Genomic DNA, 72,089 nt, shown 5'->3' with positions numbered 1-72,089 from the left:
TGATGGGTATAGTATGATAAGGATTAGGAGAAATTAATAAGTTATTGAAACCATTTAATATTTATGTAGGGTTTGTTTATATTTATATTTAAAATTTGATGTTTAATTGCTACTATACTACATGGGCTGTAATATGTGATTTAGTATATTCATTTGAATGTGTGAATAATAAAGTTTTATATAAAACAAATATATAGGTTATTTTAAGTAAGATGTACAATTTATGTACTTTGTATATTCTATAATAGTTTAATATCACATAATACTTTGATAATAAAATACTTGTATTTTGTTGAAAAGGTTGATATAATATTAAATGTCATGCATGGCACCTTTTCAACATTAATGCATACAACAAGATCTATACAAAACAATGACCAACAAATCATGTAATTGTAGGCATGTTAATGTTTTAAGTACTTTATAAGGTGGAGCAAAAGATCTATTTTTTTATTTAGTTTTTGAATTAAGTAATTTGAAATTATTTTTTGATGTTAATATTTGTATAGATTTATATATATTATATGTTCATATTTAAATGATTGATTAAATAGAAAAATATTTACAAGAATTGTGCATTTGATTTATTGGAGAATGATTGTACCCACACAATAGTAACGGTTAATGAAGATTTCAAGAAATGATCCATTTTAGTTACAAATGCATGCACTTCTAATATTCAAAATATAAAAATATGGCTACGAATATGTGATCTTTTAGGTGGTGAAACACTAAATCATAGTGTTGTGGTATTTCTATTCAATTTGTCTATATTTTATAAAATATGAAATATTGTACAAAAGTGTATAATAATATTATACATATAATGTGATAATTTGTTACACTAAAATGCATTAAATTGACTTTGAGATTTGCATTGTAAAAGAGGTACACATATAATTTGTATATTAATATTTTGGCCTTACAATACAATAGAGTGATTGCAAGAAAAATGAGCACAATAATTATGTGCAACCACAATTTTAGCTCCTAAGAGATTGAATATGATAATAATATTTGCAATAAAAACTATAATAGATTTTTATGCCATAGGCATTTCTTTATTTGAAAGGAACTACCTATTTATGGCAATCAATGGTTGAGTTAGGTGGGGAAGGCTTGCAAGGTAATCATATTGATCTTAGTCATTTGTTTTTCTTGCCGAGAAAATTCATTTTGCAATGCAATATCACCAGTGAGCCCGATGCCTTATGCAAAAGACCCACTTTCTACATGAAATTAGTTATTAAATCTCACATGCCTAAGAGAAATAACTAAAAGGAGAATTGTTCCATGCAATGTAAGTGAATGTTTCCATGCCTTGATCTTTTATTTTATCTTTTGAATGACCACATTCTTTTTTGTTTTCTGCTTTTTAATATATTTGAATTAATTTATATTATTTTATTTAAAAATAGTTAAATTAAAATTTAAAATATCTGATAATAGTTAAATGGATATAATCATGTATTTATCTTGAAAATATAAAAAAAATTAGAAAACTTAAGGAACACAAATAAAGATATTTTTTTTATAAAGTATTCTTACAAATGATAATTTTTAATATAATTTTAAAGATAATTTTTAAGTTTAAAATCTTTAATAATATTATCTTTAAAATCTTTAATCATATTCTATATTATTTATGATATCAAAAATAATTAGAAAATTACATAGCTCTATCTCCTTAGCTCTCTATGTCTTTCTCTCTCTCTCCACATAACTTCCTATCTCTATATCTATCTTTCTATGTCTCCCACTCTCTATCTCTCTCTCTCTCCTCTCTATAGTTATCTACTCCATCTCTATCTATCTTTTTCCATGCTTTCTATATATTTATCTCTCCTTCTCCTTCCCATGTCCTTCTTCATCTCTATAGCTATCTTCCTCTCTATCTATATTCCGTAGCTTTATCTCCTTACCTCTCTTTGTCTCCCTCTCTTTATCCCCCACTATTTCTCTCTCCCTCTTTTGAATATCTATTTATTTATCTCTATTTTTCTTTATATATTTGTCTCTCCACCTCTCTCCCTTCTCCATCTCGATCTCCATCTGCATATCTAACTTTATCTTCCTTTATCTCCTTCCCCTCTACTAAGCAATCCATTCATATTTTGATATTTGTTTGGTTTTCTATGGACGAATAGTTGGATTAGTTTTTATCTCTTCCTCTATAACTCTCTATCTCTTCCACTTTATATTTCCTTCTCTTTCTCCCTAACTATCCCTTCGCCTTTGTCTATCTCTATATCCATTTGTCTCCCTCTTCCTATCACTCTATCTCCATCTCTACCTCTTTCTTCCTCTCTCTCCCTCTATCTCTAGACATGTCTCCCTCTCGATATTCATTTATCTTTATCCCTTCACTCACTCTCAATCTTCTCAGGCCTTTGTATCTACATCTCTTTGCCTCTTTATCTCTATCTCTATATTTTTTCTCCCATATCTCCTTCTATCTCTATCTTGTTATTTTTCCATCTCTCTCTACCCCCCTCTCTCTCTCTCTCCCGCCCCCCTTACTTGTCTTATCTCAATCTTCCCCCCTATCTCTCCACCCCCCCCCCCCCTCTCTCTCTCTCTCTCTCTCTCTCTCCCCCTATTGTGAGCACAACATGAGCCTAGTTATCTTCTTGATTCATAAGTTTTGTTTCACTTGTGATTGGATCTTTGTAAGGGGATGCATAATTGATTTGAAGCTACCATTTCTTCATTAAGACCTTTGTAGCACAAACAACATCATTTGCTAAATGGCCTACCAATTGACCTCATTCAATACAAAAAGATATGCAACAAATAAACCAAAAAATCCCCCAATTGACCTTCCACTCCTCTTCGACATACACATTACAAACCAAGGTGCAATTGCTAGTTTATAACCATGAGTAAATAGAACAACATACTTTTCAGACCAATTATTATGCTAATTACTTTCCCATTTAAAAAGCATTCCTAAAGACAATTCCTTTCCATTTCGCATTTTTATGCATAACTGTTTTATTCATAACTGAGATTTATGGTATCTAAGAAAGAGTCGAACATAGGAAATACATTATGCACGAAAGTCTTGTGACAGTCACAAGCATTTTTATTCAAAGCAAAACTACGAAATTGAGGGAGCAGACATAATTGTGGCTGTGGTTTTGGTCTAACAGCCCACGAACTTGTAGGTGATAAGCATATGGCCATTATGCTGTCCTTTTCCATCTTTATCAATGGCATTAAAAGCATCAGTTTCTAAAACCAGTCCTCCATTTTGGCACTCGTCCACGATTCGTACGGTCACATTTTGAAGCGTCGAATCATTTGTCACCTGTAACAATTGAAATAATTAGGTATAAACACTATACATATAAGCTAACAAATTCTTAATATATATGATGCAGTTTACTTGGATGCAGGTGCCGCAGAGGAAAGGTTCCATGGGCTGGCCAGCTTTGTCACAATACGCAGTCCAAAGGTATTCGCTGCGCCACTCTAGTGTCTCGTTAGAGTCATATGTGGCGCAATATAGCCCATCAATGGAGTAATTATGACCCGCAGGATCGTAGTCATTGAACGTGGTAAACGTATCGCCATTAACACAGACGCTAGAGAGCACGGAACCCACAAAGAAGCACAGAGCAATCCACTTTACAACCTTCGAAGCCATGATGATATGCTCAACAGAACCAGAATACTATGAAACTGATTGTTGTAATTAAGGCAGGCGATATTGTACATAGAATGACTCCAATGATTTATAGCGTTATCATTAGGGCTTATTCCCAATATTTTTTCATGGTGGCCGTGCCGCCCTACCCTTATTTCTTTGGAGTCAACTACAGGGCAAACTGGATTGTAGAATGGGAACAAGGATAAATCTAAAGTTTGATATACCCAACTCCGAGCAATTATCTGGAACGTGAACAAGAATATATTTAAAGTTTGATATACCAGAAGTTTTAGATCAGTGATTATTTCGAGAATTTTCAATAGTATTGTTTGTTTGTTCGTTGAATTCGGCAACGTACTGGACTTATGATAAGAACATTCGCCATGAACAAATATGTGCTGGCCAATACGTATTTTAAGCCTGTTTTTGTCTTGGAAATATTTTATATTTTCGCTGAGAGGCGATCTACAATGGGATCAAACTTGTCCGTAAACACGACAGGCTTATTCCCCAGTCAAAATCCAAATTTAGAAAAAATAGAAATTTGACGTTTGTTGGAGAATCTCTAAACCCTTAAAAACCCCAAATATAGAAATTTAGAAAAGACTGCAGTAATAGATATGGCACAGCCAAAACAGAGCTTTACATTTGTAGTTGCCATAAATTCGGAAATTGAGCTAGTAAATTAGTGCCATTATTTTTTGCATGGAGATCAATGTGTGTAGCTGCCGATAATGGAATTGTGGACATAAATTCACTGGTGTGGCATTCATACGTGCAGTATTCTCTTCTGAATACTCTGCCAATAAATTCACAAAATGATGGGCAATTTCATCATGGAATTCTTTGTATTATGAATCATGCGAATAGTTTATGAGGGCTCTTGATGCATCTTCAATTCCTGTTAAAGCTGTGGAAATATCATAGGTCTGCAAATCTGCCACAAATTCTCAATTTCAAAATCATACTAGATTTAGTGACATTGGTGGCCAGAAAAAGGGCTTCACTAAGGAGAATGCAGATGACATTGGGAAATGAGAGTCACTCCTGAATGTAAGTACAAAGGCATTATCTGCATCTTAATATTTGGCTTTTGTTTTGGAGTTTAATTGTTGGGTGTGTATTTATCTTTATGGTGATAACTCAAGGCCTACTCAAGGCCCTGCAGGCACTTAATCTAAAGTTTGTTTTCAGGCACTGAGCAGATTTCAATTAAGTATTCTCACCTTTATAAACTGCTTCAATCGCATTTTTTTTTTACTTTCGTAAATTAGAAAAATTATTTACTTTTGCACATTTGAAATACAATTTTTCTTATAGTTCTATTACAGGTTTCCAACTTTCCCAAAATTTGCAGGAAGTTGTTTCTCTTGAAACTTTCGTGAACATGGAAATTTCTTCAAGTGGCCCTTACAGTCTCAAAAATTCCTCTTTTTTACCTTCTTCCCCTCATTTTTGAGACCAGTCACCTCTACAATGAAGTCAGGGTTGACAACGAAGGAGATACTATCAATAGCGACCTCCCCTTTCTACAGGAATTACAAAATCTCGATGAGAGAGATCTGTTATAGCCCTTCATAGGAAAGAAGAAAGACATCATCCCAACCCTATCAAACAAGTCCCACACTTCCTCATTTTTCAGAAGTTACTTAAAATTCTTAGGCTCTGACCTTTTCAATGGTCTCCCCAATTTATAAATCAACTTCATAGTATACTGGTTATGCATCCATAAATAACGCAGAGAAGACCCATCAAGCTTCTCATAGACCCCACCAAAAAAAAATTAGAAAAGATTAAGATAGTTTTTAAAATAATTATCTAGCCCTTTCGCACAAGTGAAAGGAGACTTCCCTAAATGATTTTTCTTATGGGAGAGTGAAAAAAGATCATCACCTTTCCATCTAATAACAAGAGCTGCAAGCAGCGAAGTTCCTGTCGGGAGTCATTGCTTGTTGCTTTTGTTTCATGTTAGATAGATTTGGAATTTTTAACCAGGTTGCTTTGTAATTTGCCTTTTTAATGGAAAGTTTTGCACAATTTAAGAAGTTGTAGTCTAATACTTGAAATATAAACAATTTCTTGTAGCTTTGAGTTCACAATAAAGTAAAGTCGTGAAATTAAAGAACAAAACAAAGTAAGAAATGAACGCAAAAATAAAAGCATAAAACAACTTCTCATAGCTTTGATTTCACAACAAAGTAAAGTCACAAAATTAAGCAACAAAACCAAGCAAGAAATGATTGATTGCATGTCTTGACAAAATAGTACTGAGCATTGTTTGTCAGTTGACTATGTACAAAACTAGTATAGTGTTAGTGAACTGTTTAATTTCATTTTCATGTTCTGACTCAATTTCTGTGTAGACTTTTCTGTGTGTCCTGAGCTTCTGTGTAGGCTTTGGGATTGTTTTCATCTTCTGCAAGCTTTGTGATTGTTTTCATCTTCTGCATTCAAAGACCTGCATAGTACATTATGTGGTAGTTAGCTTAATAGATAACAAGACAATTAACAATGATAAGCATGACAGGGAAAGTATACTTTGATTACAGTTTGGTTACATACCTGGTAATATAAAAACAAGATTACTAAAAGCGTGTTGTTGAGAAATGACTGTAGACAAGAACAATAAAGTAGTAGTAAGCTATTTTACAATTGATAAAGTGTTTTTTCCTTGTCTATGTTGATTGAGTAGAAGATGTACAAAGGATTTATATTTCAAAGTTTGGGCTTCAATGGAGTTAGTCAAGAATACAAAGGCACTTTTTAATACTCTTGAAAATGAGGACTGCCAATATATTAATAGATGTTTGATGTAGACAATGATCGGTGCCATTTCAAAGCATGGTTATTACACTATAGATTGTGTTAATAATGCATTACAAGTTTTATGAAGGCTTTGCCGGGCATGTGTGTGCAATGTCTCCAAAACAAGGGTGTCTACACGCTCAAAGGCATTTGCTATGTGCTATGTCAGTTGACTTTATCACGCACATCCATTTTTTTAAATATAAAAACAAACAATTTTAAAAGGAGGCTAAGTTGAATTAATCTACTTTAGACAATCTCCATGTTGCATATTGTAATATCTCCAATTGGAATATTGAGTAATATCTAATTAAATTTCTACCTCGCATGTTTCAATACTTAGTAATTGATTTGTTTTGTTAAAAATCAAGATTAGATTACCAGGAAAAGTAGATATATTTGCAGCCATTATATACAAATAGCTGTCAACTATAAACACAACAACCCAGTCAGAATCTAGTTCAAGTATCATACATATTTATCAAACTACAAATCCAAACTAATTATTCACAGAAAGCCAACAATCAATTTATTATATATGGTCCTCAACAATATGCTCATCAAATGCAAGGGAATCGTGCAAAGGTAGCCACTGAAAATCAGCAACTATAATAGTGAATGATCACACAGCTCTCCAACAAAGTCATAACTAGGGCCTAAGCAAAATCTTTCATGTGTGCTATAAAAGCAACATCTTCCGAATAATGTTATAAATTTTACTTAAAGCTATCGTGTCTTAAATTTCTACCTCTTTTGTGTTCACTATTTTTTCGAACTAGGACTATGATCAAAATTCTGCTGAAATTTTACCCTTGAGAAAGAGTCTCTTTTAAAAATTGGAAGTTTTCGAATTTTTAAGCACAAACAAAATTTTGAATAAAGCTTTGCTGCAAGCTATGTAATAATTTTATTAAGATCCCAATTGGACATTTTATGAAATAAACAGCCAAGATGATTTCAGCAACAACTATATCCATTAGATTTTCAGATGGGAACTATCATTATAATTCTACTTGAATTTTAACCCTGTTAGACAGCCAAGCATAATAGTTTAGGAATCGTAGATATTTCTCAAACTAGAAATGCAAACTAGCTTAATATCTATCTATTCTGAGACTAAGTCAACCACCATGATTGTAACATTTGAAAAATACATGCACCACAGTCAGAAGGGTCCTAAGTATAACTAAACCTTTAATAATTTTCATAGGAGAAATATTTTACTCAAATATCTAACAAGATTAGAGGAATGACATGAAATGGGCAACTAAACTAACTCAAAAATTACAAATTCTCACCACACATGTTATAGAATAAAAATAACATTAGCCATAATGCAGTTATTGTACGATATGTAAACAATGAATTTGTTGAGAAGGGTTAAGAAACTTTCAAGAAAACTGAATTCATAGGTGCAAAGCCAAATTTTTGCCAGCATCCTCTCTGCCTGTGCAAAAATGACAGCTTTGGAACTGGGGATATAGGTTTATCAAAGCATAATGGTGGGGGGATTGTTGTCAATCATTATAGTTTAAATGAGGTAGAGATAAATGCAAAACATAAATCACAGACAAAGTACCTGAACAGTTTGACAGAATGCATAAAACAACTATCATCTCATGGAATGGAATGATTGCAGGATATGCACAAAATTGATTTTGCAAGGAAGGTCTCAAAATATTTGAATTAATGATGCACTCTGGAACATGTTCAGACATTGTAAGCATTGTTCATGTTCTAGGTGGACGCAATAATACATGTTTAGTGGATGAGGGTTGTAATTATTTCTATCACATTAGTAACCTTCTTTGAAACAATCAATTCAAGATTTCTTAAAAGAAACACAAAATCTTCTAGTGCAAAGGAAAAGCAACCATTTACAAGTGTAAATTGATTGAAGAAACTAGATGCATGTGATAAACATTATAGGGAATCCTTGCTAATTGTCTACATGGAGGAACAAATAGGGGAATACAAATTTCAAAGGGAAATCTACAAATAGCTAAAGCACATCAAAGGATCAGATCTAAAGGATGTTATTGTGTAAAGCAAAGCATAACATACAAAAAGGAATTTGGGGTATAAGGCATCATGACAATAGCCACACAGAACAAAGGGGAAGACTAAAGGCTGCCGCACCACTTTAGCATCCACATATAATCTAAACTAGACAATGTCCATTTTAACACAAAGAACATTTCTAACAAATGAGAGGAATGAGTAGAAAATAAAATTAATCCTAAAGGTTTTGGTAGTACCTTGACAAAAAAGCATTTGGCTGGGCAAAATGTTCTTTCATATGGCAATCTGGTCTCACAGGCCTTGCAGTTTTTGCACAACAATTTATTTAGACACGAAATATTATTCTTAAACCATGTTATTTTACAAATAATGATATTAAAAAAGGTGGTTTTGAGAGTGTTACTTCATTGTCGTCCTTCGCAATATGAATAATAGAATTGTTCATTGCAATTGTAAATGTTGCATCCATTTGGAATTTGCGCATAAGGAAAACAACTATTGACATGTCTATCTTGTAATTTTCAAATGGGATTTTGGCAAGCTGAGGAAAGTGTTCTTGCAATAGTGTGGTGTGTAAGTTACAATCAATGGTACTAGTTGCAGTTTCAATTGTGCATTTCAAGTAAGGTTCATAGGTGAATGGGGTTGAAGTGGCGCAAGTGAGGCATTGGGTTGAGTTGTCAGTGGTAGTAGGAAGTAAACAAACAATGTGGTGGCAGATGGAACAAAGGGGTTTGTAGGGAGGAAGGTGGGCATTTTTGGTCTTGAGGGTTCCAGTGACCTATGAACAAAAGAACAATGTTAGTGTGGGGTAAAAGAGAAATGTTAGTGTGGGATGGAGGAAAGTGTGTAATTTAGGGAGTAGTGTAAGTTGTGGTGTAATATAAATTGTTTCAAATAAGTACGTGAATGTTGGATGAAGCTTGATTTTGTAGAGAAGCTTTGTTGCAATCATCGTTGAGTTCATCAACAAAAGTGGATAGACTTGAATTTAATAAGTGTGTTCCACGAGCGCCATTCCGTACAATGTTGTTGAACAATAAGAGGGGCGATTTTGTTGTAGAGTGGCATTGACATCCGAGTGGGTTTTTGGCACTGTGAGCTGGAAGGAAAAGAAATGTGTTAAATGACAGCAAAATAATTATACAAAATAAAAAATGGACAATTTAGTTTTTGGAGATGGTCCAAAATATCTTACGGTGGCTATGTCAGAGGCAGATTCACCATCTTGAACTAGTAATTGATATTCTATTGGTGCCTCAATGTAACCGGCGACAAGAATAGCCAATTAACCAATTGAGTAAGTGCTAGGTGAATCAATGAGCTGTTCTATAGTTCTATCCAGTGTTAGCTTGCGTTGTTTGCAGACTTTTCCAATGCATTCAATTGTTGTTTTTGCAGTTAACTAGATACAAGAATTAGCATCACCTCTTTCGTATTGGCTTTTCTTTTTTATTATGAAGTTTGTTAGGCGAACACTAGCACCAGGCAATAGTTGTGAAAGGAAGGTATCAATCAACTTGTTGTTGATATTTACTATTATAGTCATTTGACCATGACTGTCAACCATGTCCACATGCACAATCGATGCTTTTATTTGGCCTATAAGGTTCTTGTTACAACTTGGGCCATAAGTTACAAGAACATCGCCTTTAAATGCGATAGCAAATTATGTTGTACAGATTTCAATGATGCTTGATATATGCAATGGTTGCAATTTTAATCTACAATGAAATGTAATGTTTCAGTTTTTATAGTATAAGTAGAAGGGAAAGAAATACTTTAGGAATCTATAACAGCAGTTAATTCTTTGGCCTAGGTTTGTTAGTAGAACAACTTCCGCTGTCTGGTGGGGCTTCTTGGGCATCAGGAACTATCTGAATGCTACTAAGAAAGGAATAAGATAGTTTACTTTCTGATATAATAATAAAGAGAAAAGACACGAGACAGTGTTGGTGAAAATGTAAAGAGAAGAAAAGGGAACAAGAGTGTGTAAAAGCATTACATATTTTCTTGTGATTTTCGTTTGTTTGATCGCAATTGATCTTCAGGTGTTGGATTGTCCATCTAAGCCTGTGCAATAGCTTTGTTTGACAACTAAATGCTTTACTTTTGTTGGTGGTTGTAGCTGTTGAAGCTATTGATGCATAAGCATGTGCAACAGCTTTGGCTGAAAGCAAAATGCTTTTAATTTTGTTGGTGGTTGTAGCTGTTGCAGCTGTTGATGCATATGACTATTTAGATATTTTCAAGTGGGAAAAAACTTATAGCTTTAACAGTGTATTCAATGGTGTTATTCTAAGCAAGGAAAATGTGATATTGAACTTAGGAATAAATCTGAAAATAATTACAAAAATCAAAGTCAAAGACAAGAATAAATCTACTCAATAATCTATCAAGTGAGAATTGAATAGACTAGTAATAAAATTACCTTTTTTTGGTTGCTGTGAAATGTTTTAGTAAAAGATTATTGACAAGTAGTTTATTTTTGTTGGTGGTTGTAGCTATTGCAGTTGTTGATGCATAAGCCTGTGCAACAGCTTTGGCTGACAACAAAATGCTTTGATTTTTTTGGTGGTTGTAGCTGTTCAAGTTGTTGATGCATATGACTATTTAGATATTTTCAAGTGGGAAAAAACTTATAGCTTTAACAATGTATACAATGGTGTTATCCTAAGAAAGGAAAATGTGATATTGAACTGAGGAATAAATCTGAATAATAATTACAAAAATCAAAGTCAAAGACAAGAATAAATCTACTCAATACTCTATCAAGTGAGAATTGAATAGACTAGTAATAAAATTACCTTTTGTTGGTTGTTGTGAAATGTTTTAGTAAAATATTATTGACAAGTAGTTTGTGAGCATTGTGAATGCACATGAATAATTTATATGATGTTGTCAATCTGGGTAAAAATAATGTCATGATCAGTCCAATATGCTTCTAATCTTTGAATTCTAGCCATGTGTGCGTTATTGTTTGTCGATATGTGGTCAATGATTGTTGTTGACAAAGGATGTATTTGTTCAGGTAACAAGTGCAAATTTTGTATTTTCATGTTTTCTTTAAGCATGTTTGTAGTTTTTGAGTTTTTTAATATGTCGATGTTGAAGTCGGCTGCAATATAGACAAGGTTGTTGTCAGAAGCAATTGTTATAACTTTGATGACTATTGTCATGATATTTGTAAGTGTGGTTCCTGGTTTGGCATAAATATTATAAATGAAAATTGTTCACTTGTTAATCATGAAAGAGAGCAAGAATGCTTCAACATTTTCATCTGTTAAAGGTACTGCATCCAATACTTGTATCTTTTTTGTAACACAAGTCATTACACCATGGACATTGTATATTGCAAAGCAATTGTAGTTTGGTAATGGGTTATCTCTCAGAGGTGTTTTGAGGTGCGTTTCTTGGAAACAAATAATGTCTGAGCACATTAGGTCTTTGCCATGTGAAATGTCTTGTTTATGTGGGTGGAAATGTCATGTATTTAATGTTGATATGGTAATAGATTTCATCTTTTCTTGACATTGGGAATCATGTTGGAGAGCCCTTTGAGCGGTTGTTGAAGTCATGCCATTTCTTGTACAATTGTTGGTTTTACTTTGAAGTTTTTTGATGTTAAAGGGCTCAAGAGGAATAATGTTTCAATGCTTGTTGTTCAAGATAGAGTTGTGTACATTAGCCCATGTTGATGCACACCGGAAGGGTCAAATGCAACACCGTGCATGGTTAATCCTTGGGCTCTATGTATTGTTCGAGCACATGCTAATTGTATGGGAAATTGTTTTCTAACAATGGTCTTTTGTGTGGCATTTAGTTTTTCGATTGGTCTTGCAACTCACAAGATTGGTATCCATCCATTATCAATGTATGCTTGATTGAATTGTGATAGTTTTGTAACTTGAGATTTGCCAATGTTATGGTCACTGAATTGAACCCAAATGATATACATATCAATAGTCCATGTATATGCTTTGAATTTCCCATCTGTTCCATTGACAAGGCCATCTTTTATATCATAGTTTCTGCCATAGATCTCAACTAATATGTCTTTTTTCAACATTATTTGATTTGGCAAAGTTCCACTATGTTTCTGTATGTGGTCAATGTCAGCAAAACTGTGATGTTCATCAATTGTATTTATTATAATAAGTTGTCTAGGAAGATTAGATAAAATCTTTTGGTTATGCTTATTTACGTCTTCTTTCCTATAGAAGAGGAAAGGAAATAATGGGTCTGAAGGTGGGGAGCGGAAGCATTGCTTATTCAAATATGTTGTGTCATTTTTTGTTTGAGATCCAATATGTATTTTGTTCAGAATGGTGATAAAGATCTCATCTTTTTGCCTCATTGTTGTTTGTAAATTGTAACATTTGATATTTTCTTGCCAAAAGTCATATGGCATTAGCTCAGTATCCATTGCTAAAGTTTGGAACACTGGAGAATCATGTATAGGCTCTGCTTGGTATAAGTCACCACAGAAGATAATATCTAAGCCATCGAAATGTTGAGTAGGTATTTGCATTATGTCACACAATCTTTAATCTATGCATTGTAGCATCCTTGCACTGACAAGGGAAATTTCATCTATCAGAACAATTCGCAGTTGTTGATCTTTTAAATGGTAGTAGAAATGTAGAATATAGAGTTGTACCACCTAGATTGTAAGCAGCTTTCCCTGTGAATGCAAGCAACAAGCCTTTTCTTTTGTCTGGGTCACTATTAATAGAGTTATTATATATACAAAGAAGGCCTTGATATATGGCTTTTGCAGTGAAGGTTTTCCCTGTGTCGGCACCTCCTGTTAAGAACAAATGCAATGGCTTAAGGTTTTCCTGTTGTTTTCTCATTAGTATGTCTTTGACTATCACTTGTTGTTCATTCTTCAACATTTTATGAACATCGTAGTATTCTGTATTGTGGATGATCAGCTATTTCGAATGGGCTTGTTATTTTTTGGGTGGAGACATTATGTCTTATTGTATCTAAATCTAGTTGCAAATTATATTGTTCATTTTCATTTCTTTTGAGCCTTTGCATGTTGTTTCCATGTTTGTAGCTTTCCTCCTCATCATTGGTATTAATGATAGCATTGTCCATATCACCCCACATTTCATTTATGTAGTATGTATATTTTGCTTCATTGACATGTATTGTTTTTTCATAGTTGGCGAAAGCATGTTGCCATGTTGTGAAGCCTTTTTTCAATGAATTTTCATCAACCCAGAAAGGAACATACAATAGAAGTTTTTCTCTGTAATAGTTTTCACTATCAATATGTTTATTGTATCTGATAATTTGTGGTCTAGTTTGTTGTGTGATCTTTGCTTTTGCTATTGTATATTTTGTGACAAATTCTGCCAGGCAAATATCAGCTAATGTTTCAGGGCGTTCTATATAATGGTCAATCAAGGTTTTGCAAGCAATATTCTGTGATTCATCTGGTCCATTGCTTAAAACCTTTGAAGTTTTGAGAACAAATGTGCAGCTATCAACAATAGAAGTGTCTATGAATATGCATTTGTATGAACTATAGTTCAGAGGAAGGGAAAGAATGATATGTGCAGCTTGTTGTGCGGCCATCTGTTGTAAGTTAAGCAATGCATTGCCAAGCTTGGTTACCATGTTAATGGCATCAATGTTATGTTGCATGTGGTTTGCACGTATCTTAGCAAATGTTGTTGTCATTGAGTTATTAGCTTTGGTCATGTAAGAGCTACAGTAAGTTGCTACAGCATATGCATTGAGAACAAATTGTGCATCTGTATTTGCTTGCCAAAGGTGTGGAATCTGCAAAGCAAATGAATTATTCCAAATGTGAGCTGGCTTTCTTGTTAAGAACAATGTTGGTCTTAGCAATGTAGATCGTATGGCTATTATGTATTCATTTTCAGTCATGTTTATTTTCACCAAGAAATCCTCAAACGGTACAGAAGTATCATAAATTGAGGTTTCTAGAATAGTTGTGAGTTTCTTAGCAATTTGCATAGAGTCTTGTTTTTTGTCAACGCATGGTTCAAGTATTGTAGTTGCTTTCATTGGCAGTTGTAGAAAACCAAATCGACACATTTTCATTTTTGTCTTTGTACATTTCTTAGTGTGATGGTGTATGTGCAATTTGGCTATTTGATAATCTAATGCCTCTGTATTGCAAGTTATATATTTGTCAACAAACTGCTCAATGATAGTATTGTCATCTTTTCCATAGATAGGTGCATCTCTAACCCATAGCATGAAATTATCATGTTCATTTCCTCAACTTTGGAATTCTGTAACTAAAAAGTAGTCCAATACCTTTCCAAAGAATGTTGTGTCTGAACATAGTAATTGTTTCATTGCAATAATTCTATGTTTGTAATAGTGCGTACAAGTTATTAGATCCTTTTTAATCAAAGAGAATATGTTGACTTCTAAAGAAGAATTAGGTTGGTTTTGAGTTGACTTTGAGTAGTGTGACATGTACAGGTGTTCCAAAGTTTGTGTTAGTGGGAGCCAATTTTGCTCTGCGTTAGTGAAAGTGACAAAAAAGGTAGGTGGCCCTAATTGTCAAATCATTGCAAACACATTTTTTTTGAGATATTGTAAGTAATCAGGTGAATTTCTAATCTTTTTGAAATCTGTGTAGCTAATATCTGATTGTAAAATTATTTCAAGATTTGGTTTGTACTTGACATCTTTCGCTAGTAGTGTTCTTCCTTTTAGTTTGCCCTTCCAGATTCTTATCTATATAGTAGAAAAGACTTGGCTAATAAGTATTTTGACAGTTTTGAAGAACAAGTTAGTGGTATGATATGCAAAAGATCGATTTGAATTTTGTAACTCCCATTGGGCAATTTTTTGGTATGAAAACCTTTGCTAATTTCTTTATCACGTGGTTCTCCAAAAAAAAGTGTTGGAAAGTTCATTTCTTCTGCATATTTATCTTGGAAGATTCCTAGGGGTTGGTTTTCCTTTGTTGGTGCAATTTCTATGACTTTATCTTGAAGAGAATGTATAGTTCTTTGCTCAATATAATCGTGTATTAATGTGTCTGTTTCAATTTCTGTAGTGTTGGGATTATCATTATCATTGCCATTTGATGAAATTGCATTGTCATCATCACTTGAAGAAGACTCAATACTAGGTTTTTGTTCTTTGCAATAATGCAGGTGTTTTTGCCAATTGTCGTTCAATTTTACTTCTTGCATTTTGTAGAGTGTCATTTTGCATAACTCATTAAGAGAATTCATAACTATATTTGGTCGCACTCTGCCTTTTTGATATGTATTTGTGTATTGTAAACGTCTTTTCAATGCAACAACAACTGTCCATGTTTCATTTGATGATCATGGTAGGAGTGTTTGTATGATATTTATATCAGTTGGCACATTGATAATAGTTCCATTTAGTCCAACTTGAGATCTTTTGTGTCCTAGCTGCCATATTTGTGCAAATGCTATCCAGAGTGATACTAGTCTTTCTTCAAGTTTTGTAAGTGTAGCGGTATGTTGCAATGGCTTATTTGTCTTGATATGTTTTGGCGTTGCATATAATGGCTTTATGTTTTGTTCTAAGCACCGCCTGCAAGCCTTGCATACCTTTGCTCCAAACAAGCTTTCTTTCTTTGACAATAGTAATTGTTGCTTACATATTGTTTTTCTTCTAAGCTTTATCATGTTCTTTTTAAACTACAGTCGTGCGTAAATTGCACATACATGTTTTGGTGTATCTTGTATTTTTGCTAGGTAAGTTTCTATTGGTGTTTGTTGTTTCTTTGTTGTTGTTTCTGGTCTTTGAATGACAATAGCTTGACATATTCATTTTTTTACTTTACGAAGTGAATCATTTGTGATTTTGTTAGATGTGTTTGGCAATTGTGCACAACTTTTCATTTGTAGATGTGTATTGCTTTCAATAGATTGGGGGTTGGATGGGATTGTGTCAAAGCCATTTGTGCATTATTGAGGCGGGTTCTGGTCTGCATGGTTGCTATGTCGAAGTTGTACATGTTCATTGCTTCGAATAGCTTGTTTCAATTTATGGATACTGATTTTTTGTTTTCCTTTAAGAAATGCCATTTCGTTTGATTGTTCAGTGTTACTGTTACTTGGCATTATGACTTCTACATCAATTGGTATGTAGTGCATATGCATATCATTAACTCTATGACACTTGATATTGTATACTTTGATTGGTCTTGGACATTTAGAATATTCCTTAATATAAATGTTAGTGGTTGTTGACCAAGTTTTGATCTTCACTTTCAATATGTAAGATAACCATTCAAAGCAAAAATCAGCCCCTTTGATTCCACTTCGTTCATATGGCTCTCCTACTTTTGCAATGAATTTTTCCCAGCTTGCAACACCACAGGTAATGATCATGTCAGATTTGATACATGTTTCTATGCAAGCAATTTCTATTTTGTCTCCATACAGTATTGCATTGCTAAATGATTGAGCCATGTAGCATCTAAGAGATTCACTGTCAAAATCATTGTTTGTCAAAGAAGCAACAGTGTTGAACAAGCTATCACCGCAATCTGATATCAATAGTGCATTTTTGCACAAATGGGTTGTAGCATTTGCTAACTTGTCTTGTAGAGAACTATTATCTAGCTCAGAAATTGTTTTAGACTTATTGGATTCATCAATTTGGTTCTCAGGTAGGCATTTTTTTTTGTTGATGAGCGGTTCAAAATGTCCTTGAATAGGATTTTCGTCATGGAACAAAATGCAATATCCATTACTTTGCAAATTCTCATTGAATTGCAAGTACCTACACTTTCCTATCGAAGACCAAACACATATTCGAATCTTTAGCCAATTGGCCAGCCATTTAATACAAAATATGTCCCCCCAAAGGCCATATTCATTACAGTGTGGATTTCGTGTTGCTGACAATCGCATATGTCACAGGTATGTGTCAATATCATTCAATCCATGCATTTCATACAATGCTTGTGCATCTAGCTCATGCTTGTACGAAAAAAGAGCTTCAGCATCATTTAGTTCTAGTCTATTTATGAAGTGGTCAATAATTCCATTGTGTAGTTCTAGAGAAGTGTATTGCATATGTAATAATAGATAGAAAGAATAAAAAAGGCAATCACCCATACTATATACAAATGGTTTTATCCTGAACAAGTTATTGTTTTGCAACACTTCATCAATTGTTTGAATAGGTACTTGTTTACTAATTGGTGTGTAGTTTTCCACATCTATGATATGTTCTACTAGTTTAGTTAATTTCATTTTCCCTTTTTTTTGTCCATAATGCAACAACTACTCAATGGTAAACAATGCAAGTTAGCAATATCTTACCAGTTCCAATTTGTGTGATGCTATGCTTTGGATTCCCTAAGCTTGCTCTGCTATGCTTTGTATGTTGCAGTCATGGTCTGTGTTGATGAACTGCAGATTGGAAATACTGGAAACAATACATAACCTATAAATAAAGTGAAATAGAGAAGTAATAAGGACCGATAGAAGTGATAACTAAATACTTTGTGGGAAAAGCTATGATGGTAAAAGGCCAACAAATTGCATTGAACTAGAAACAATAAAGAACTTGCAAATAAAATGAAATACAGAAGTAATAAGAAGTGATAGAAGTCATAACTAAGAAATTTGTGAACGAAGTTATGATGATAAAAAGCATACAAATAACCAACCCCGATAATATATGATCAAATATATGGTCTAATTAATGTTCAACTATGCATCCTAACATGAGTATTGTGCATAATGTAAGCATGTGGATTAGAAATTTCTTTTGACTTAAAGTTGGGGAGTTCTAGACAAGAGTACAATATTGAATGAAATAAAGAATTTATTTTGCAGATATTTTAATATAAGCTTTTTGTTTGATAATTCTGGACAAGAAAGTGATATTGCATGAACAAAATATTTTTATTTATATAGACAACCATTTACAAGCATAAATAAGTCCAATGTGCTCGACAAATACTTGCACAATATTGCATCAAATAAAGCATTTATTTTGCGGATATTTTAATATAAGATTTAAAGTTTGAGAATTCTGGACAAGAAAATGATATTGCATGAACAAAATATCTTTATTTATATAGACAACCTTTTAAAAGCATAAATAAGTCCAATGTGTTGGACAAACACTTGCATTAGAACTTAACAAGGGATCTTTTTTACTTATACCGACTTTACAAACGTAGATAGTATTTTACTAAAGTTCAAGATACTTTATATACATTTACATTTTACAGAGGTATATAGTATTTTTACATTTTATAGAGGCATATAGTTTTTTTGCCAAAGCTCAAGATAATGATATGCATTTACATTGATATAAAGTACAAGCTTTGAAGTTCTACATTGGTCCAATGTCTTCTTCAGGCTCTTCATTAGAACTTAAAATTACAAAGTCACTGTTTGGGTGGATTTGTAAGTAGTGATCGAATATTTCTTTCTTGATCATTGGAGCATTTCGCCCACAACCAAAAGGGAAATCATGTTTTGCAAAGACTTTTCTTTTTTTTGGCTCTTGGAGTGGCTTCTTCTTATAAGCTTTTTGTTGTTTTTTTTTAATCTTCTTCAAAGCAAAAGCTAAAGTTTCAGTATCAGAAATCTCTGTAATATCTGCATAACAAGATAATGCATTTGTACTTCTTTCATGTTCAGAACATGCTTTTACTTTTTTTCCATGCTTCCTTGTCTTTTGAGCATAATTATTATCTTCCATGTCTGAAATCACAAATTGCATGTTGTGTTAATGTGCAAGAAAGAAGAATCAGTATCTCTCTATCCATTGTTTTATATCAATCAACATAATGTAATGAATGTCATGTCTTGTACCTATAATATTCTTGGGTGGGGGATTTCAGAAGGAAACTTGATAAATGGAAAAACATTGGAATAATAAGATTGGTATACTAATGATCCATATTATAAATTCAATTAGGAATAAAAGGAATGAAGACTAATATATTAAAAAAAATCTAAATTAAATTCAAACCTTTCTCAACAAACTGGAATTTTTTATGTTAAAGCACATTTATATGGAAAGGATTAATATATTAATGTGTAGACCAACATTAGTATTGATCATGAAATATGGTTGTTATCTAGAGATAATTTTAGACTATGATGCAATAACCTTCTTATTTATTTTAGGATTATCCATTATCTCAAAAAGAGTCTAAAGCTTTTTTGATGTGAGATCGCACAATCAATTTGACACAATTTTCAAGAAATATGATTCTTGAAGACCTATACAAAACGTAGAAATCAAAGACAATATACTTGTAAATTGTTAAAAAAGATATCTCCAATTATTGTATCTCATGGAGTGTAATGATCTAAGAATATGCACCGAATAAATTCATTAAAACGGCTTTAGAGACTTTTAAGTAAACACAACTCACAGAAGGAAAGTTGAATTCTATAGTGTTTGCCAGCATCTTACCAACCTATGGCAAAGTGGAAGATTTGGAGGAGGGTATGAACATTCACAGATGTATAGCTAAAAATTTAGACTTTTTATATCAAATGCTATTGTTGTCAGTGCCCTTACCGAGATGAATGCAAAATATGGAATCAAAGACAAACAGCGTGAATTATTTTTATTATTATTATTATATGCAAACAAGAAGATTAAGATGAGGCAGAATGAGTAACTCAAAATAGGAAATGGAGAAATGATGTATTTGTGGAGGTAAAATTGCATAGCTTAAAAATTACTTCAAGTAACATTTTCATTTACAAACAATGAAATAAGGGTGCAGATTTGTAGAGGATCATTGCAAATAATTATTTTTATTTGAATGGAGATAATAAAAAGTGTGCAATATTAATACATAAATTGAGATGGTGAATAAAATTGGTTAAAACTGAAGGTACACTATGAAGAGGTGAAAAGGGCAATTGAAGATTTCTATAAATTTGTTCACGAAGGAGATTAAAGTATGCAGAATAGATAGGTGAATGAGGGGACACAAGGGGTAAATTGTTTCCATGAGGAAGTGAAATATCCACACATGGTAACAGAGAGATTCAAGAGGTGAAGTCTCATGAGAAATGGCATATGTTTGGAAAAAATGGTTTATCTTTTATTGGGTGAAATACTTCATTTAATGATGAAAATACTTTTACAAGAAGCTTTCAAAAGGGTAAATGTGAATAAGTAAATGTTCATGAGGACTATCTAATGGAATGAAGAAGAGAATTATTTTGTTAATTAAAATTATCTACGAGACACCTTACTTTTATGAAAAATATTCCACAAAAAGTAGAAGAAAACACAAAATTATTTACAAGTGAAACCCTCCCTTAATATTATAAAAGAGAAATCAAGACGGAAAGATTAGGGAAGGGAAGAAAAATAATAATAAAAAAAAAACATTGTAATATATTTCTTATAGAACATTGTCTTATATTTTCCCAGGGCTTCCAAAAGAGAATGTGCAGAAATAATTTGTAGGTAGTGATTTAGACATGCTTTTCCAAATTGATTTTAATTTGCAGGTAGTAATTTGGATAGTGGGTTGTGTTTCTTGAATGCCTTGTCTTGTCTTTATCAATGACTTAGACTTCCAAATTCTTCAAGATTATTAGAGGGCTTTGATATCATTTTCCTTTGTCTCTCATACAGTTTCTTTGGGTTAAAGAGGATCTAAGTAGAACTATCAAGAATAATAAGTGGATTGGGATCGTCAAAGGGATAAAAATGGATACTTCTTTATCTTTGATTGTGGATGATGTTTTACTTTTTAGTGATGGTTATAGTAAGGAAGCCTCTAATTTGAAACATGCATTGGAGACTTACAATATTTATGAGAATTGTTAAAATAAAGGCTTTCCCAAAACTACACATGGCCACTACATGGTGTGCGAGCATGCTTTCACAAAGATGAAGGGCCATAGTCTCGCGGGGAACAGGGCCAAGCTGCTATGCGATGTGCTCTGCATTGAGTTTGTCACCTAAAGGGAATGAAGAATGTTGGGTATTCAAACAAGGCTAAAATTAAAAAATATGTCATGATTCTACCAATTCTAGACTACCAGACAACTTCCCATTTCGATGGCAAAATCAAATTCAAACTATCTGGTTATTGTTCTGAATGGAGATAGAAGAGAAGTAGATCTGTCTCAAATCAAACCATCAACTAGTCTGCTCTCTTATCTTCACTGTCATATCGATTACAAAGGAGCTAAACTTGGCTGTGGAGAAGGTAGGTCTCATCATCGATAAAATTTTAATCCAAATTGGATTCTCTGAAGCCTCTACTTTGCTTTAAATGAACATTTCTGTTCTTTCTTTTTTATTTCTTCATTTTAGAGAACGCGGTGTTTTAGTTTTGCCAGAGACTGCTTGTACATAGGTTCACCCATGAAACACTTCATTGACAGAGGATTTGTTAGGCTTGTAACTTCAACAGAGTAGAGAATGCAGCACAATTCCATTTTAGCTCCAATATTTGTAATAGTGGAGCTTAAATTGGGAAAAGAATGAATTTCGAGGATGCACCACACTTCCACTTTTTAAGTCATGTATTTGTAGTGGATGGAAATTAAGCTGAGAAGTTAATGAAATCATAAGTGAAGCAACTAAACAAGTTTTGGAGAATGGATTCTAAAACTGGTTACTCATATGAGAATAGCCTGAAGTAGTAGTAGATACACTCCTAAATGCCAATTTGGGCTGAAGTAATCTAATTGTTTGCAGGTGGGTGTGGGGCTTGTGTGATGTTCTTATCAAAATACAATTCTGATTCACAGAAGAAAGATGGATTTTCAATATCTTCTTTCTTGACACTATTGGGTTGTATAGCTGGTTGTTCCATCATAACTTCTGAAGGCCTTGGGAATTACAGGGAAGGTTATCATGCTATCCACAAAACGATTGCAGGTTTTCATGCATCACAGTGTGGGTACTGCATTCCAAGATGGTGCATGTCTCTTTATGGTGCTCTTCATCAGGCCGAAGCTAAAGGAGCACATGAACTTAGACAGGGGTTTTCAAACCTTTCAGTTTTGGAAGCAGAAAAATCTATTGCAGGCAACTTGTGCAGGTGTACTAGCTACAGACCCATTGCTGATGTGTGTAAGATTTTTGCAGAAGAGATTGATTTGGAAGACTTGGGTCTCAACTCCTTTTGGAAAAAGAAAGAAATCCCAGACCCAAATAAACTTCCTAAATATGATCGAACTGCAATCCAAACAAACCCCAAATTTTGTAGCCAAAAGTGTGAAGAATCGGGAACTCCCACGTTGAATTTTGCTTATAAGGATGAATTTGATGGAGAACAATGCATTTGGATTAGACCATCCAACTTGCAGGAGACTTTGGGAACTTTGAAAGAAACTGCCAAGGAAAATGTTGAACTTAATCTGGTTGTAGGTAATACTAGTGTTGGGATCTACAAAAATGTAAGACCTAAAGTATTTGTTGATATCAGTAATATTCCAGAGCTAGAGATTATTTATAGGCATGAATTTGGGATTGAAATTGGAGTAGCTGTAACCATTGCCAATCTCATTGAAGTCCTGGAGGATACCAATGATGTTTTGAATCCTGGAAAACTAATTTATCCTAGAAATTTAATCTTTGAGAGCATTGCTAATCACATAAAAAAGGTGGCCTCTGGATTTATTAGAAATACAGGTAGCATTAGTGGTAATTTAATTATGGCCAAGGAATTGTGATTTGATTCAAATATTGCCACCGCATTAATCACCCATTAATGTAAAAGCCCTCCGCTATAGTCCCTACTGGCAGGAACTAATATCATCATAGTTGGCAATAAAAGTCAGATGGTGATATGACTACTTCATAATTCTCAAAAAAAATAATATCATTTATTTCTCATGTACCAGGATGAGTCCATAAAAAATGCGAGCTCAACACAACATCTTGTTGTAAATGTGATGTTGATGATGCTGATATGTTTTTTCTGTCATTGATTTCAACATATGGTTTTATTAGTTGGTGATCCAGAATATGTTTCCCAAACAGTTTGGTGCTCTATAAGTTATGCTTCAGATGATCTGATAATTGATAGTGTTGTTTATGGTTCAAAGTTATCTTTTTTCTAGATATGGTGTTGATTGATTGATTCAAGTTTATCTTGGTTCCATTCTTGTTTTGCTAAGTTGAGAAGTGTTACTTTTGGGTCCCATCTGATCTCTGGAATTGGAGATTGTGCAATGACTTTTGTGTAGCCTATGAGTGTTTTTTCATTCTAGTATTTATGATTGATGTGTAATGTGTTGATCTAACAGAAAGTGTGTTGTGGTGTGGTTCACTTCCCATTTTCCTTTCCACCATGCGAATGCTTAGTGGAGACCTATTTCACATTATGTTTGGTTGACTTGGAAGGTTATGTAGTTAGGATGATAGTATAAGTAAAGGAAATGAGGTATGGAAGATATGTGAGACTGAAAAGTTAATTCCGACTAATGGTTGATGTGAGAAGTTGTGCGAAGGTGTGTAGTGTCTAGTTAGGCACTAGAGGTTGTTTCAGCATTGTTGTTTATGGCAGCTATATCACAGGGGTAGTTTTTTATTTTCTTTATGTCTCTTTCAATAATGAGCCTTTCTAAGCAGTGAGTCCTCCTGCAATGAGTCACCTTTGTCAAAAATCATCTTAACCAGTGTGGTCCTAACAAGTGCTATATATTGAGAACTAACATTCTCTGTGGTTTTTCCCTTCTTGGATTTTCCATGTCATATTTGGTGTTCATTGTGTATATATGTGTGTTCTTTCTTGATTATATATGTTTAAATTAAATAATTAATAAGATGGTTATTCTAGATGTGTGAAAGAATTAAAAATTTTAGTTGACAACTAATTCAACCCCTCCTAATTGTCCAAGCATTCAATAGTTGGTATTAGAGATTTGGTTTCTTGGAAAAGAGCTTAACCGCTTGAGGTAGATCTGATGGTACATAAACTAACTATTCCTATCTTTAAGGGATCTGACTATGGCTTTTGGAAAGTGAAGTTGAGAGGTTACCTAATCTCCTTGGGTTACAACAATTGGAAAGTGATGGATACTAAGTATGTATTGCCAACAAATGGTCTTACTACTCTGGATGAGATTCAAGCTTATGAAGAGAATGAAAAAGAAAGGTATGTCATCTTTAGTGCTTTATCAAAAACCGAATTAACAAAGGTTATTTCATTAAATGTTTCTTATAAAGTTTGGGAAAATTTAAGAGAAGTTTATGAAGGAAATGACAGAGTTAAATTATCAAAGAAGCTAATAGCTAAGTGCGGATATGAGAACTTGAGAATGGAAGAAGAAGAGGATATAACAAGTTACTTTTATAGGGTTAATAGCATATTAAATGAAATCGGAGAATTTGGTGGAACCTTAAATGAAGAAAACATAATGGAGAAGATCTTGATGACCCTACCGAAAAACCATAGTGATAAGATCTCTACTATTGACAAAGTTTATGATCTAAAGTTCACTAGGGAACACACTCTGACCGTGTTTGAGATGAGCAATTTTGGGAAAGACAAAGATAAATCTTAGACAACCTTTAAATCTACTAAGGAAGGCTTGGATGAGATGAAAGAAGATTTTGTTAGGAAGATGAAGAAAGGCACTAACAAATATAAAGGTATGTAACCCCTTAAATATTTTAGATATGGAAAGATTGGCCACTTGGCCACTATATGTTTGGAAAAAGGGAACAAGAAAAAGTTTAGAGAAGGTAAAAGAAAGTTTAATAAGAGATCCTATTATGTTAAAGATGATGTTGGTATTTCAAATGATGTATCAGACTATGAAGAAGGTGATTGTTTGTTTTTTGGTAGAAAAGGATGTACCTAAGAATGATGTTTTCAACATATTATCCTCTTAATCTATTAAAATTTTTGCTACTATTTTACATGATAGAAGAGATAGAAATGAATGGTTGATTTATAGTGGATGTTCATAACTGGTGAAAAGAGTAAGTTTGTAAAACTTGAGAACTATGATGAAGGTTCTGTTAGGTTTAGAGATGATCTGACAACACAAATTGTGGGAATCGGTTCTATTAACTTTGATGGAAATCATAATACTGAAAATGTTTACTATGGGAAAGATTTGTATCATAATCTGCTAAGTGTTGGACAAATGTGCGAAAATGGCTACAATTTTGTGTTTCAGGATGGTGGTTGTGAGATCTGAAAGAGATCTAGAACTATAATTTCAATAAAGAAAAGGACTAATGGAAACATGTATCTGCTAGAAGAAGCTACAAGACATTGTTTGTTATCTCAGTTCAATGATAGCTAACTCTGGCATAGAAGGATGTGTCGCATCAACTTTGACAATTTCGTAAAGATTAGTTCAACAAGTGCAATAAGAGATTTATCGAGGTTGACCAAACTAGATAACAATGTTTGCAAGGAATGTCAAGAGGGAAAGCAAACAAAATGAACATTTAGAGGAAAGGAACAATCTTCTGCCAGACTATTAGATTTGGTGTACATAGACTTATGTGGCCCTACCAAAACAAGGAGTATACAAGGTGAAAAACATTTCATTCTCTTAATTAATTATTATTCTAGAATGACATGGGTTGCATTTTTAAAGGAGAAATCAAAAGCGTTAGAAAATTTCAAAATATTCAAGGAAATAGTTCAAAATGAATTTAATAGAATTTTTTTTGAGATCTGCCAAAGGAGGAGAATTTAATTCTGATGAGTTTAATAATTTTTGTGAGAAACGTGGAATTAGAAGACAATTATCTGCCCCTAAGACACCACAATAGAATATTCTAGTGAAAATATTGAATAAAAATATACAAGAGGCAACCAAAATGATGATCAAACAAGAAGGACTACCAAAGGTTTACTAGAAATAAGCTATGCACAAAACACTAGACACCTTTAATATAATTTTACTTTAGAAAAGATATGGGAAGACATCATATGAGCTATGGCATGGAAGGATTCTGACAATAAATTATTTCAAGGTATTTGAAAGTAGATGTTATATCCGAAGAGATGAGGATAATCCTAGAAAATTTGACAGTAGAGAAGATGAAGGTATATTCCTAGGATATTCTACAAGGAGCAAGGCTTGCAGGGGATAGTCATGGCCTCGGTAATATTCACACACCGAGAAAGTAATCTGCTACTATAGATAGAGGTCACTATTATAGATAGAGGTAATCCTCTTGTAACATAGAGGCTGCCTCATACGACTTTCGAGGAATAGAATACTCATAATATAGATAGTTAGGGGGGACAATTCATCTTCATTTAGCTAGGGCTAATTCAGCCAATCACTAATTAGCCACTATAATAGTACTAAATTCATTCAAATAATATGGTCACCCCATAAATCCTATTGTCTATTATTTCTCCCCAATAATGGAGTTAGAAGGGGAGATAGTCTACAATGAAACACATCATTGGGTAATGACCTCAAGACAGACATTGGTGATTGTGATGCTTATGAGAAAGTGGCAGCCTTGAAATATGAGGCATGACTCCATGGGGCTCTCTAATGGGGATGAAAACCATCATTGAACACCATACAAGTTCCCTACTATTTTAACGGCCCAAGAGAGTATAGATTCCCAACTAGCAAAGCAAAGCCAATTGTTGTACTGACTTAACATACTAAACAAAGTTATAAGTGGTTGGTTAGAAACCAATAGTACTATCTACTAGGGTAACAAAATAACAAGTTGTTTGGGAAAGCTCACCTCTTGGATAACCATGGGATCATATTAGTTTATTCTACATAGCGAAAAAAAAACTACTAATATGAAAATTCAAGTGGTGTTACAACAAAAGACTAAACAAAATTTCTAAAATTACAAATGTGAAAGTAGATGAAGATATATCTAAAGACTTTGATAAATTGGTAGGATATGAAGCAGATGAAGTTTCTGATTGAGGAAAGGAATAGGGAAATAATGAAGAAGAAAAGGAAAAATAATCTCAAGATGCTCTGGAAACTACATAAAAAACCTTGAGGTATGCATAGAGGAATCACTCTGAGGATCAGATTATTAGAGGAATTATCACAAGTAAGGTGGCTCAAGAACAAGTTGTATTATGTTTACTTTTTGAGACTGAATCAAAGTCAATAGAAGAAGCTTGCAATGATCAAAATTAGATGAAGGAAATAAGAGAAGAACTATAATAGATTGAGAAAAATAAGACATGGGAGCTTGTACACAAATTGACCTGGAAAATGTAATTGGAACAAAGTGGGTATTCTAGAACAAGTTGGATGAAGATGGAAAGGCTATAAAAACAAAGCAGGGTTGGTTTGCAAGGGTTACACTCTATTTGAAGGCATTGACTTTGAGGAAACATTTTCTCCAATTGCTCAAATGGAAGCTATTAGGATGTTCTTGGCCTTCACATCTTTTAAGGATTTTAAATTTTATTAAATGGATGTAAAATTAGCATTCTAAAATGGAGAACTCAAAGAATAGTTTAATATTGAACAACCGGAAGGATTTGAGTTGAAAGATGATTTGGATATTGTTTGCAGGTTGAAGAAGGCTTTGTATGGATTAAAACAAGCCCCTAGAGCTTGGTATTGAAGGCTAGACAAGTATTTGATTGGTCAAGGTTTTCAAAAAGGATATGTTGATAGTAATCTCTATTTCAAAGTTGATTTAGGTAAAATTCTAATTGTTGTAGTATATGTTAATGACATAATATTTTGAGGAAATGATGGTATGTGCAGAAGGTTTATTAGTGAGATGCAGAAGGAATTTGAGATGTCCATAATCGGTGAACTGAATATCATTCTTGGATTGCATGTGAATTGGAATAGTAAAGGAATTTTCATTTCTCAGTCTAAATATGTCAAAGAATTGTTAAAGAAGCTTGGGTTGGTGTGTACACTTATGACACTGGATACAAGTTAACAAAAGATGATAAATCTCCTAAGGCTAATGCAATTAAGTATAGATCAATGATTGGGGGACTATTATATCTTATTGCAACCAAATCGGATATCATGTATGTTGTTTATTTAGCAACTACTTTTCAATGAGAACCAAAAGAATCACATGTTGTTGTAAAAATAATTTTTAGATATTTAAAGAGAACACAAATAATTTGGATTATGGTATCCTAGAGATTCAGATTTCACTTTGACAACTTCTATAGATGTAGACTGGGTAGGAAGTGTTTATGACATAAAAATTACAAGTGCTTAGTCAAGGAAGAAGCAGAATTATGTGTCCCTATCCACTGTTTTAGCTGAATAAATACCAACATATTTATATTGCACATACATACTTTAGATTAAATAAACTTTGAAGGATATTAGTATGTTGTTTGATAAACCCATCTCGATTATGTGTAATAACACCAGTGCAATAAACATTTCCAAGAATCCAGTACAACATTCCAAAATAAAGCATACATCTATTTGGTATCACTTCTTGAGGGAAAAAGGTGTTGTATAATAAATTAAGGCTTGGTTATGTACCTACGAAAGAGTAGATTGTAGATATCTTCACTAAGGTGTTGTGTAGAGATACTTTTGAGTATCTCTGATAGGAGTTAGGGGTATTACCCCCTCCTAGATTGAATTAATGTGCATTTGGATGTGCATTGGTTTAACAAACTGCATGATTATTCTTTTCTAGACTAATTCTAGGGGGCTTCCTCTTAGGAGGAATAGAGTAAGTTTCACAGGGGGGAGATGTAGAGAAATGATGATGTAGAGAGAGAGTAGAGTTGCAGTAAGCAAGTTTGTTTTTGTTTTTTTGTTGTTGATGGATATTATCATCAATGAAAAAGGGGATGATTGTTGCAAATGTGTTGTTGATATTTTTTCCATGGTTGTCATTAATGGTTGTCATTGATGTCAACATATATTTTTTTGAGTTGGTAATCTGGAATATGTTTCCAAACTATTTAGTGATCCGAAAGTTGTACTCTAGATGATGTTCAGTGTTGACTAGTAATTGGTTGTGTGTTTTATGGTCTGTATTTCTCCATTTTCTAGATATGGTGTTAGTCTCTTGATTCATGTTTATCTTGGTTCCATTCTTGTTTTGCTAATTTTAGAAAGTGCTACTTTTGGGTCCATTCTAATCCAAAATTGGAGACTGCATAACAATATTTGTGTAGCATATGAGTTATGTTTTGGCTCTTTTAATTGTGATGAATGTGTAACATTTTTATCTAACTAATGAAGTGTGTTATGGTGTGGTCTACTTTACATTCCTTTCCACCATGGGAATGCTTAGTGGAGACGTATTTCAAATCATGTTTGGTCGACTTAGAAGGTTATGTAGTCAGGAGGACAATATAAGTAAAGGATGATCAAAATGAATGAGGTATGGTAGATATACAAGATTGGAAAGCTAAATCTGATTCATGATTAATGTGAGAATCTGTGTGAAGGTGTGTAGTGCATAGTCATGCACTAGAGGCTATTTTGACATTTCTATTTATGGCAATTGTATCATAGTGATGGTTTTTCTTTTCTTTCTTTCTCTTTTGACCGTGAGCCTTTTTGGATAGTGAGCCCTTCTATATTAAGCATTTTGGTTGTGAGCCACCTTTGTAAAAATATTAAAAACTAACATTCTTTGTGGTTATATATTAAAAATTAACATTCTTTGTGGTTTTTCCCTTCTTGGATTTTCCATGTCATATTTGGTATTCATTGTGTATATGTGTGTGTGCTTTCATGATTATATCTGTTCAAATTAAATAATTAATAAGTGTGTTATTCTGGATGTTTGAAAGAATTAAAAAGTTTAATTGACAATTGATTCACCCCCCTCTCGGTTCTCCGGGCATTCAACACATCTAAGAGCCGGATCATCAACTAGCTCATTACCAACTTTTCAATTTAAAATGTTTTGGTGCCCTTCAACATATTCAAATTTGAAAATTTCATTTTTAACTTTATCATTTTTACCAAGATAGGAAAGGGAGTAAGTCAAATAAGACTTACTTCTATCAGTAGATAATCTCTTTCTAAGTCTATTTTGACTTTGAGTGAATTTAAAATAGAGCTAGTCATCATAATTAAGCCCATGGTTGGCCACTTCATCGACAACTCTATTTCCCTTTTGAAAGATATGTTGAATTTTGATATTAGGAAAGTGGCCCGCTAACCTTTTACTCTGTTTCATGAAATTTTTTATCTCCCATGGGATACCCACCATACCATTTAGGCCCATCGTTAAGTATAACTCCTTGATAATTTAGGTGACTTAGATGCCTAAGGCCTTGCCACACTGCAAAAAGCTCCACCTTGTTATTAGTACCTCTATCCAAATTAATACAATAGCCTTCAATTAGGTGACCTCTATAAATTTTGATTATGCCTCCTACTCTAGGGTAAGTGCACAAAGATGGGAGAACAAAAAGATGCCAAAAATTTTTTTGGCCCCCATCAAGCCCTTTAGGCATGCACCCTATTTGGCGCACACCAAATAGTTTTGGCATGCCAAACTTAAGGCTTTCTCACACCAAATCTATTTGGCATGTGCCAAATAAGGAAAGAACCAAATAAGGCAAGTGCCAAATTTGGTGTGCACCAAATGGCATTACATTTTGAGAATTGCGTCTTCATTTTGAAAACCACAAGTTATCTTTCATTTTCACTCTGTCAGAAAATATACATAAAATATAACATTTTGTATGCTGGAAAATGTAGAGATGAAAACGAATAAATCGGATTCAAAAGACCCATACACCAATGAGACTCTTGGTGAAAGTATATGAACTCATTCAAATAGTTCAACTTCCCAAGGGGTGTCCCATTGTTCTCTATCTCATAGGATCCCTAAAGTCAATATTTTGCTCTCAAATCATTGAAAAAAGTGACTTAGGAATGACAACTCCAAGAACGAGTGATGTTTGATTTATATGCATGAATGCATTCTTAGATGTATGATATTGAAACTATGATGATTAAGCTAATATTAAAGATGATGATATGATAAAAGATTACCAAAATTTATCCTAGCATGATATACTATTCTATCATGAATATTCTATGATGTAGTAAAATACTTCTAAATGATATTATGATGATTTTAACAAAGAGAGGCTAAGCTGTTTAGTAATTTAGACTATAATGTAGATGCATAAAAAAAAAAAATTAAATGAGGAATGAGAGCTCTATTTATAGGAAAAATAGGGCAATGGATGGTCAAGATTGAATAATCTTAACAAGGGCCAAGATTGAAAGTTAATCAATCCATGTTTACAATTCTCACCAATGAAATGGTGACAATTGTCAACAAAGGGCTGCTTGAGAGGAGATGTAAGAAGCATTAAATTCTTGAGAAGATATGAAGGTTACCCTAGGAAGTAAGGGTTAAAGTTAGGTTAGGGTTATCCAATGGATAAAGCGTTTACCCAAGAGGTAATCTCTTGTGCAAGGGTTAATAGGATAACCAAGGTTAAAGCCATTAATGCTTGATGAAACCCTTGGGTTAGATGAGGGTTAAGTTAGCAAGAAAGTATCTAACCATGCAAGAAGGTTGAGTTAACCATTAATGGTTAGGAAGACTTTGAGGGTTAACTTGTTGAAGACATAAAGCTTTTAATGCATTTCAAAGACTTTCCTCTAAATTTGAGAAGTAACCTCCTCAAATTTAGTGAAAGGACATGATTAGGAGTTGATTAGGCTAATTAAAAGAGTTTAGAAGAATCTACAAGGGTCTAGAAGAGGTTTAGGAGGCAAGTGGGAGATGTAGGAAAATCCAAGTGGATGAAGGAGGATTTTAATTAAAATAAAATTACTTTATTTCAACAAAAATAGATACAACTTGTATAAATACAAGTGGGGGGATTTAATAAATAAATTAGATTTATTTATTTGCAAGGATAAATTTAATTAAAAAGGTAGAAAGGGGAATTAATTAAATAAAGTGATTTATTTAATTAAAGGCTAGAAAAGGTTTAGGTAAATTTAATTAAATGAATTGAGTGATTTATTTAATCAAATAGATGAAAATGGAGAAATTAATTAAATAGAATTTAATTAAATACGAGGAATGGGGTTAGAATAAATATTAAATATTTATTTAGGAAAGTGGATAGATTTATACATCTATGTTTTTCCCCTCTTTGAAGTGACGTGTGTGCACATATTGATTCAAAGAAAAAAATTCGGATATGCTGCCAAAATTTGATCAATATGATGTTCTGTGTCAAAATATCGATATGATGCCCCCGATGTGAATAATTGATTTGATATAAAAAGCTGATATGAGACTGATGTCGATATGAGACTGATATGAAATTGGTGTGAAGATTTAATATGATAATGCCCCCTCAGGAGATCGTTCGTGCACTAAAGGCATGAAAGATCTCTCGAAAGAAGAAGAATGTTATTTGAAAGATAGAGGAATGGATATTTGATGACATGCATGGGTTTGATAAGATTGATTAGATTGAGATTAAGTCTGGATTCAAGTATGACACCTTGTGTATAAGACAAAGATGATCAAAACGTCTAGTTTCAGGAACGATATATCTTGTATAAGACTTGATCAAAATATCTATTTTCAAGAAGGATACATCTTATATAAGACTTGATCAAAATGTCTGGTTTCAGGAACGATGTATCCTATATAAGACTTGATCAAAATGTCTTGTTTCAAGAACAATATATCCTATATAAGACATGATAGAATGGATTAAATGAAATGGATTGATAGAATTGATAAGATTGGGATCAGGTCTAGTTTCAGGAATGGTACCTCCTCTATAAGACAAAGATGATCAAAATGTCTAGTTTTAGGAACGATATATCTTGTATAAGACCCGATCAAAATGTCTAGTTTCAAGAAAGATGCATCATGTATAAGCCCCGATAGATAAGAGAATGTCTAGTTTCAGGAAAGATACATCCTATATAAGACATGATGGATAAGAGTTGGATGAATGATGAAGATATGGAAGTGAAGAAAGATTACATGATGATGTGATAGATATGCATGTGATGGATGCAATGATGAATGTGACTAGATGATGATGATGATGAGATGTATCTTGAAAATGAGGTGTATGATAATGATAATGAGATGTATCTAATGCAATATTAACATCATATGCAACTTAATGAAAGTTGAAAATGATATGCAACTTAATGAAATTGTATGCAACTAAATGATCACTTTAATTATGTCATTTTCATTCCCGTTTAGTCACTTGTTTGTGCTCTTTTTGTCATCATTGAGATTTTGATATGTTGAAATTTAATTCAAGCATAATCATATAATTGAACCATAATGACCTGAGTAAAACTTACATGGATGTTTGATATTGCAAGATGACACAAGCATCGAGGTATAATTGAACCAAGACAACCTAAGTGTTGCTTGCATAAAACAAACAATAGTTAACCATTTGCATGTGCAAAGTAGAAAATGTCTTCAATGATATCTTTCCAATCATGTCTCAATATAATTTTTCACCATATGAATGATTGCCTCACAGACAGAAAACCAAAGAAAATATTAAATTCCTTCGTTGCTTCTCTAGCTAAGTGTATCCTTGAGTAGCTCTAGAGATCTAACAATTCAAAAATAAAAAATACAAACAATCAAAACTTTATGCTAAATGTAAACAATTCATAATTTAGAAAATCATCCATTGTGTGTGTGTTTGAAGTTGCAGTTGGACAATGATCCCGCTTTTCTAGCCTGGTGAGCATTTTAGACAATGGTTTCTTAGTATGTTGTGATCCTTGTTTGTTGTCAGAATTCCAGAGCGAGAGGAACGTTGCCCCTGTTGGCTTGATGATGATTGTAATGGATTAATTCATGTGTTTTCATTAATGGCACATGTATACACACACATATATTCACATTGTCATAGTCATCTTAGTTAAGACAAACCGATATTACTCCTAAGTCTTTATATTGTAAAACCAGTATTATGTATAGTGAAGTTGAATCAGTTTTGAGGGTGTCTAACCGGTATATGTAGGAATGGCATGACACCAACTTAGAGTTTCAGCGGAGATCAACAAGGAAGCAAAATGGAGGATAATCAATCTATGAGTTGGAAGATGTTAACTCTTAACCAGTATGGGTGTTCTAACCAGTTTTATTGATTGTATGATGAGTTATCACCGGTTGTGATGAGTTATCCCTAACCGACAGATTTGGTGGTAATTTGTGATGCATTATGTTAGATTGTCTAGATACACTGCACCTAGGAAATTGTGATGTGTTTCTTGAGCCGACATGAAATATAATGTCTATATAATAGCATTATGATGAACTATTTTCATGATGCAAGATTAAAGTGTTAAGTTCTTGCGATTTACTAAAGGCATTGCAGAGTATGTCGGTGATGCAGTTTTGAGTGAGCAGAAGAGGATCTATTGAAGCAAGATGTGCTACTTCTAGCTAACACCTCCTGTTGTTTTCTAATCACTACAATAGTCAAATCCCCTAACCAGGTAAGCTCTAACAAGCTTCATTGTACAAATCCTCTAACCAAGTGATCCATTAGTTTTTGTTTGAAATCCTCTACCGAGGTTACTCCTAATAGGGTACTACTTTTAACAGGGTATAGCTCCTAATAGGGCTTTGGGACCTTTAATAGGATTTTCTCCTAGAAGAGCACTTTTGTAGACCTTAACCAGTCAGTTACCTATTACTACAGATAGTTAACTTGTGAGTCCCATCTCACTATGGCTTTCCCCAGTTGGGTTTTCCACATATAAACATTTGTGTTATGATGGATGTTTTACTTGTTGTGGATACTTTAATATCACTTTGGATTGCATGCATAGTATTTAGTAAGTTGGTTAACTGTCTTTATCGTTCTGTGTTTAAAGTGGTATTGTTTTTGTTGTCACTGATTCACCCCCCCCCCTCTCTCAATGCTTTATGTATAACAATTGGTATCAGAGCCTAACTTCCTTAAGGCTTAATCGCTTGGAAGGAAACCCTAAAGTCACCATGGGGAATATGAGTTATTTAGAAATAGCTAGAGTGTTTGATGCTATCATAGGCCCATTGGACCTTTCCTTTTACACCGGGTATCTCATTCAAGAAATATAAGGCCAATTAAATAAGAAGAGACCCATATTTAAAGGTGTTCTTCTTGTCTTTCTTTAATTTTCTTCAAATTACTCATCAGTTCATTCAAGGACTGTACACAAATCATACCTCATGTCACCCTTGAAGTTATATCTACTTGATTGATAGACTTTGTAACAAACCATCATCAATGCAAACCTCACACCATGCTCCAAAATGTCATTGATAGTCATTTCTCTGTTGTCAAACTTGGAACTAGTAGTGGCTATCACTGTGTTATTCGATACTTTTCTTAGGCCAGGTACTTCACCGGTTTCACTTAGGCATGTCACAACTTGAATTGCATGTTTAGTGATCTTATGAGGCCTATCAAGCCATATGAACTCATCATGGACTCGACTAAGGATATATCAGATCCACTCCGCTTCATCGAACAATGGAAAATGGACAAGCTATGAAAAACCCTTGTCCTGAAGAACCTTATATTATGGTTTGAGGTTACCCAAGTTGTCCACCAAATATTTGTTATACAAGGTTAGCATATCAAAATTTCCAAGCTCCTCAAGATCACAATGGATGTATGCCCTAATATCCTCAATGCAAAGAACATCATAGGGTGCCAATGAAAATGCTCCTTCTGGATCATCTTCGACGAACTTGAAAGGGTGTTTCTTGAAAACAGGTCTAGCTCTATCCTTAATCTCAACAACCAATAGGGTAGCAATTAGAGATATCGATGCCATTTTGAATCTAGGATTTGAAACGGATAGCTTCACGAAACAGATAAATACCTTTTAATTCAACCGGGAATAAGAAATCACTTCCAAATTGCTACAAGCTCAGTTTTGATTGCCAAATCTCTTTTCTTCACTACATTGCTCTTTTCTCTTGATCGAATTGTGAAAGTAAACATTTGAAATGTTCTTTTAACCTCTGAAAACCTAATTCTACATTGTAATAAATGCTTCAACCGGTTACTATTATTTTCATAAAATAGCTTACCGTAGACTCAAACCTCGATCAAATCTTCTAGATAACATCTACATACATGATTTAAGCCATCTAAAACCTACCAGAATCAGTTATAGATCACCTAAGAGGGGGTTCTATGAATCTGTATGTAAATTTCCTCCTAAGGCCAAAAATCCCTAGTTGTCGGATGAGGTTCCATCAATGGATTCAGGTGTGGAGCCACTCTGCACATTGGAATCTTCTTTCTTCACCCACGTTGTCTTATGTTGATCTCTAATTTCACCCAATGTTTTTTTGCCTTTCTCATCTGATTTGTGTTTCTTTACCGAACCATTATTCTTGCTTTTGTAGTATTTTACAATGTGACCAGTCTTGTTGCATACGTGGGAAACAAGAGTTCTCTACATAAGTCTGAAATTCATCTAATTTGGTCTCATCCTGCATTGGTTAGGGGTGAACTCACAATAATGGTTCCCACTTTTTTGCCACTTTTGACACTGAGATGAACATTTTTAAAATAATCTTCAACTTCCGAGAACTATAACTTTTAAACTATTAAAAATTTGAAGATGATGTAAATTAGTGATTTGTAGCATTTTGTTTATAGATTCTATATACATTTTTTTCAAATTTTTTTGATGGATTTTTTTTTAAATTTTCCATCTCCCTTGAAAAGTAGTTGTTTACAACAAACTACATTTTTTAAGAGTGATGTGCCTCCCGAAACACATAACTTTTTTTTCCTATATGATAAAAACTCAATTCTTTCTAATTTTGGTTTGTAACATAAATATCTAGGGATTGCAATTGGTTTGATAGTGATATGTTCAATATTTTTCATTTTATAAAGTTTTGAAGTCCGACTAGTCATAATTCAAACATAGGTTTAAGTTTGAACACATAACTTGTTATATATATATTGAAATTCAATTTTATTTTTTTTGTTAGAAAGAAGACATCAATACCTGGGGCTTAGATATTTTTCAGAATTTTTTTCAATTGGCTTCCTATTTTTCCTAATGCGTTGAACAGAGAAGTTCATGTTCGGTGAAAAACCAATATTCCATAAAATTAAAAAAACAAGAACATAATAAATTCAAAATATAATAAAATTATACTCATTGGAAATCTTTCTCCAAGTACTACCATCTAATATTTTTGTGTTATCAAGATTATTTCATTCATAACAGTAACCAGAGCACCGAAGTCATAAATTCCTCAGAACTCTGAAAAAGTTTGGGAGAAACATCTAACAGCACGATTCGAATGAATAGAGGTTCGAGCGAATAGGGTTCGCTCGAAACATAAAGGGTTCGAGTGAACCCACCTTCTCTCGAACCCAAATGCTAAATTTTGACCTGTACTTTTTCATAACAGCCAGGTTCGAATGAACCCAACATTTTTTAACTGTCAGCGTTCATTTGAACCCTACCCGATGCAATTTTTTTTTTTTTCATTGAAGTGGAGTCGTATAAATGTCCATAATTTTTTTCATTTTTTATCACACAAATGATTAAAATAATTCGCATTTTTGGATGAGAGAAGACATTTGAAAATTATTTTGAGGGCAATAATTTGAAGATATTTGAAGGTTTTTTTAACAGCATGGGGAACAAGAAGAGAAGGCAAAATAAGACTTCAAGGGATCATTCTCCCAAAATGGAAGAAAGATATCGAGAACAAAGAAGACAAAGATATCATGATGCAAGTATGTATTTTTTATTTTTATTTCTATTTAATTTTATATGTATTACGTACCAAAAATAGTGTTTATTTGTTAGTTTTAATTAGTTCAATATTTTTTATCTAATATTTTTAATGAAAATTAATTTAAAAATCTTAATTAAATTAATTGGAAATAGTAGGATTAAACATAATCTCGTTTTAATTGGAAAGCATAATTTATTTGAAATAATATGTGTATTTGCAAATTTCAAATTCCACTAACTTGCTTCTTGTGTAATTCCATTTTTCTCCTATATAATTAAGTCCATTTATAATAGATAAGACCTATTAAGTCATAAAATTAATAAGACCTATTATGTCATAATTTAGGTTCTAACTTATATTGAATATTTAAGACATGTACTTAATTTCATGTGATAGGTCCTTTAATATCACATAATATATCTGTCTTAAGGGGAGTCAAGTATATTAATGTGAAATGTTTTTGCATACGTGGTCATATTAATTTTAATAATAAGGTCTATTATGTGATAAATTAAGACTTATTATATTGATTAGAGGTCTTAAATGTGACATAAATTTAGAACCTATTATGTCATAATTTAGGTTCTATTTATATGACTTCACGTATGCAAAAACATTTCAGATTAGGAGGTCTATTATGCAATAATAGGTCTTAAATACACATGTGACAAATTATAGTCCACCTATTATAACATAACAAATTAATATTACCACCAAGTTATCATATGCATGCATCAAAATATTTATACTTTTAATTTTCAAAATTGGAATTTATAATTTATCAAAATTTCATTTTATGTGTTATTAGTGAGAGATTGAGTTTTTCAAAATAACTCATCAATATTTATTTCCACTTTATATGTTTATGTTTGTTTGTTATTAACGGAAAACTAAATTTAACCTTAACACTATATGCAAGGAATAACATAAATTAAATGATAATAATAAACTAATTATAATTCTTCATGTGTAAATCTAGAATTAAATATCAGAAAAAAATTATTAAAATAATTCTCATCTTCTTCAAATATTAATTACTGAACAAAATTTAACTCTAACTCTAAACCTACTTGCACACTAAATCAATTTGAGCCCTAATCCTAACCTGAGAATGAATTGAACTTTAAACCTAAACTTAATTTAATTAGAGTTATAACACTAACTTTCAAAGTAATTAAATTTAATAAACCAAATTGAACCCTAATTTTAACACAAAGTTTTAAGCCAAATTCACCCCTAATCTTAAACCTAATTGAATAACCTATCAATTTGAACCTTACACCAACTCTTAAGTTATGTATAGAACAGGCTCGAAATTATGTCCAATCATCCCACAATCATAGCATCTCATGTTCTGAAAATTATTCATTACTACTCTGCACATGTTTGACTTGTGACCAAAATTGTTGCATATGAAACATTGATCAGTAAATGTAGGACCATTATTTACATTATTCATAATTCCATTATTCATCTTACTTAACATCTACTGTTTAATTTATAGGCATTAGGCTATCTTATAAGAGGATTCTTGTTCTTAGGCTTTGTATTTCTTTGTTCTGAAACAAAGGACTCTCCTTTTTCATATCCAAGTCCTCTCATGTCCTTTCCATGTATTTTAATATCCAACATCTCATGCAGCCTTGCTGAGATAGCATTGAATTTGTCTTTGTATTCATTTGCAGTAACAAGTTCATCCCTTAGAGAAACAATCTATCTTTCAAGTTCTTGTCCATCATTCTTTGACTGTGTCAACTCAAGATTCAATTGATTATTCTCATAGGTAAGTCTGAAGCATTCATTTGATCTATCTTTCAATGATTAAGTTAGACTTTCTTCATTCTTCAATACAACATTCTCTCTAGCAAGATTCTCACACTCATCAAACTTGTCCCGATTCTCCATGCTTTGTTCTTCATTTTCTTTTAGTTTGTCCATCAACTCTTTCCTCTTGTCTCTTAAAGTGCTCACTTGATCTTTCAAATCCTTTTGATGAAATCTTTAGTTGCATTCAAGCTTCTCTTTAAAGAAATTAATTCATTTTTTTTTGCATCAAGATCTTCAAGAGCCACACAAAGTTGTCTCTGCAAATCAGAATCCATTGATTCAATCTCCAAGATATTCCTCAATAGGTTAAACTTCCTCAAAGGAACTAGGCTTTGATACCAATTGTTGGAAACAAGGATCACTGAGAGGGGGCCTAAACCAGTGATCTACTGGTAAACAAAATTTCTGACTTAATCTCAAACCACCGAAAGCATGTGCAAGAAAGAAAAATGTAAAAACATAATATAATCAACCACAAAATCATAACACCATGATTTTTACATGGAAACGCAAATGGGAAAAACCACTATGTAATTTGAACCCACAATATTATTCCACTATGGCTAGTTGTAAAATAATATTTCCTGAGGGGAATGCACTTGGATTCAGGCATACTACCTAGAGTTCACTACTTAAGTTACAAAATAAGGCTACAACCTCGGAGGAAGGCTCACTTCCTTACAAGAGATTACAAACCATTTAAAATAAGCGAAGAACTAGAAAGTACCATCTGACTATGCCAAATATCAATTCCAGTTAGGCATAAAATGATCTATTGCACTGGGCTAATAAACTGCTTTGCTCTGGTCTACTAAATCAACACAATTTTGAGTGCACACGTGAAACTACACTCAATTTCTCCAAAAACACCACATAGATTATTTTCAACAATTAATTCATTAACTCAAATGGTCTTATATATTCAGACACTCCAAAATTAATCGCCCACAAATTGACTTCACCAAATATTAAAGTTGAAACGTGTAACTGTAGGTCAGCTTGAATTTGTTATCGGATCATATACTAGAACAAAAATACATGATCACACGCTCCCTATAGGACTCACATATCATTCCAAACACATTTCCAATCACCGAAAACAACTTAAGGAATCTGGTCACATGATATCCCATCACACATGAAGAATACTTAGTTTTATTGTTCTACCAGATAATGGACCTTCAAACAAGCATAGGAATCAATACCAGAGGGTGGATTGGCATGATAATCTACTTCATATACCTAGCCAATTAATCATCAATCACCAAAATCATAAAATTGTATATTGAGTTGCACTAACTATATTAGTCCATAATTAAAAGACATCTGCTTAACCAAAACTTCATACCGAATGAAATCAGAAGATTGAGTTGCCATCAATGAAAACTCCTAAGAATCTACAAGCATTTTGAATCATCAATATCCATTGGAGTATCACCGGAACACCAAATTCCAACATGGCTTTGCTTGGATTCTTTCCAACATTTATGCTCATAATGGTAAGAATTCTAGAAAGTCTTTATGGTCTTCTATAGTGAATGCAAGGAAGAATTTTCCCAATGAAAAGTGGATCTTAATGGGAGATTTCAACAACCCTATTTCTAACTTGGAAAAGTTGGGTGGGGCCCCGATTGTTGAAGATAGTAATCAAGACCTGTTAGATATGATTAATGCTCTGGGATTGTTAGATCTTGATCTTCATGGAACTAAGTTTACTTGGTCGAATAGGAGAAGTGGCTCAGATCTTATCTAAGTGAAAGTGGATAGAGGTCTTATAACTCCAGATTGGTTGTTAGATTCATCCTGATGTCTTTCATCTTTGTCAAGGATTGGTTTTAATTAATTCCTCCTTGCACTAAGTATTTCTTCCTTGAATAGAAGAAAGGCTTTCTCTTTTAGGTTTGAGAAAATGTGGACCCTCAATAGTGATATGTATGACAAAATCAAAGAATGGTGGGACATTAACTTCCAAGCTATGGCTATGTTCAGAGTAGTCAAAAAATTGGCCAACATTAAAGCTAATGTCCAGAAATGGAATAAATCCTCTTTTGGGAATATTTTTCAAATTAAAGGTATTTTGAAAAGGGAGATAGATGATGTTCAAATGCTAATCCAAAATTTTGGTTATGACCAAGTCAAACAATGGACAAACAAGTGGAGATCCTCTCTAAACTCCATGATATTATTTCCAAAGAAGAGGAATACTGGAAACAGAGATCTAGAGTGATATGGCTAAAAATTGGTGACCATATTATTAAGTTATTTCATATGAATACTTTGAAACGTAGAGCTTCTAATAGAATCAAGAGGATATCAACCAATGATTCTTAGATTTACAAGCAGGAGGAGATAAGTAAGGAAGTTGTTCGGTTCTTTTCTCCCCTCTTGGTTAATGAAGGCTCCTTGGATATGGAAGCACAAGAACAAATTCTCAAAGAGATCCCGCTAAGTATCTCTCAAGTGATGAATAAAGCCCTGACTAAAATTCCTTCTTTTGAGGAGGCCAGGGAGGTGGTGTTCTCTTTCAAAGGGAATAAAATCTCAAGACTTGATGGGTGTCCAATGTTCTTTTTTCAACTCTTCTGGAACATTGTTGGAGTTCATGTTGCTAATGCTGCTAAGGAATATTTTGGATCTTAGTTGCTCCTTAAAGAGCTTAATGCTAGTTTCATTATGTTGATCCCTAAGTAGCCAAATGCCAACTGCTTTTTCCCAGGTCGCCAAATTCAGGACTCCATTATTTTTGTGCATGAGAATATTCATTCTCTCTCAATTAATAAGAAGTTGGGGATTTTGCTGAAGTTGTATTTTCTCATGGCATATGATAGGGTGAATTGGTAGTTTTTTATCAAAATGCTCCATGCCTTTGATTTTAGTGATCACTTTGTCTAGCTGGTGAATCAGTGTATTTCTATCCCTAACTTTTTTGTGTTGAATAATGGTTCTCCATCTGGCTTTTTCTAGGTATCTAGAGGCCTCTAGAAGGGGGACCCTATTTCCCCATTTTTATTCATCTTAATGGGAGAAGCCTTCAGTAGAATCATTCAAAGAGATGTTAGGTTCAGTAGACTCAAAGGGATCCATCCTTCTTCTAATGTATAGGTATTTTTGCATTATATATTTATTGATGATATCATGTTATTGGGTAAAGATTTAGTGTCGAAAGTGAAGAGTCTAAAACAATTATTGTCTTTATATGAAAAAGGTTTTGGCCAAAAGATTAGTCTTCCCAAAATCTCTATCTTCTTTCTTAATACTCCTGATCATAGACAGGTTAAAATTACAAGAATTTTGGGGTGTAAGCTTTCCTAATTCCTGGCTACTTATTTGGGTCTTCCTCTTTAGTTTGGGCCTACCCCAGACTCTTTCTAGTCTATTATGATTGATTGGTTCCAAACCAAGTTGGCTAGATGGAAAGGGGCTCTTTTGAGCCAAGTGGGTAACCTCCAATTGATTAAAGCTTCTTTGCAAAATTTTCTTGTGTATGCGATAAGATTATTCAAGATCCCTCTAAATTTTGTGTATAGAATGGAGAAGATCAAGAAAACTTTTTTATCGACTGGTACAGAGATGAAGAATTCACTTCAGCTGGTTTCCTGGGATCAAGTTTGTCTTCCTAAGAGGCTTGGGGGTCTTGCAATTAGACATATCCAAGAATTTAACAGAGCCCTCCTCACCAAAAAATTGTGGAGATGTCTTTTAGAGTCTAATGAGTGGATATCTATTATTCGGAATAAATATTTGGGTCTTCTCCATTCTCCTCAACAAGTTTTGGAAGACCCTTGTCTCCCTCAAGCTACACCAACTCTCTGGTTGAATATTCTTAATATGAAATCCATCATTTTAAAAGCCCTGAGATGGAGTCTTCAAAATAGCTAGAAGATTAGATTCTACAAATATTGGTGGTATGGTGATGGCGCCCTAATTGATTTCCCCTAGGCCATTCCGCATAGAGCTTTGTGTGTGGATTTGGTTGGCTTCTAGGTAGGTGATTATATTTGGTAAGGTCAGAGGGTTGATCTACTTCAATTGGATCCTATGTTGAAGCCTCTTTAGGTTTGGTTGTCTTTTATTCATATTCCTACATCCCCATTTGAGGATTCTTTGATTTGGGGTGTCTCTTACTCTGCTGGATTTTTGGTCTCTCAAGCTTTTTCCCTGCAGATCATAAATTGTGCTCCTACTCCCTTTTGGTCCCACCTCTGGAATCATTTTCTGGTGCCCAAGATTAATATTTTTTGTATGGCTCTTCATGCATAACAAAATGCTTTGCATCGCTAATTTGTGCAGACGTGGAATGTTGATCCCCGATAGATGCTTTCTGCGTAAAGAAAATAATGAGAATGTTTCTCATCTGCTAATTAATTGTGGTTTTGCCTAGGGTATATGGTCCTATTTTTTTTATCTCTTGGGGGTTATGTGGAGTTTCCCCTTCAACATCTTAGATTGTTGTCTTCTATGGAGATGCCCTTCTGATAATCTGGCCCTTATTATTTTGTGGAACTTCATGCTTCCCCACATTTCTTGGGGTATCTAGAAGGAAAGAAAAAATCATATTTTCAAGGACAAAGAATCTTTAGCTTTCTCCATGGCCTATTGAATTCATAATTCCATTAAGGAAAATTTTGTCTCCTCTTGTATGTCCTGCCGGATTGATCCCTCCATCCCTACCTTGGCATCAGACTGGGAGATCATTAATAGATGAAATATCAATTGGGAGATTTCTAAACCAACTATTAAGCTTAAGAAGACCAAACCAAATATTGCTTGGGTTTCCCTCCAAAGGATGGATTAAAATTAATATTGATGGGACCACTAAGGGAAATCCTAGGCTGATAGGTTGTGGGGGAGTTTCTTGTGATTACACTAGTAGGCTTGTCTCAGTAGTGACACTCCCACTAGGTACTTAGACAAACCACTTTGTTGAGGAAAACACTGCTTACCTTGGGGTCCAACTTGCTTTCCAGGAGATCATAAAAATGTATGGCTCAAAAGTGACTCCCTGAACATTATTAATTGTCTAATTAATCATACGAAACCTAGATGGACAATTAAACACCTAATCTAGGATTGCCTTAATATGATTTCCATGTTGGATGAAGTTTCAATCACACATAGCTTTTGGGAAGGTAACCAACTTGTGGACCACATGGCTAACTTGGGTGTGGGTTATGAGAAAATCAAATAGCAGAGGGAAGAGAAAACTTTCCTAATGCAATTGTGTGAACTGGCATGAAAGGATGTTTCGCATCTTATAGATTCTCAATGGCCAAATTTTAATGATGCAATCTTTTCACATGTGTAAAGCTACTCACCATAATAGTTGGTATCGTCATTATACTAGGGCTTCCAGATTGTTCTTGGTTTCACTGTTTTGTGTCTTCTAGTTTTGGTCTGGTTATGAGACGGTAATTCTCAGGATTGGCAAGGAAAATTTGAACATGGGGGTAGATAAAAATAGGCTTAAGCTGACCTCGTATCATAAGTGGGAGAAAAATAAGGAATTATGGATTGAGATTACAAATGGTGGCCTTGTCCCATTCATTAAGAAACTACATGGTAATGATCCTAGAATGACAAAAGGTTTTTTTAATGGCTGAAATAATGGCGTTCTCAATGCCTATGGTGTGGAGTTCAGAATCGATGAGGAGATTATTGTGGGTATTAGCAGATTAAAAATGGAGGGGAAAAATTTCAACACATAATGTAAGGCGATGGAGGAAGCCCTCTCTATTCTCTTTGATAAGAAAAGTGAAAGAGATAGAGTTAATAAAATGGTTGATGAAGGTTACAACATAAATGACCTGATGAAACTATGGGCCAATGTTGTGGAGGTGATTATGAGGTACATAACCTTGGATGGCCACTATGGTAGTATATTTTCGTATCATTTCACTATTTTGAATCATTTTAGAAATGATAGGAAAATTTCTATGTCGTTTCATTCACTTTCTTATTTGGAGCATATTCTTTCCAATCATGCGAAGAACTATGAAAAACCTATTCTTCATGAGGTCCTTATCCTTCTTTTAATATAATATTCCAAAAAAAAATTAAGTTAAGCCCTCGTTGGCCCTCAAATGTGAAAGTCACCTCAAGTCTCGGACTGGTCATGATGTGCATGTTGTGTCTGATACTAAAATTAAGGATTATAGGATGTTGGGTGTGATGGCTATGGGCTAGTGTGACCTTAAAGTGTAGGAAGAAGATTCTAAGTGCAGACCCTCTAAAGATGAGGGTCTCCCATCAAAGGCCACTTCGGGCACTAATAGCAGTAGGAAGTATAAAAACCCCTCTATTAAGGTAGCCTAAAAGAACAAAACCCCTCTTCCCCATGACACAGGTAATAGCCCTATAAATAAAAAGGCTGGGAAGTCTAGGGATCTAAATGAAAAAGGTGATAAGGATATCAAGTTGGATATTACCCTAAACCTCGACCAATGGGACCTAGATAGTAGTAAAAGGGATTTGATGGATATTGACCTGTTAATGTCTAATTCCATTGTTAGGAACCAAGAAGGAAAACTAAGAGGGGGGTGAATCAGTTGCGAACCAGTTATCAATAAATTATAACCCAAAATAAATTATTTCAACTTAAAACTCAATGTCGATAAAACAAACTTAATGCCAGTAAAATAGATTAATAGTTAAAGTAGTACTGGTATAAATTCATGCATGAAATAGAAAGAGAAACAACATCCATAACACATGACACAGATATTTTGACGTGGAAACCCTGTAAGGGGAAAAACCATAGTGGGAAACCTTACCCACAATCAGATGATACTATTGCAGATAGTAAGTGTATACAAATGGGGTCTGCACATGCAGAAAGGCCAACCGCCTAGAGATTGCTACCTCAATCACAAAATAGGAGTCACACTGACTACAATTGGATGGTTAAATCCAATAACAATGTACTGCTTCAATATAGCATCTGTAATGTTAGATTCAGTACTGGTTTAAGCTCTAACTATGACTGTCAAACACCTTCATAACCTTCCTTCAACCTTCAGATAATATCTATGTGATTCGCACAAGGATCAACTTATTTTTTCTCTATAATGATCTTCAATATTCGCACACACTCATAATGATGATCTTCAATAAGATCTTATAATCATTTATACAAAACCTAAGACCTCAACATTAGGCCGGCTCACTAAATATATTACAATTAAATCAATTACAAAATAAGTCTTGATGTGATACAATATGTCGACTCTATACATTTACACATTATCCAATCAATAAACCTTTTCCAAAACATGTTGTGCTGATCTAGAATGTGATATCATGTACCAATCCATAACCTAGACTTATCTGTCGGTAAAGGCAAATACGTGAACTTGATTAGACCAATAAGAAAAACGCCAAATCCAAACATCCAATCTGTGTCTTTGACATAACCAAACGATCTCTAGATGATAACAGGTTATCATCACTATTGGTGAACCATATATCCTATCGGTGAAGCATATACCGATGACTGTGCATAAGCCACTATCCATGCACGTGAACACAATGTGTCAGTTCAACAATAAACCAATATAACCAGAGTGCTAAATCAACAATTTAGATCTCCAAGAAGATAAGTGTTGACATCAATAACAAAACCAATGCAACACATGACAAATTCATCAATAATACCAATAATCTCCCCCTTTGGCATTGATGGCAACACTAGATGGAAAAACATCTAAGTGCCAAAAACAGAATGCCAAAAACCAATAATCTCCCAAAATAGATCAATACAAATTTTTATACCAAAAACAAAAACCATATTACCAGAAATACATCTCTCCCCAAAGTACAATTTTTTCCATAGATATCTCTCCCCCTTTGATATCAAATGCCAAAGCAGTTAAGAATAAAAACATAACATACAACTAACTACTCCCCCCGAGCAATAAATCTCCTTCATCAAGACTGGAAAAAGATTTTTCTGTTATTCCCTATCAGTTTGATGCCATTCTTCATTATTCAAGTCTCTGCTGGTGGGGAAATTGCCCCAAGATGCTCTCTAAGATATTCAAATGTTTCCTTGGGCAAAGGCTTTGTAAAGATATCTGCAATTTTCTTTTAGTATTCACATAAACCAATCTCACCATAGTGCTAAATCAACAATGTAGACCTCCAAGAAGATAAGTGTTGACATCAATGACAAAACCAATGCAACACATGACCAGGTCATCCATAAAACCAACATCCACTTCCAATCAAGATTAGTGTTTTTGTTGGGTCATTAGTGAAATCTGAGTCATCAAATACGGAATATCCAACATTATCAATACTTTCACAGAAATCCCAATGCTCGATAAAATTGATAAGCTCATAAAAATGACCTAGAAATTAACTGAAGATGTCAAAGTCATAAAAATAAAACATGAATCCATAATTGCCAGCATGGAGAAAGATTTGGTAGACATTAAGAGAAGTCTCAAGAATTTGGTTGAGATTAGCAAAAAAGAAATGAATAATAATGCGTGGTCGCGCCCACAAAAGGATATGAAAATCACAGTAAAACCTTTCCTTGGAATTGGGCATTCCATTAGGTGACCAATATCTCCCTCTGTAGACGTTCATTTACTTGTCAAACCAGGGGACGTATACTTTAAATGGCGCAACAAAATATATGCACTAGGAACTCATTTTGGTCAAATTTTAGCAGAAATACATACTGGAAAGAAATTCTACCTACGCTATAGGAAGGTAATGCAAAGCTCTTTGACTCAACTATGATATGATTAAAATAGAAATCATGGTAACTACAACTGAAACACAAACTATGAACTGGCCTTATGCTGCAGGAACAGGCACAGTGATGGATTCCTTGTGCTGCAGGAGCAATGTAAAGCTGAGTTTGTATAAAAACTTTAAAGATGAAAGCAAACTGAAGCTTTAACAGAAAAGAACAACTAACTAACTAGCTACAGATACCTACTAAGTGGGCCCCCTTAGCAAGCATCTCCTGATTATGCAGATGCTAAACTCAGAACTTCATTGAACTTTATTCATAAAAACAGAATGATATACATTGTTTTGTTGATGTGGAAACTAACAACAAACTCTGTCTCTGGTTAAACAGATTCTGTCTTTCATTATCATATTGATTCTTACATGATAACTACTATTCTGATTCTATCTTACTCTATCTATCATCTCCCCCCTTCTCTCTCACGCAGGAGAGAGCTTTATTTAAAAACAGGAGAGCAACTAACTAACTAACTCCATCAAAGAAAGACGTGGGAGTAAAATATATCCTCGAGTCAAGGAACAAACTTCATAAATGAATTTATGCGTTCAACCCGATCCAGAGAGAGAATCTAGCGCTCCACTCTTTCCCAATTAACTGCCATTAAAATTCTTTCCCATGGTTTCGGTCACAGAGTCTTCGCCGGAGCTCCCTCGAAGTCGTGCAGGAAATGGACTTTACTACAAGGCCGAGATCGGCTGTGCTTGACTCGATCGTTCTTCAACAACCTACGAAACAAAAGGTAACAGGCAACAGAAAAAGGCGTATGGCACATACACAATATCTATTCATTAATCACACATTTAAATTCACTTCATCATTCAAAAACTGTATACGATATATCAGTCCTTTTAGGGAGTCAACGGGGCAATAAATGCAATCAAGTCAACATAATGAGCTGTAGGAATATAAAAGTATCTTGCTACAGGATATCCCAAAAAGGTTTCAACAAAGTCTGAATATTCATGAAATAACAAAAGCAAAGGCATTTAAAAGTTTATCATAACATCCAAATTATGAGCATATTTTAAGCTCATCACTGCCCCCTACTTAGTCCAATGCTGGTCCTCTAGCATTAACTTTCTTGGTGGTTTCTCTGAAGTCGGTGGCTGCTACATGACTTTGAAATGGATTTTTAAACTTGTAATAAAATTTTTTGAAATCCTGGCATTTTTCATACCTTTGGTCTTCTAATTCGTTGTTAAGATTTGTAGCCCGGTGAGGATAAAGTGGCCACATTAGCATAGGGGGTCTGAATGTCAGCGGCAACCATAGTTCAAATCTTGTTTGAAGTCCCAATTGAATATATCTGCTGGTTCGTTTGAGAGCTGCTGTGAAATTTAGGGGACCATGCGGTTCTGATTTTCTTAACCCAACAGTTAATCTCTCCCATCTTTTCTCATTTCTGTTGAATGCCAATTTCCAAAATGAATATTGTTGTGCCTGGAATTCATCATATACTTTTTTCTGATATAAAATATTTTCTCTCTTGCTGAAACATTATTAATACCATATGTCAGATCAAACCAATCTTTCAACATTACATGGGAGTTTGAACTTTGAGAACGTAATGGAACAGGCTCTGTTTTCTTAGCTTCCTCATATGTTTCCCACTGTCTGCCATAATTTGCCTCATTTGCTGCCCATGACATAAATGCTCTCAAATGAATATCACCAATATATGGAAGAGGATTCCATTCTGTTTCAAATGGTATTAAAAAGCCATGCAAATAGAATTCACACAAGGAATTCCTTAACCAGTTAGGGGCTGCCTGGTATGCTTCATAGAATTCCTTGGCAGTATGAATTATAGGATCTTGGTTTCTGGAAATTCTTATCAATTGGAACCATAAAAACTATTCTTTAAGGCACAGAGCATAAACTCTGGGTGGTGGTCTACATTCCATAATCTGACCAGTTACTTTTAACATTTCGTCCATTTTTGCTTTCAACTCAGCAATTTCCTTCTTCTGACTTTCAATTTTCTTTTTCAATTTCTTCTTTTCTATTCCCCATAGACTTTGTTGCATGTCAGTCTAGGCTATGTATCAGAAAGTCAGGGTTTGCAATGTAACTATTTCCCAATTAGCTTTAACATATTCTCGAAACTCAATTAAAAATATTCTTATACACAATAATGGCTTTACAAATTGCAGGGTGGAATACAACTTCACTAGGCACATTCAATTGTTCAGTCTGTTCTTGCTCATGCTGCAAGATAAATTATTCTTGTTGCTACGGTGGAGAAGTTTGTGCTTCCTCTGAAAATTGCATAGCAGCAGTAGCCAAATCATCAAGATTTGGTAACCCTTGCTCATCATGCCTTGTTTCTTTTGTCTCAACTTGTTCCTCTTCAAGAACGAACGAACGAACGAACTTTGGGCAGCATTCTCGGACACATTCTGAGAAACATTAAATTCAGACTCAATAGACCCTTCTGAAATTACAATCACCTTTGGTTGCGATAAAATAGGGGAGGTCTTAGATTGTTTCCTTGCGGAAACCCTTCTTGGTACTGATGCAGCTGCAGGAGGTGTTCCGGTAGCTTTCCTCTTCCTTGTTTTTTCAGAGGGCTTTGCCCTACCAGAGGATGACGGTGAACTAGTAAGAGCAATAGGTGTTGCTGTAGGAGAAACAGCTGTAGGGGAAGGTGCTGTAGGAGAAGGGCATTGCCTTTTCTGAGAACGAGCGTCAGATTTTGGGGACCCTTCTGCCTTTGTTTTTCCCTTTTCTTTCCTAGTGGTAGACCTAGTTTGTACCCTAGCAGAGGATTTAGGTGCGAAAGCTGCAGGACTAGATGCTACAGGAGTAGATGACCCTTGCCCTGTTTTGCTGGTAGATGCAATTTCTTTCTTCTTTTTCTGAGGCCGTGGGGTAAGTACCCTAGGGGGCTGTGGAATTTGCAAACTCTTTTGGGCAACAAATTATTGTCAGGAGAGAGGTGAGACATCCCTCAAAGAGCGCTCAATCAGTAATTTAATAAGGCCATGATGAGTGACAGAATTATCTTTCCCTTGTTGAGTTCCGTGGGCACTTTGTTCTAAAAATTTTAACAAGAAATTCAGAACATTTATAACTAACCCATGCCTCATATGGCTCAATAATTTAAAATGATGAGAATGCAGATAGGAAAAACGGCCTTCACAGGTCAAATACCTGATTATGTAAATAGCATACTCTGAATAAGGAGGAGGCAACGATACGTGCCTACATCCCTGCTTAGAGACTTCTAAAGGTCCATCAGTAGGCATTGAAAACTCAGCCTTTGCAGCTGCAGCATCTGAAGAAAAGTTTTCTCCAACGGTTGGAAGCCCAGTTACTTCAGCAATTCTATTTTCGGTTGCAACAACCGTTAGACCCCATACGGTGGCTTCCCCTTCAGAAAGGGTTCTCAAAAATTCTCCAGCAACCTCCTCATCAAAATCATTTAAGCTCAAGAAATAATTTAACCACCCACAGAGGCTGAATGCGTGGACTGTTTGCGGATTTTGCAATAACATTTCATGAGCTACAGGCTCATGTCACACCAATTGACCACCCATGTTTGTAGTTTTCCTTTAGCTGAACTCAATTCCTTGCTGAAGGTTCAAATTCTCTGTTTCCCCTTTTTGCTCTGGTTTTTCTTCTTTCGTGTCATCACATTTCTTTCTTTTTTTCCAAAAATAAACTTTGTACAAGCAGTCTTAATCAAAAATCATGCAATAAAGAAGGGCATGCGAGCATATTTGGAAAGTACCAGAAAAGTATTAAAGAAAGATTATTTTGTAGTTATGGCAGCAGCGAAAAGACAGATTTTAAACGATGGATTACCCCACCCCCTACTTAAAGTATGACATGTGTCCTCACATGTTGTAAAGAATAGGTAGAGGTTCGAGTAATAATGACCGGTACATGCATAACAGTAAATGAATAGAATGAAATAAATCAAATATGCGATAAGAAAAGATATGGCGTACCTTTGATAATTGCACGTACGTGTGAAGAAAGATGACGACATCTGCATGAATTGACAAAAGGATATGAAAATCATAGTAAAAACTTTCCTGGGAATTGGGCATTCCATCAGGTGACCAATATCTCCCTCTGTAGACGTTCATTTACTTGTCAAACCAGGGGACGTATACTTTAAATGCCGCAGCAAAATATATGCACTAGGAACTCATTTTGGTCAAATTTTAGTAGAAATACATATTGGAAAGAAATTCTACCTACGCTATAGGAAGGTAATGCAAAGCTCTTTAACTCAACTATAATTTGATTAAAATAGAAATCATGGTAACTACAACTGAAACAAAAACTATGAACTGGCCTTATGCTGCAGTAACAGGCACAGTGATGGATTCCTTGTGCTGCAGGAGCAATGTAAAGCTGAGTTTGTATAAAAACTTTAAAGATGAAAGCAAACTGAATCTTTAACAGGAAAGAACAACTAACTAACTAGCTACAGATACCTACTAAGTGGGCCCCCTTAGCAAGGATCTCCTGATTACGCAGATGCTAAACTCATAACTTCATTGAGCTTTATTCATAAAAATAGAATGATATACATTGTTTTGTTGATGTGGAAACTAACAACAAACTCTGTCTCTGGTTAAACAGATTCTGTCTTTCATTATCATATTGATTCTTACATGATAACTACTATTCTGATTCTATCTTACTCTATCTATCATCTCCCCCCTTCTCTCTCGCGCAGGAGAGAGCTTTATTTAAAAACAGGAGAGCAACTAACTAACTAACTCCATCAAAGAAAGACGTGGGAGTAAAATATATCCCCGAGTCAAGGAACAAACTTCATAAATGAATTTATGCGTTCAACCCGATCCAGAGAGAGAATCTAGTGCTCCACTCTTTCCCAATTAACTGCCATTAAAATTCTTTCCCATGGTTTCGGTCACAGAGTCTTCACCAGAGCTCCCTCGAAGTCATGCAGGAAATGGACTTTACTGCAAGGCTGAGATCGGCTGCACTTGACCCGATCGTTCTTCAACAACCTGTGAAACAAAAGGTAACAGGCAACAGAAAAAGGCATATGGCACATACATGATATCTATTCATTAATCACACATTTAAATTCACTTCATCATTCAAAAACTGTATACGATATATCAGTCATTTTAGGGAGTCAACGGGGCAATAAATGCAATCAAGTCAACACAATGAGCTGTAGGAATATAAAAGTATCTTGCTACAGGATATCCCAAAAAGGTTTCAACAAAGTCTGAATATTCATGTAATAACAAAAGCAAAGGCATTTAAAAGTTTATCATAACATCCAAATTATGAGCATATTTTAAGCTCATCAATGCGCAAGGCCTCAAAAATTTGAATGAGAAAATGAAAATCCATCAAGTTCAACCACTCAATAGTATTCTAGAAGTTTAGGCTTGTATAGGCCTGTCTACCAAGACCAGGAGCAGGATTCAAGAGAAAAGTGCCATGAGGAGCATCATGGAGGAGCTAGAAGACATTAATAAAAACTTTATTGAGAAAAATCATGAGCTTTTAGGAGCTTTAGTTTTTTTTTTTTCTGGTTTGCCTGATGCTTTAGTGTTGTTATTTTTGCAAGGCTTTATGGAGTTATGCCCCTATTTTTCTTCTAGTTGGTTGTTGGTTTTGGAATTTATTGCTGATTTTTTGTTATTTCTATATTTGGATCTAGGTTTTGAGTCCTTGTAAAACCCGTTTTATCTTAATCAAAAATACTACAACCCAAGATTCTTGTGATTTTATTTTGAAGAGCTAGAGGCACATAGAGAAAGTAGATTTTTACTCTTAACATAATTTATATGTTCACCTGATAAATTAACATAATTATTCAAAATCTTCTTCCACCCCTTAGCTTCAAAAATATAGGCTTTTTCCAAAGATAATAGTATCATCTACAAACTGTTGTTGAGTGATAAGGACCAATTTAGAAGTAGCCTTAATACCTTTTAACCTACCCACATACCTATATATCTGAATATTTCATCCTAAGACGTCCGCCACAACAATGAATAGGAATGTAGAGAGGGGATCACCTTGATGAAGCCCTCAACCATAGGAAAAGTAGCCTTTTGGTGATCCATTAAACAACATCAAAATCAATGGGGTAGTAGCACATTCAACTATCATCTTGTGGAATTTATCTTTGAATCCAAACTTATTTTAAAATTCAAAGAGGAAGTATCGAGAAACCTTGTCATAGGATTTCAAAATATCCATCTTAAAAACCATACTAGATATTTTAATCTATTCCATAGAATGAGATAATTCATGGGTGGTAATAACAGAATCCATGATGTGTCTACCATTAATAAAACCATTTTGATTTTCTAAGATCATCTTATCTATGACATTTTTGAGTCTATTAACCATTATCTTTAAGAAAAAATTATACAAATTGTTGCAAAGGCTTATAGGTCTAATGTCTTTTAATGGTGCAACATTGTCACATTTTGGCATCAAAGCAATATAGCTAGAATTGACTTGTTGAAGAAGTGTACTGATTTGAAGAAGTCCTTTGTTGCATTAAAAGAAACCATCCCTAAAACGTCACAAAATTCCTAGAAGAAAGTGAAGGGAAACCCATCAGTCCCTGACACCTTGTAAGATCCAAAACAAAAAACAACATCGTTAATCTCCTAAAAGGAGACCCTATAATTTAGATAGAGAATAACCAAATCTGTAATAACCTTAGGTATAACCTCCACTAAGCCTTCAGGATCACCAAAGATATTTAGACCATTATTTTTTTTATTTTCATAGAATGAAATAGCCATCCTTTAAATCTCATCATCATCCTTCGTAAGGGAACCATATTCTCTTTGAAGTTGTCTTATCTTATTATTTGTATTAGAAATTATTATTTTTCCTTAAGATAAGTGGGGTAAGGACCCCCAAACATTACAAAGTAATATCAAGAAATACCACAAAGAAAGAGGCTTGGAGGGTAAGACAACTAGAAAACACAACATACACTAAGAAACTATTAACATTAAAAGAAATCAAAAAGTGAAAATAGATTCCAAAGACAATGTAATCAAAAAATTAAAAAATTTAAAAAAGGAGACAACAATTAAAACATAAAAAACTCAAAAAGATAGAGTCCTAGTCCTTGGCCATTTCCTATAGAGTTACCACCTAAACCATGTAAGTCATAGAATTCTTACCTTTCTTTTTCTCTCGACTCATCTTCTTTTGTCCATTCTCACTCACCTTACTCTCAAAATTTCTTGCCATAGTGACAAACCCAACCATAGTTTTGTATATGATATTGTTGTTATGATTAATTAAATCGGGATAGGCCCAAACATTTAACATAATTGCTTAATAATGACAACCTATGGCACATGAGGAGTTCACATGATATTGTTGTTGATTTTGACTAACCAGTTCATTAAGTTTTCCAATTTGATTATTCTTTCTCTATTCTTCTCACATTCAATGCAATTATGTAGGGTTTCCAAGTTTTCAACCCTATTTATAAAGTCTTCAAGATCTACTACTAAAACATATGAATTATGCTCCTTTCCTATAACCCTTTCTCTTTTTGTTCCTCATCCTCATCGCCATAATCATTAAGAATAATAAGACATTATAATACGTCCTCTGATTTATCCTCATAGGGTGGGGATCAGGAGAGAGACTCTTTATGAATTAGGTTGAGTGGTTGCTCAAGATTTTTTTTCACTATCCTGATTCACTTCCTTGTTAGGGTTTGAGTCCTTTTAATTGAGTAATATTATTTAGTTGTATCCTTTGAATGAGCCTCCTCTCCTTCACCAAGGTCATTTTTTCCATGTGTGCTAGAAACATTTGTTTTTTTCGTAAGATTTGAAAGTCTACTAGACCTATTATCACCTCTCTTAAGACATTCCTCATTTAAAATGTCAATGACTAGATAAGGCAAGGCGAGGTGATTGGTTTTTCTCTCATGGGGAATTTTATCCATGTTAGGCTTTTTACTACTTCTAGGAGGGGTAAGAACCTGTTTTCCTTTATTAAAGTTGGTCTTTAGGCCTAATCCACGGTTAAAAGAGGAGTTTCACTTCCCAAACATAATTTTTTTTCTTTTGAGGTGAACAAAGCAGTTTTTTTCTTCAATGATATGGCTTTAGACAAGGAGGGAACATCCCTAGCAAAAGGAATTTTACTTTTAATTTCTTCACCCTAGGGAAAGTTATATTTTTTTCCTAGGAGAAACACATTTAGAGGATGATTGGTTTACAAAAAAAAAATAGATAGCATAGATTAACCCCTAGTGTAATGGAGAATAAACTCCTTCAGTAGCACATTTATACATGGAGCAAAATTGAATGTAAGGAAAAATAAAATGTCTATTATTCTTAATGTGATTAAGGAATAGAAAATGATACTTATTCATAGTAGTGAATCTTTCCTCAAGAGTGAACTAATTAATGAGATGGTAGGTCACAACCTCTTAGGGAGGAGGCAAATCATCCTTGCTAAGAAGTTAATATTTTCACCCCCATGAAAAAATATTATCATAAAGTCTTCATAAGCATATTTCATTTTGAGTTAACGAACCTTCTCTCCCTCCCAAATTAGGCAAATAACCTAAAAAATGAGTTCCTCTATGACAATAAATTTTATGATACTAAATTAGACTCTACAACTCCTCTAGTTATTCGAATTGAGACAATAAATACTCATCTTTTCCTTTCATAGCTTTAAAAAGAGAGGTGATGTCACCCTTGAAAAATATATTCTATACTTTGACATTTTTCTTAAGGGAGAGAGAAGTAGTGGACTCAAATATTAGTATTTTACCAGCCATTACATCTTTCTATACTTTATCAAACATAATAAATAGAGGAAGCCCAATACCTAGACAAGAAAGGAAACAAAATACACTTTTGGCTATAATTTTAACAAGGATTTTGTAATTAATTAATTATCCCACTAGTAAATGCATCCTTATCTTCCATGCAAGATAAATAGACTAATACCTAATCTACGTCTTCCCATATTCATCTTTTCATTCCATTTTTATGTTGCCAAGAAGGAATAGTCTCATCAATGGGGTTGTTGGACTCTCTCTAGGTTTTCAGATCAATATATTGATAATACCCAGAGAATTTTCAAAAAAAAAATTAGTGTTATCTTTGATCTTTTTATTAACCTTTCCTCCATCTTTTCTCATGTCTTGTGAGTCTTGCTCCATCCAATGTGTCTTATTAGTAAATTAGTGCTTTTTTTTGTTCTTATTAATCATCCCATCATGCTCATCATTACGCATATCACCAAAGTACTCCACACAATATTTTTGCAATTAATTAAATTGGTTCTCAACATGATAATTAAAGGCAATTTCCTATCATCAATTATAATATTTCTTATTGCAAAGGGTATATTCCTACCATTCTCCCAATTATTCCATTCAAAATAATGTATTTATTTGTTATCAAGAGAATCAACTAACTTATTTACTTCCTTATATCTATGTTTAACTCTTCATTATGGTGACATGGTAGGAAGCCTCCTACTATACTCAACGATATTTTTTATTCTACATGGGGGGTTAAAAAAGGGGTGTAGGATATCAACCATAATCTCGAAGTTACCTTCAATTATCAATTTTTGGAAGGTATGTTTAAGGACTCATTTTATCACCCACCATACAAAAAAATCCTAAGCTTAATTATTTGTCTTAATCCCAAATCTTATAGCATAACCTTCTATCATTTTTCATTTATCATATCTTGTAATAACCCTAATTGTTACTATTCCAAGGTTTCCTTTGTTGCATCCATCAAAATTTTATTTGACCCATATTTTTTTTATTTATTAATTAACATATTGCCTTATAATTCTCTTGGGAATTTTAATTTTATTAATTTTTCAAGTGATTCCCAAATTCAATCTAATATATGATTTAAGGTTTTTAGGAAGCTAAGAAGCTTCTTGATGTTTTAGATAGTTTATATTTTCACTTCTCCCATTTCTGGTCATTTGTAGGACCTCCTTGTTGTTCTTCATATCCTCTTGAAAGATCCTATTTTCTATTTCCATCCAAATCCCCAATAAAGGAAGAGGGAATATAGTTTTGTAGCTCTTTAATAACATGATGTTTAAAAGGATTTTTATCTCTTCAAATTTTAGTTAAACTTATTGTAATTTTGAGGTTGATCCAATTAACTTGAAGGAAAGACAACAAACCATCCCAAACTTATTTAGTGAATTTGTGTTGTAGGATTAAATGGTCTATTGACTTCACTTTGTTGAAGCACAAAAACATCTATTAAATAAATTGAAGCCCATTTTAACATGATTATAAATTTATAATTATATTATGATTACTCTTCTACCAAAAATGAGTTATTTTAGTAGTGAAATCAAACTCCATGTGAAATCAAGTATTCTAGTGTTTTGCTCCATCATACAATAGACCAAAGGAACATGAAATTTGGCTGAGAGATTGGGTTTCTAGATGGTTTCAACCATTTTGTTCATATTGAAAAATCAATAGTCCCCCAAATGCTTAATAAATTGACTTTTGACCATGTCCCTTAAGGAGAATTGAGTGAAAATATTATATAGTATGTTTTTAAAATATCAATTTTTTCTTATTTAGTATATTTATATTATAAAATACTTTGTGTTACTTATAGTTTGCTTGTACTAAGAAAATATTTTTAAAGGGTTGATATATCATTAAATGATATTCATTATTCATTTATATTATTAGTGTGTTAAACATTAATAAAATACATCAAATAAGTAACAATATATCTCCCACTCTTCCCTCTTGAGAGATGGTTTCAAAAATAATACACTTCTTCTACACTAAGTTAAATAGTTGAGGAAAGGTCCCTACTCCTTAAGTTGTGAACTTATGTTGTCCAACCATCATTAATTCACAAATTATTTAAAACATTGGTGAGATTATCAAAAATTAATTTCACATGCAAGTTTGGAAACATAACCAAGAAGAACGATAGTCTAAATAAGAAATTGAAAATATTATAGGAAGAAATAGAGAAAGGAAACAATGGCATTGATATTCAAAGAGATAAAACTATTGTTAGAGAAGAGTGGAAGAAGGTGGTCATAAATGAAGAATTAATATAGAAACAAAATTATAGGTTCATATAGCTAAACTTTCCAGATAAAAACATTTGATTCTATAATCAATCTATTGTCAAAAATAGGAAGACAAACTCAATCACCAACATGGTAAACGAAGATGATATTTTGGTTGAATCTAAAGAAGAAATATATAACATTTGTGCCTTCTTTTTTCTATCTTTTAATATTTATCAACTTATGGACAAAAGCTATACAATTTATTCTTAGAAGATTTAGGCTATCCCATAGCTTTTCAGTAATGAAGATATAAAGTTAATGTTGGAGCCAATATTGTTGGAATAAGTTAAAAAATTTGTTTTCTCATTTCACCTCTTGAACAGTCCTAGCTTGGATGTATTACCCCTTCATCTAATAATTTTGGGATATATTTTGATATCATCATTTATTGGTAGCCAAGGATTTCATAAGACATGCTTCCTTATAAAAATAACTAATACATGTATTGTCCTAATCTATAAAAAAATTGATCCAAAAGATATCCAATATTATAGATCAATCAAACTCTACAATACTATTACAAAAACTTGTCTAAATCATTAGTCAATAGACATCAACCTCACTTAGAAAAGATGATAACTCCAAAGCATAAAGGATTTATGAAGGAAAAACCCTTCGTGTCAAATTCAATAAAATTATTTTGAAAGAATCCTTGTCTTCCTCTTTTGATCAAACTAACTGAATCCTCAACATAGAACAGGATTATTGAAAAATTCCTTAAAAAAAAAGGCCATATGAAAAAGAAAGTTATTAAGTCATGCTAATAAATCCTCCTTGTCAAGTCTTGCCTTTAGAGAATCGATGCCTAATACCCATCACTTTTGAAAACCCTTTCCATTCAAGATTAAAAAAATAAAACAAATCTAAACAAAATTACGGATGGAAACTAAAGAAAAATACGAGTGGTTGGTTGCAAGAAAAAATGAGGACAATTGTATAATAGCAATTAACTCTTGAGAGAATGAATATGATATTTAATATTCACAATAAAACATAATAATATATTTTTTATTCAACACTAAATAAAACAACACACTTGTCCGAGCAATTGCTTTGTTAATTCATTTCTCATATAAAAAGTATTCTACCATAGTCAAAAGCAATTGTTTGGGCTTCAGCCCTAGCTCACCCAGTCGTGGATCGCAACTTAAGGCGTGGGTATGCTCCCCATGGTCTTGAGTTCCTTTCCATTTCTCAAAAGCACTTGTATTTTTGTGCATAACTAAAACCTATGGTATCTATGAAAGAGTCGAACAATGGAAATCCATTATGCAGGAAAGTCTTGTGACAATCACAAGCATTTTTATTCAAAGCAAAACTGACAAATTGAGGAAGCAGACATAATTGAGGCTCTGAGATTGTTCTAACACCCCACGAACTTGTAGGTAGTAAACATATGACCGTAATGCTTTCCTTTCCCATCCTTATCAATGGCATTAAAAGCATCAGTTTCTAAAACCAGTCCTCCATTTTTGCACTCGTCCACAATTCGTACGATCACATTTTGATCCGTCGAATCATTTGTCACCTGTAACAATTCAAATGATTAGGCAATAAGCATAATATATATAAGCTAACAAATTCTAAATATATATGATGCAGTTTACTTGGATGCAGGTGCCGCAGAGGGAAAGTTCCATGGGCTGGCCGGCTTGGTCACAATACGCAGTCCAAAGGTATTCACTGCGAAACTCTAATGTTTGATTAGAGTCAATTGTAGCGCAAAATAGGCCATCAAGGTCGTAATTACGACCAGCAGAATCATACGGAGTGGACGTGGTCAATGTCTCGCCATTAACACACAGTATGGAAGCCAAAAAGAAGCATAGAGCAATCCACATCACAACCTTGGAAGCCATGACTATATTCTCAACCCAACAATAATAATATGAACTGATTGTTGTGTTAAGGAAGGCGATATTGTTCTAAGAATGACTCCTAGCATTTATAGCGTTAGCATCAGGTTTATTTCCATTTTTTTATCACGGTGGCCGTGCAGCCCTTGGTTTATTTCTTCTATGGAGCCGGCTGCGAGACAAATAGGACCAAGGATTAATTTAAATTTTGATATATCCAACTCCGAGCGACGGTGAAGTTTAAAACGAATACTTGTTTTACATCAATGACTTGTAAGATGATTTCTCGTATTCTTCATGGAGACCGGCAATGGAATGGAATTATGATTGGAGTATTCTCTGTAAACAAATGTTTGTTCGGTAATATCTATTTCAACATTGTTTTAGTGTGGGAAACAATTTCTGTTAATGTAATCAACCATTATTTGTGTAAGACATGCAACGGAAGTTTAGAATTGGTAATCTTTAATAAAATTTAATAAAGCTTTTTTACATTATTAGTTAATTTTAAATTATTAAAAAACTTTTATTTAAACAAAATATTTATGATAAAAATTGTATACAATAAGTCAAGATGGATAAAATGCACTCTTTTAGGCATGTACGTTGGGATATGATAAGCTATTCTTTGAACACGCAATATTTGAAGGTCAAAGGTTATATGTTGGATGATTCAAAGTGTATTTAAAGGGTTTCAGAGCATCAACGAAGCTAAATATTTAAATGGCTATGGGTTAGGCACTATGTTGGGTGCCATTCAAATGAAATCAATATTATATATGTCTCATGGCTGTCTATTTTCCTAGGAATGGGTTTTTGCAAGTGTTTTTCATGCTCTTCTTTTGGGTTAACACTATGGCTTTCCCTCCACTAGTTTTCTATAAATTTAATCATTGCGTAGTAGTTTTGTATGAGTTATATGCAGGTATCTAGGTGTTATAAGTTTGGTTGGAGAAGTGAAGTGAACTGTATTATTGTTGTCATCTCTCATTTGAAGAATAATAATATACTTGTCCTCTTTCTCTAGTTGAGTTTTTTCTCAAAATGCTTTCACCATATCAATTTATAGTGTCTTTTGGTTCCTAATTTTTTTAATTGTTGTTGAATGTTGTAATCACTTGATAATTCTCATTGTTTTACAATAAATAAAGAATAAGAGTAGTGATTCAAATAACTAGATGGTCGTTGATGCATCTAATTTATATAGATGATCACATCGCTTGTAATAGACTCCCACTAAATCCTCTATAGTAGTTTGGAAAAAAAAAATTTTTAAAACTTCTTATAATGCAACATTGGAGATAAATAACACCAAGAAATATGGGGTTCATATGGTGTAGGTTGTGGATGAAGTGGACAAAGTGGTTGAAGAAAAAATATTATAAAGAAAATCAAGTACTAGAGCATCACCAACACAATAATCATCTAGGGAGGAAACTCAAGTATTACCTACTCTCCTAGTCCAATTTGCTTTTCTTTCACTTTCTCCTTCTACTCCTAAAAAGGTACCTATTCATCTTCATAAACAAGCCAACAAAATCAATCAATAAGCTAATGAGGAGAAAGTAAACATCAATTAAATGATGTAGAGCGGTGTAAAATTAGGCAGGAAGGGTGGATTCAAATCAACAGGCAAGGAGGGAGTACCAGATTCTAATCTAGAGGCAAACATAGGGGAATCACATGCAGGAACAGGACAAAATGATCCAAATGGGGCCTCGAGAGATAAGCTTGATAGGCTAGAGGGACTTCTTGAGGATCCCAGAGGGATTGACGTAGTAGGCTTAGTGGAAACGAATACTTTAGGTCAAAATAATGGGGATCCATGTGCTCAGAATCCTAGGGACCCATGTGCACTTGCTAAGTTAGAAAAAAAGGAAGGGTAAACTGGGGTTGGAGTTCCATAAATCATGGGTCTCACTTTTTGGGGTGAAACCCATTAGAAAATCCTCTCGTTCTCCTATTTGCAATCTCTTAGATCCTAAGCAAGGTAAGTTTTCCACTGTTGTGCCTAATTCTATTATTGACTATAACATTTCTCTTATGGGTTCCTCCTTAGCTAGAAAGTTCATGGGACCTAGACCCAATATTGAGGTTGCTAGAGCTTTTGTTAAAATAAAATGGTGTCTCATTGTTCAAGTGGAGGTTTTTGTATTACCAAAAGTGTTTTTCTCTTTTGGCTTCTCCTATGAGGAGGACATGTTGGCTACTCTCTATTGGGGACCCTGGGTTATTAGTAAGGATTATTTAGCTTTAAAAAAATGGTTCCTAAAGTTGGGTCTTTTATATTTCACCTTTGAAGTTTTCCCTATTTGGGTTCATCTTCCTAGGTTACCAATGGAATATCTAAATGAAGATGTGTTTAAGGGGATAGCTAGTTCTTTTGGGGAACTCCTTTCCATTGATCCCATGACTGCTACCAAGAAAAGGCTTGTGTATGCCAGAATATGTGTTGGAATCCTTCAATCTAAGGATATTCCCACCTTGATTGCTATTGTGTCAAAATTGGGAACATGGGAGTAGACTATAGAGTTTGAGACTCTACCTTTTGCTTGTTTTAACTACAAAAAATCAAGCCATTGGGATAAAAAATGTCCCTCTAGAATTCAGAAGAAAGTGGTAAAGCCAAATGAAGGGAACCAAAAATTGTGGAGAGCCAAACCTAGGTAATGGAAGGGTATTCCAGATATGATGAATCCATCCTCGAATATAGATGAGCAAAGAAGTGATAAGGAGAAATACATTATTAGTAATGTTTCAATAGAAGATACTCATAATGAGAAAGAGGAAGGCTAGGTGTCTGGGGAGTTGAAAGAAGCTCACATTCCTAGATCGATAGGAGACTTGTATTTGGAATCTTCCACATGGATAATCAATAAGTTAGCATCTTTGAACAAGGATGAAGGCTCTGATGTGGTTGATCCTAGGGCAATGGAAAATGTGAATACTACTAATCCAAACTTTGGAGATGGAAAATCATCTAGAGTTGATGTTTCTCTTTCTCCTAAAGTGGTTCGTCCTACTTTTGGAGATCAGAGCATAAATGCATTAAATGGAGAATCTTCTATCTCTGTGTTTTGTTTTGAAGATTCCCTTATTTTTTAGGAGAATCTTAGTTCTTCTAAAAAATCAGGATCTGGAAAGCCAAAGCATTTTGGTAAAGAAAATAAAATCTAGGAGGAATCAGAAATCAAGGATGATCCACCTTTCACACAGGTGGAAAGGGAAAAGGGAAACAAAAAGTCAGCAACTTTTGGAGTCTCTACAAGAAATAGGATAAAGGATGACTATAGAAATACCAAGAGTTCTGAATGAAAGTCATCAAAATGGCACATGGAGCATGCTAGTCTTCAGAGTATTGTAGATGGGATTCAAAAAACTATCCCTAAACTATGCTTAAACAACACCCCTTTTAAACAATGAAGATTATGACTTGGAACATAAGAGGGCTCAATGGTCCACACTAGCAGAATATTTTGTCAAATTTTCTTAGAGATTGTAAACCAAACATTATGGTTATTCAATAGACCAAGATGCCAAAAGATAAAGTTATAAAAATGAAATTTTTTCAGAACTATGGCATACATTATAATAGCTTTGATGGTGTATCAAGAGGTTGTGTTATGTTTGGAATTACTTTTTTGTTTCAAGATCTTGCATTTGGGAAGATGCTAATCATGTAGTTGTTAGATTCAAGCATATCAATAATGATTTCCCCTAGATTTTGTCCAATATCTATGCCCCTAATAATAAATCTAATAGGAGGAAATTCTAGAAGAGTCTAGCCATGTTTAGAGATCAATTTCTCAATGTTAATTGGTTAGTAATTGGTGATTTCAATACTCTTCAGGATAAGGAGAAGTTTGGTGGTTCTCATGTTCAATTTGATAGCAAGAAGAATCTTTTGAACTTTATCAACAATCAATTCCTTCATAATCTAGACCTAAGAGGAGCTTCCTTTTTATTATGATACAAAAAGAGGCATAAAAGCTGTTATTTAAAAGAATTATTTTTCTAGGTGAGCACTATGCTTGGGTTGCTAATTTTAAAAGAATTTAAGAAGGCCTTACATGAAGTCCATAATGGCATTTGTGGCACTCATTCAAGTGGCCTTACCCTTTCGAAAAAACTCATATGCTTGGGCTATTATTGGCTGACTATGGAACGAGATTCTTTCAAGATATCAAGAACATGCAAACAATATCAGATCCATGGGAATTTGATTCATGCACCAAAATAAGAACTTCAAGCTTTAGCAACATCATGGCCTTTCTATCAATGGAGTCTAGATCTAGTAGGAAAGATCAATCCACGCAATCAGGCAGATCGAGAAAAGAAAGACAAATTTGAACCAAACTGGTTAGGTCCATTTGTGGTCACAGTAGTATTTGGGTCAGGAGCATATCAGCTATCAACACAGGACGAGGATCAGCTTGAGGAACCCATCAATATTAGGCATCTACAAAAATTCTATGCCTGGAAAACCAGAAAGAAAAAATCAAAAATAATGAAAAATCAGAAAAATCCTAAAAAGTGAAAAAGCAGAAAAACAGAAAAAAAAACAAATATCAGAAAAAGTGCAATAAAAATAGATGGTGAAAATCTGGCAAATAGGTGCTATCTGTCAGTTGGCTCTTCCATCTATTAGTTCATGCATTTTTTCGCTTTCATTCATTTTCCATTAGCGTTGATCATCATGAAGCCTTTATACATACGCAGACATCATAGGTGGCTTCCTACCATGGTTTGGATCATTGGATATATCATAACCACTTTGTTCCTAGGCTTGGGGCAAAATCCTACACCTAGCTGGGGGAAAAAATTTTGATCAATTTTGAGCTTAATCAAACAAGTAGAACAAACAGTTAGACAAATCTTATAAAGTGAAAACTGAGACACATCCAACATTGAACACAAGATCAAACTATCAACTATCAAGCTATCATGAAATCAATCTAAGCACATCACACACTTTTCGGTGGATAATAACTTTTTGGCTAATGATTGTAACATGATTTTTCAAATTTTCTATATTGCTTTTCGCTATCGTGATTTCTGAGTGACTCCAGGATGTCATTGACTAGAGGAAAAAGGAAGAAACATGATATTTTTCTTGTATGCTATCTGAAAATTAATCATTAATATGTACAAATTTGTCTTGGGACATGATCATCAGAATATCATTGAAGACATTTTCGATTTGCATATTGAAATGATTAATACAGCCTGTTTTACGCAAACAACGCTCAGATCATCTCAGTTCAATTATACCTCGATGCTTGTGTTAACTTGCTATATCAAAATCCAGGAAAGAAGTGCTCAAGTCATCATGGTTTAATTATACCATCGATGTTTGCACTCACTTCCCACATTTCAAAAGCTCAATGATGACAAAAATGCAAAATAATCTAGTGATTGGTCTGGTCGTAGCTTTGCATTTCATTTGCATTCTAGCTTGCATTTCATTCTTGCATGGATCCCAAAAGCTCCTTTTATCCAAGGTTAAATCTATCGCAGGAGTCATCAAAGTACCATCAAAAGTGTATATGGAATCAAAATAACTCATCTCTTTCATGATATTGTCAACTCAGCAAAAATCTTATGCTATCTCCCTCAAATGCATCAACATCAGCATATCCAAAAATTCCTGCAACTGATATCAACAAAATGACAGTTCTTTATCTAATCAATCTTATCAAATCAAATCAATCAATCAAACCTAATCAATTCTATCACGTCTTATACAGAATGAATCCTTCCTGAAACCAGATGATCTGATTCTGATTCATGTCTTATACAGGATGTATCCTTCCTGAAACCAGACGTGATCATCAATGTCTTATACAGGATGAATCCTTCCTGAAACCAGATGTTATGATCATCCATGTCTTATACAGGATGAATCCTTCCTGAAACTAGACGTTATGATCTTCCATGTCTTATACAAGATGAATCCTTCCTAACACCAGACAAATTGATTCTGACTCATGTCTTATATAGGATGTATCCTTCCTAAAACCAGACGTGATCATCAATGTCTTATATAGGATGAATCCTTCCTGAAACCAGACGTTATGATCATCCATGTCTTATACACTTTGAATCCTTCCTAAAACAAGACTAAATCTAATCAATCAAGATTTTTCAATCTTACCGATCTAAGCAATCAAGCTAATCAAAGAACTTGCACTTTCATCAAACAACAATTGCAGAAATCAAATCAAATCTATCAAGATATCAATCTCGTAAAAACTCAAAAGATCAATTATCTCAATTTATCTCTCGAGGGGGCATCATTATATCGGAATTTAGCAATCAAGAGCTAGGGCAGCCTATCAAATCAATACCATCATCAAAATGAGATTATTCTTTGAATCAACACATCATCACACCTCGCTTCAAAGAGGGGCAAAATGTATACACCTAAAAATGGTCTGAAGATAATTAATTAAATAAGCAATTATTTAATTAATCCCTCCTCTCCAATTTAATTGAATTCACTAAGCAATTTGATTAAATCTTCTTGTCATCTACTTATTAATAAATCTAAGGATTTATTTAATAGGTTCATTTCATTTGACCCCCTTTAATTAATTAATTCAAATTAATTAATTCCCTCCACCAAAGTCATTTCTTCTAAATCTCCTAATTAATTATAACAATTCAAATTCACGAGTTGTTGAAACTAATTAGCCATTTTCCTAATATTTTAATTTCTAAATTCAAATTCTCCTAACTTCTACCACTCCTAAACCTAACCATTCCTAAACCTAACCCATTCTACCTACCACCTTGTCCCCTTTCATCCAACATCTTCTAGAACCTTTGTGACACTTGTCACTAAGTGTTCCCTTTAATCCAACTCCCTTTGCCATCTTCCTCCAATTTAACCATTGATATCTTCAAATCAATCTCAACCGTTGATTCATGCCAACTCACCCCTAGCCTTGGAAAATCCTATAAATAGACCCTATTTTGGAGAACAAATGGCCAATTCACGAATTCAACCACTTTACTAATTCATGCTCAATTTTAGCTCATTTGCATTGTTACTATAGGCATGTAGCTTATAGTTTATCATTCTTAGCAATGTTATCATGTTCATTTCAGCTTAACTCTTAGCTTAATCATGCTAGGATAATCAATCATTCATATAGTTTAATCATGCTATCTTGCTATGCATCTTAATCATTCAAATCCTCCATCTAGATGTAGTCAAGTCACTAGAATTTGCATACTAAGATCTGAGAGCAAAATTCATACTCGTATTTACTAGGAGGCAATAAGTCGATTAGCTATGGTTTTATATGTCTTTGATTTAAATCTTCTAACCATGCTTATAATGATTTATTGAGTGCATTGTGTTTGTAGGTATAGGTACAATTCACAGAGCATGACACATGTTATCACAAGGATTTAGCCCACAACCAAGGAATAAACCCAAGGATAATGAACACAAAACATAAAGCACGAGGTAGTTTCTCTTTCCTCAGGGTCAGTATTTTGTATGATAACTCATGTATATCATATGTATATATGTGCATATAATAATCATGATTCTCTAAAGGAAGGAAACTAGCTTGGAAGAAAGGGAATAGAAGGTGTCTTTTGAATCAACATTAAAGACACCAAAAGAGAGCTCAATTCTTTGCATTGTCCTCAAGTAGACATTACTAGGGAAGATAGAAGAACAAGGATACACATAGAAGAATAGTCACAAAAGAGCAAGTAAAGAGAGAGAGGAAGAGGATCTACGGTGATAAATGCAGCTAGCCTAGCACGACATCCACCTCTCAATCTTGTTGATCACTATTTTGGAAAGCCGAGAAACACGCCAGAGGAGAAACATCGAGCACAGCAAATAGAGCTATCACAAGATCCAACCAAGGACTATGCTCATGTCCTAAGTCACTTTGTTCAGTTCTAGGAGCTAGGATTAAGGCTTTTGAAAATTATGCAAATAAATGTTTGTCAACATCAACATATTCATATTCACTATCAAAAGCATTAGGAGTTGTATTACCATCATGACTAACATTTTTACCTATTTCTTCATCAAGATTTATAGAAAGAGGAGCACGAATACGAATAGGAGTAAAACCATCACGTGTTATTTGTAACTTATGATTTGGAGATGTAGCTTCAACATCTTGTTTAGGAGAAAAGGGAATCATGTCAACTATTAAAGTTTTTAGAGATTGAATGTCTTGAGGAACAACTTCATGACCTTGAAAATTATGCTTTCATCGAGGTTCTCTCATGCAACCATTTCATTGAACCTTAGCGAAAGACTGAGAAGGGGAGAAATATTTGTTGAAGGAGTAATATTCTCATCTCTAGCAGTTAGAAGTTTAGTGTGACGTCTTTTAGGTTGAACAAGAGGAGAGGTAGATCTCTTCTCTCTATAAGAGAAAGGAGGTGGAAATACACCATATAAAGGAGGAATGTTTGATGTAGGAAGGAGACCGAGTCCGTCATGAGGAGGAGGTACAATTCTAACCTTAGGAGGAATGTTGTTATTCTTCTTAGGAGAAGACATAGTTTCATCCATAGCAATAGGCTGGGAATCTTCCTTAGGAGGAAGATTAGTTGTATCCATCAAGGTAAGAACCTCATCTTCAAGAAGGATGGGAATAACAATTGGTGGAGTTATAGGTTGGCTCAAGGATAGGATCATATCTTTCTTCCACTTTTGATATGATTGAAAGAGAGCATCACTTCTTGGTGGAAGAGTTTGAAATTGTTGAGGCCAAAAGAAATCAACAAGAACACCCAGGCTTCTTTCGGTTGATCGAAATAAGCTATGATTGATAGTTATGATTTCTCCATTGTGGCAAAATTTCAAACACTTATGGATTGTAGAAGAAATACCCTTCATGGAAGATAACCAAGGATAGCCTAACTTCACACGGAATTTCTTGGAAGAAGGAATGATAAAAAAGTTGACATATATGGATTTAGTGTGAACCTCAATAGGAAGTGTGATAGAACCAATAGTAGGACAAGAAAATCCATTGAATCACTTAACAACCACATTAGTATCATCATAGATTGGTTTATGTAAATGTAAAGTATAAAGATACTCCTCAGTGATGACATTAACCATGCAAGAGGGATCAATAAGCACACCACGACAAGGTATTTCCTAAATTTTTGCAACTATGTATAGAGGTCCATTAGGTGCTCTAATGGTCTGACTAGGGTCAAATGTGATACATAGATCCTTAGGTTTTCTTTGTTTCTCTACCATATTCACCAAATTTTAAACCGTAGTGGTCACATCAGAAGGAGAGAAAGAGGTATGTTCAGTCTCAGTCACATTAGAGGTATGAGAAGGTAAAGGATCAGTAAAAATCTTAAGATTTTGATTAGGAGGAGCTACTGATTTTTTTCCCTTATCATTCGTACCTGCCACATGTATGGTATTATTATCAATCAAATCTTGAATCTTACTTTTTAATGCAAAAAATTTCTCAGTGTCATGAGCAGGTTGACAATGAAATTGACAAAAAGAATTATTATCAAAGTAAGGCAAGGATTCCTTAGAAGGGTCAACTGATTTTATTGGAGGAATTTTGATAACGTTTCTTTGTAACAACTGAGACATAATACTATGTCAAGATTCATTCAAAGGAGTAAATTGTCTTTCTCTTTTGAAAAATTTGGAAATAGGAGGCACACCTGTTGTAGCATTGACATTGTTGTTATTGATGTTGTCATTGAATTTGATGAATCATTTTCTTGATTTGAACTTTGCAAATGGTTGTTGAGCATTGTCACCCTTATCACTCGGAGCCATAGGAGTGGATTTCTCAAGTTGACTCACAGTCAGTTGATAATTGTGAAGTGTTGCGCACAACTTCGGAAAGGAAGTAAACTCAGAAAGGAGAAGTTTTTCTCTAATATCCTTTTGCAAATTAGAAATGAAAATTATTTGAATATCATTATCAGGCACTTGAAAATAAATTTGAGAACACAAATGCTTATATCTACCAATGAAATCAGTAACTTTTTCTTTAACACCTTGTTTGCAATGCATTAAATCGGTCAAAATGATCTTAGGACCTATGTTGTTTTGAAATTTTTGAATAAAAGTATTTGCTAATTGTTGAAAAGAAGTAATAGAATAGGAAGGAAAATAGCAATACCATTGTAAAGGCTTATCTCTCAATGTTCTAGTAAATAATTTACCAAGCAATCTTTGGTCATAAGAAAAGTTAGTACACAAAGTTTGGAATGTTATGACATGTGTTAAAGGATCACCTTTTCCATTATAGAGTTCCAATTGAGGGACTTAAATATGTTTAGGAGGGACAACCCTAACAATATCAAGAGAAAGTGGGCTCGCAACATCAAATGTGGGTACACTAAACCTGGATTGACTCATAGAAGCGATTTATTATTGCAATGATGATAGAGTTTGAGCAAGGTTATT

General features: G+C 33.8%; 3 protein-coding genes and 1 long non-coding RNA gene across 4 annotated transcripts; 1 reads left to right on the top strand and 3 right to left on the bottom strand.

The window, feature by feature from the left end:
* Positions 1–3,145: 3,145 nt before the first annotated feature.
* On the bottom strand, positions 3,146–3,649 carry LOC131048746 (pathogenesis-related protein PR-4-like). Its single transcript, XM_057982808.2, has 2 exons — positions 3,389–3,649; positions 3,146–3,310 (listed from the first exon to the last, which is right to left on the bottom strand). Exons 1-2 carry the CDS (start codon positions 3,647–3,649, stop codon positions 3,146–3,148), a joined length of 426 nt encoding a protein of 141 aa, XP_057838791.2.
* Positions 3,650–5,806: 2,157 nt separating this feature from the next.
* Positions 5,807–8,709, bottom strand: LOC131030298 (uncharacterized). The gene is made up of 2 exons (XR_009102888.2): positions 6,215–8,709; positions 5,807–6,110 (listed from the first exon to the last, which is right to left on the bottom strand). It is a non-coding gene; the product is annotated as an uncharacterized LOC131030298 (long non-coding RNA).
* A 12,811-nt stretch (positions 8,710–21,520) lies between these two features.
* Positions 21,521–51,389, top strand: LOC131857566 (probable aldehyde oxidase 4). Its single transcript, XM_059210241.1, has 3 exons — positions 21,521–21,671; positions 22,166–23,104; positions 51,181–51,389. The coding sequence occupies exons 1-3, from the start codon at positions 21,521–21,523 to the stop codon at positions 51,387–51,389; spliced, it is 1,299 nt and encodes a 432-aa protein (XP_059066224.1).
* Positions 51,390–53,601: 2,212 nt separating this feature from the next.
* Positions 53,602–61,657, bottom strand: LOC131857565 (pathogenesis-related protein PR-4-like). Its single transcript, XM_059210240.1, has 3 exons — positions 61,406–61,657; positions 61,178–61,326; positions 53,602–53,701 (listed from the first exon to the last, which is right to left on the bottom strand). The coding sequence occupies exons 1-3, from the start codon at positions 61,655–61,657 to the stop codon at positions 53,602–53,604; spliced, it is 501 nt and encodes a 166-aa protein (XP_059066223.1).
* Positions 61,658–72,089: the final 10,432 nt, after the last annotated feature.

The sequence above is a fragment of the Cryptomeria japonica genome, chromosome 8 (assembly GCF_030272615.1).
Source record: "Cryptomeria japonica chromosome 8, Sugi_1.0, whole genome shotgun sequence".
Taxonomy (NCBI): domain Eukaryota; kingdom Viridiplantae; phylum Streptophyta; class Pinopsida; order Cupressales; family Cupressaceae; genus Cryptomeria; species Cryptomeria japonica.
The sequence above is the reverse complement of the archived record's forward strand: the minus strand, read 5'-3'. Positions and strand labels throughout refer to the sequence as shown.

Bases quoted from the DNA above. Each gene is read 5' to 3' on its own strand.
- LOC131048746 (XM_057982808.2), bottom strand. From the start codon at position 3,649: ATGGCTTCGAAGGTTGTAAAGTGGATTGCTCTGTGCTTCTTTGTGGGT. The intron at 3,311-3,388 runs GTAAACTGCATC...CAATTGTTACAG, and splicing joins TCTGCGGCACCTGCATCCAA to GTGACAAATGATTCGACGCT.
- LOC131857566 (XM_059210241.1), top strand. From the start codon at position 21,521: ATGGCAAAATCAAATTCAAACTATCTGGTTATTGTTCTGAATGGAGAT. The intron at 21,672-22,165 runs GTAGGTCTCATC...AATTGTTTGCAG, and splicing joins TAAACTTGGCTGTGGAGAAG to GTGGGTGTGGGGCTTGTGTG. The intron at 23,105-51,180 runs GTAGCATTAGTG...GCGATAAAATAG, and splicing joins TGGATTTATTAGAAATACAG to GGGAGGTCTTAGATTGTTTC.
- LOC131857565 (XM_059210240.1), bottom strand. From the start codon at position 61,657: ATGGCTTCCAAGGTTGTGATGTGGATTGCTCTATGCTTCTTTTTGGCT. The intron at 61,327-61,405 runs GTAAACTGCATC...GAATTGTTACAG, and splicing joins TCTGCGGCACCTGCATCCAA to GTGACAAATGATTCGACGGA. The intron at 53,702-61,177 runs GTTCGTGGGGTG...TTTGTTTCACAG, and splicing joins CATATGTTTACTACCTACAA to GTTGTTGAAGAACGATCGGG.